This window comes from Miscanthus floridulus, chromosome 14, assembly GCF_019320115.1.
Source record: "Miscanthus floridulus cultivar M001 chromosome 14, ASM1932011v1, whole genome shotgun sequence".
Taxonomy (NCBI): domain Eukaryota; kingdom Viridiplantae; phylum Streptophyta; class Magnoliopsida; order Poales; family Poaceae; genus Miscanthus; species Miscanthus floridulus.
Window position 1 is genome coordinate 3,034,351 of NC_089593.1, and position 72,089 is coordinate 3,106,439.

A 72,089-nucleotide genomic window follows, 5' to 3' on the forward strand; every position below is an offset into this window, starting at 1 on the left:
CAGTATATTAGCATTGTTCAGTAATCTGGAAAAAAAAACCGGCATCACAGAGAAGCATCTAGCTCATGTTATTACATAGCATGATTGAGTTATCAGGAAAAAAAAACTGGAATAACTATCCTTGATGCCTCAAGGAATAACAGAGTCACAAGTAACTGAGATTAAAAAACTACCTCTTAAGCCCTGTCTTTCCCTCCCTCCCTCTCCTTCTGTCTCCCCCTCTCTCCATTCCAAAATTATGAACAACAGAAATGGAAGTGGATAGCTAAAATGACTAATTTTAACAATAGTAATAGTACCTTTTATAGAACCCTTGACTCACAATTAATTTGATCATTGGCTTCTTTTTACTTCAAATGATAAACTGAACAAATGTTTAATCTTTCAGAAATGGGAAAGGAAAAAGGAAATCCTCTCAAGTAAAATATGCAGCATATTATTACAGTTTACTGAACAAACAAATTCATACTAATTGCTTAGTATAAAATTGAGCCCAAGGTAAAATCAGAAGTTGTGCACCAGTAGATTACTGGGTTTTGGCTGCCCACACCAGATAGTGTGGCCTTTACCTGAGTTGAACCACAAATAAGAATTATGAATCCAAGGAAATTTGGAAATTCTACAAGACTGGCCATAGTTTATGTTATTTAGAATCTCGATCTTTAGGATGGAAACTCCATAACTGCCTGCAATCCATGTTGTGTTCCTCCCCTTGGTCCACTTATCCTCCTTTTAGAAAGTAGTTTAATCCTCAGCAGCACCAAGAAGAAACAATTTTTAAGTAAACATCATGTTATAAAACTCACTTGCAACTCAAATTAGTTAGTCAAGGAATTGGCCTACATATATATCTCTATGGATTGCTCATTGGACTAATCAGAAAAAAGAAATCAACTTATGGTATTTCAGAATTCCTTTCATGCATTTTTAAAGCAACATAAGTACTTGTTTCCCCTCTTAGCTACACTTGCCAAGAGGCACCCAAAATTATATAACTATCCACAACAACCTCTTAGGAGGAAACTTGCCAGTCAAATACAAAAGGAATAAATGATATGAAAATGGCCGTATATACCAGGTAGTATGAGGACTTCAGTATAAACTTGCTCTTCATTTTTAGTTAGTTTTTTTAGTTAGTGTTTCTTAAAAAGACAAAATAATATATTCTCCAGTGTCCAACCTCCAAAGTTATCTTTCAATAGTAGTCAATGCAAGTTCTCTTATTCTTTTTAAAAGAAGCATGGTGTGTGGGCTAACTGCACCCCTCAAATAACTTTTTGAAGCAGCTCTGTTTTGATGAAAACACCATATCTTTGGAGAGTTTCCTGTTTGGAGAAGCTGGCAATGCATCTCTAAGCGAGGGGAGTAGGAGGTGAAGGACATTTTTGGATTTGCAGTTAGGGCTTGGAATTTATAATAAGGAAAAAAAGACTGAGCCAAATTGGAGCATGCTATCGGCGAGCTTAGGCAGGGAGGTTGAGAAGGAGTTGTGAGATCCAAGGGCGTACCCGTGAGGTGGTTAGCTTGCATGTCCGCCTGCTCAGTCCACGGATTACCTTGCACGTCCTCCTACTCATTCCTACGGAGTACATCTGAATCTGAAACATTATAATAAGCACATGGTGGTCAGGACAGTTGGAATCACATTGGTCTGTGTATAGAAGCATTATATAGTACATACAGCCTGATTGATGTAACATGTCTGCCACTATCTATCTAAGCTATACAGTACATGAAAGCTAGTTTTTTTTATGAACTTGCAAGTATGTTATTTGTTGTCTGTTATTCTTACCAATGGCATCTCTGGTCGAGAATGAGAATATATCCTTGTGGACACCCGGTCGCCAAGTCTGCAAGTGTCATCCTCTCCATTTCATCACAATCATGTTTTTTTCCTAGAAATGGATCGACCAATTTTTTAAATTTCTCCAATGAACATCAAAAGCTTCGCTTGTTACCATGAATGAATAGTACATTAGAAGAAATAGTTAATTTTTTCATGTGCAGCAGCATTGAATATAGTACCAGTTCTATTTTAATATAAGCATCATGGTCTGTAGAAATTATATAATCAGCGAATATACACCCAATTCAGATATGTTAATTTCCCAAAAGAGATCCTCAAAACTGATAATAATAATAATATCTTCAATCATATACATTGCAAATTTTATCTTATTTGCCTGCTGAACTGTACAATAAGATTGGAGCTAACCTTGAAATCATCTTCTAGGGTGAGCAAAATATTCAGGTGGGTTACATTAGAGAGAGAGAAGAATGGGGAACACACCAATGGCAGTAGAGGGGGGACACATAACAGCAAATTCATTCAGAAAACTGAAAAACACAGATTCCTCTCTTTTAACTAAACTATTCAAAATACCTCCATACAATCATATATAGAAACTTTTTTTTTTTTTGCCTTCTGCTGTCTTACTGTAAAGATTGCAAACAGATTCTAGACTCGTGCAAATAATCAATTACAATTTGCCAATGGCATGGCTGGTAGGCCGATACTTGTGGCAGTGGGTTTAGCAGCCAACTTCGTGCCAGTACCAACTCAATTTGCAGTAAACATTAGCAAAACATAATGTGATTTCCATCCGTCCCAAAACCAAAACGCAGGAACAGGCCGTCAGATATCCAGAAGGCAGGAATACAATCCAGAAGGTAGTAAACCATACCTCTCACCAATCCTTGGTGGAGATTCAGATTTCGGAGATGCAGGCGAGATGGTGGCAGAGGCCGATAGACGGAAGGAATGGCTCCCCTCGCCGTCGCCGCCGCGAGCGGAGGAGCAGTTCGTTGAGAGAGAGAGGGAAGCGCTGGTAGGAGAAGGCCCCTGCCCTTGATGGCGGCGGCGCAACGTCCTTGTGTCACCAGGAGGGGCGTCCGTCGTCCTCGTCCGTCCCGGCAGGGAGCGAGGAAGCGCAGTGGTTTCCCCGTGCGTGAGGAAGGGCGACGGTGTCGCGTGGCGAAGAAGCGTGAAGAAGGCAGCACGATGAAACCGCCGAGGGTGGACGGGTGGGGCTCGCGTGGGTGGAGGCGAGGGGGGGCGAGTGGACGGGGAGGGGCGACATGCGGGGAGGGAGCAGTTGGCGGCGTGGCCTTGCGGAGGCGGAGGGACGCGGCGGGCGTGGGTAAAGATTTCGTCGGTGAAAAAAACACGGAGGAAGAGTCATCCGCAAGGTGAAACACTGGTGTTTCATATATTTCTGTCGTTCTTCTCTCGTCCTGTCAATGAGATGAGATCTACGGTGGGTAGAGAGTTTTTACGGTGACAGATAATTTCTAATTCATTCGATATGGAAACTCATAAGAGATAAATTTTATTTGACAATTGTAGCTCTTGCGTGGTCTGTAACTCGGCTTTGTATTTATTACTTTTTTCATTTGATTTCAGATCATTTTATTATAGACAGGAATAATTACTTAGCCTTTTTTTGCGACGAATAATTTTTTTAGGGGATTTTGCGACTAATAATTGCTTAGCCTATGTTGAGAGTACAAACAAACCGAAGTATTTGGCCCACCAAAAGCACCTAACTAACTAAGTGGAACTTAACAGGCCTCTGAGGATTCTTTCAAAAAAACAAAACACGCCACTGAGGAAAACGACGACAGTAAACAAGCCCAGAGCAAATACCCAATAACTATAGTGGGCCGATTTCCTTGTTCTGCAGGGCGGGACAAGGGCTAGAATTGACCTGGTGGGCCGCCGGGCACACCCATGTTTCCCTCTCCCCCAATTTTTTATAATTTGGTTCTTTTTTTTTAAGAAAATTTACGTTTAGTCTCCTGAGAGACTTAAACTCATCTTTGAACCCTGGGGGTCGGCGCCATGAGTCCAGGCGCTGAGGTAACACGTCTCGGCGCCACAGATCTTGGCTCTGAGGTGCCTGACCATGCACAACAGGAAATCCTAGGGGGCGTTGACATGGCCGGTACCACGACGCCAGAATACATGGCGCCGAGCTCAACGCCGCAGATATTGGCGCCGAGCTCTGCGCCATGTATTCTGGCGCCGAGCATGCATTCAAAGCGTACGCCAGTACCTATAGTTGGCCATGCAGCCCGAGCCTGTCAGCCCGGCCCAAGGCCTAGTTTTTTGGCCCGGGCCAAGCACGGCCCAACACGGAGGCTAGCAGGCCCAGGCTAGCCCCGCCTGGAGCAGCAGGCTATGCCTGGGCCTAACCCCAGGCACGTGGGCCGGCACGGCACGCCCTGCTGCAGAGCAACCAGCCTGGTGATGGCCCGGCTTGCTAGTGCCCCGCCCCCACATATAAGCGGCTCCCCAGTCCCCCTGTCGCCCATCGCCTCGCCTCCTTGGTCCTCACCTCTCCCGCTCCGCTCTTCGCTCCAAACCCTAACCCTAATCCCCAGTTCCCCACTCGCTCGCAGCGGCGCAGCCGAGCCTCGCTCGCCCAGTCGCCTCGGCCTCGCTGATGGCCGGCTCCGCAGTCCGCTCCCAACCCTAACCCTAATCCCCACTCGTTCGCCGGCTCGCCGCGGTGCAATCTCTACTCCCTCTCTCGCCCGCATCGGCCGCATCCACGATCTGGTGAATCTGAGCTCTCTCCCGTGATCTAAGTCAGTAGCGGCTCTACTTAGATCGATCTGGACGGTGGCGACGGTGGTGGAGGGGCGGAGCCGGCGCCATCGGCGACGGCGATAGGGACACCGATCGGCTCCAACAGCACAGATGTTACCTCATGCCTTGGTAAGCATAAATCTGGTGTCTAGGTTGATTTTGATGAGATCTATGAGACTGTGAATGGTCAAAAGGTTTGAACTGCTGCTATCTATAAAATGTGTAAGAGTACATTGTTTGCTAGATCTTCTGCTGGCACTGGCCATTTGATTAGGCATCAAAAATCTTGTAGGAAAAATGTTGATCATGCTGCTAGGGTTCAGTCTAGGCTTTCTTACAATCCTGATAGATCTGTACATAACTAGAACTACAATCCTGTTGTTGCTCGCTCTAAGTTGTGTAGGTTGATTGCTAGGCTTGACCTTCCATTAGGTATAGGTGAGTCACAGGCATGGAGGGATTACATTATTCTTGCTCATAATCCTAGGTTTGCTAAGGTTTCTAGACAGACCACCACTAGAGATCTTGGTAAGCTGTTTACTGAACGCCGTGATAAACTTAAGAATTTTATGTTGCCTACTGCTTCTTCTGTTGCTTTGACTTCAGACATTTGGTCTGGTAATGCTAATGAAGACTATATTAGTGTTGTTGCTCACTATGTGAATGTTGATTGGGAGTTACAGAAAAAGGTTATTGGTCTTAGGCTGATTGAGGTTAAACATTCTGGTGAAAATATTGCTGAAAGAATTGCTGTTGTGGTTGAGGAGTATTGTCTGATTGATAAGATTTTCTCTGTCACTCTAGACAATGCTTCTTCTAATGCTAGGGCTATGAACACTTTGACACCTCTATTTGCTTGTTACTTGGGTCCTGATCCTTCACCTAATCCTTTGGATCCTAGTAACCGTAAGTACAGTCTTGTACATCAATGTTGTGCTTGTCATATCATTAATTTCATTGTAAAATCTGGATTAAAGAGGTTAAAAGCTTACACTGAAGATTTTAGAACTGTAATTAACTTCTTAAATTCCTCTAATCAAAGAATTGTATTGTTCAAAGAATACTGTAATGCTAAGGGTGTTGGACCTAGAAAGTTTGACTTGGATACGGATGTTAGATGGAATTCTACTTACCTGATGCTTAAACACTTGGTTCCATACAAGAATATCTTTTCTGTGTTCATTAATTTCCATTATGGTTCACAATTGTTGACTACAAATTATTGGTATTTTGCTGAGAAGTTACTGGAGTTCCTAGAATTCTTCTATGACTCCACTGTTGTACTGTCTAGTGTTTATTATCCTATAAGTCCACTTGTTCTGCACCATATCCTAGAGATTGCTTCTTATTTGCATGCATGTGAAAAAGAGCATAATCTAAGAGCTATTGTATTACCTTTGAAGCTTAAGTTTCTTAAATATTGGCAAGACATACCTCTGTTATATTCATATGCATTCATTCTTGATCCTAGAGCTAAGATGAGAGGTTTCTTTAATATGCTGCAATTACTTGGTGAATACACTAGTTCTGAGTATAGTTCATACTATGCTGATGTCAAAACTGAATTGTATAAACTGTTTAACAAATATGAGAGCAAGTTTTGTGTAGCTAGATCTCAAAGGGTTGCACAACCATCACATCATACATGTAAGAAAAAGCAGGCCTGGAAAAGAATCTTTGGCCATGAATTAGGTGTTGTTGGTCCTTCCCCTTTCCCTGCCACTTCATCTTCATCTACTTCAGCTGTTTCTGAGCTATCAGCTTACTTAGACAGTGACAATGTCACTTCTTATGAGGATAATTTTGACATACTTCTGTGGTGGCGTGACCATAAGCTAACCTTTCTAATCCTATCTATAATGGCTAGAGATATCCTATCAGTTCATATATCTACTGTATCTTCGGAGTCTTGTTTCAGTTTGACAGGTAGGATAATTGAGGAACGCCGACGGCGCTTGTCATCAGAGACTGTGGAGATGCTGACCTGCTTAAAGGACTGGGAGTTAGGAGAAAAAAGGGAACAACATGCTATTGACAACCAAGAACTTGAAGACTCATTCTAGAACCTGTACCTTGATGAAGATGGACCTGTTGGTGGTGCTCCTGGTACTTAGTGAGGTACTGAGGTTGAGACTTGCCTCGTGAGTGTGTGTGTGATCTCTGACTGTGAAAGGATGTGTGTGACTCAGTGACTGTGAAAGACTTATCTATCATTTGAACAATGGTTAATTAAGAGCTGACTGCACTATTTTTTCCTTTCTAGGGTTTCTCACAAGGGTGAGTTTTACCTAGAAATATTTTTAATGAGGCAGCATTGCACTAAACAGCCCATTTTGGTTATTTCTGTTGTCTGTCGGCTCTGGACTTTGATTCTGTGAATCAGTGAATGTTTGAAACTGTGATCTATGAATGTATCGGATATTTCGACTTTGATTCTGTGAATGTATGAAAATGTGACTATATCGGACAAGTTTTGGACTTTGATTTGGTGAATGTAAAAAACTGTGATGATACATTGATGTGAACTGTGAATGTATGAATTATGAAACTATAAACTGTTATCTGTTTGTAAAATTGTGAATGCAAAGGGTAACAAGTCGCGGGCTAGCACGGCCCGTGATTCTGGCCGTACTTCGCGGGCCGGCCTAGCACAGAATTTTGGCCGTACTTCGCGGGCCGGCCCAGCACAGAAATCAGCCCATAAGACCATGTCTAGGGCGAAGACCTAGCCCGTGGGCCTATGAGACATGGCCCGTGAGGCATGGCGTGCCGTGCCGACCCGTTGGCCATGGGACCGTGCTGGCACGAGCCCATGCCATGCCATACCGTGTCGTGCCGGCCCGTTGGCCATATATACCGGTACCTGCTTGACTGCGTGTCTCCCTCCACTGCTGTTGTGCGGTACTACTAGCCTGCTACTGTACTCCTACGACCGGTAGAGGAGTAGCAGAGCGCGTGAGGCGCGGGAGGAGGAGGGCCATGCAATTAATGTCGCAAGGACTGACGGCCAACCACTTCTACAGTGCTGCGGACCGGAGGTACAGCAAGGAATGAATGAAACAAAGCATGAAGCACAAACAAGAGCATGGAAGAGAGGGAAAGGAGACGCTTTTCTTGACTACCGGTTGCCACAAGGACCCTCAGATATCTAGGACAAAGGAGGATTCTTTCCTCGGACCAACAAGAAGGCCAGGCTGGATTAGTACAAACCTTCAAGTTTCAGCGAATGAGGGTACAAATTTGTATAAATAAATGGGGGTTTCGAGGATTAGTAGTACGTGCTACAGTTCATTGAAGAGGAAGGTCTCCATCTTGTTCATGTGGCTGGATAGAGACCTGATGCTGCAATGTTTATGCAGGGGTTGTCGGTGGGGTGATGGAAAGAGGCGTCCATGACAAAAGATTACTACTCCTACAGCAGTGCCACGCTGCTACGCTACACTGAAGACTGCAGCAGTGTGGTGGGCACGGCCGCGACCCGCGACGGCGAGAGTTCACAACGAAACGAACACGAACTCTCAGACAGACGAGGAGGAGGGCACGGCGGATTGGGCGAAACAAACAACGGTTCGGTTGGCTGATTCGTATAGATGTTGGTTCACGAAGAAGTACTACTGGTTGGTTTATATGAAAAAAAATACTATTTCAATTAGAAATTTAGGATCGTTTACGACAAGCCACAGCCAAACGACCCAGCCTAAAAGCTGTGGGGAAAAAAAGCAAACGGAGACGGGCTTGCAAGTCAGGGGTTTTATTGGAAGCCGCGAAAGGCAGGCCTACCAGCTCTTTGTCTAGGGCCTTGTTTAGTTACCCTCCAAATTCCAAGTTTTTTCACTCTCTCTTCATCACATCAATTTTTAGCCGCTTGCATGGAGCATTAAATATAGATAAAAAAAATAACTAATTGCACAGTTTAGTTCGAAATCACGAGATGAATCTTTTGAGCTTAGTTGGTCCACGATTGGACAATATTTACCAAATAAGACGAAAGTGCTACTATTCATCGGGTTGAAATTATTCACAATCTAAACAAGGCCTAGCTTTGGTTTTTCTTGTACTCTCGCTCTAGAAAAATTTGGTGCCCGGCACAGGAAGGTACGTAAACAGAACAACTACCGGTACAAACAGTAGTTGTATAAAATTCTATTAAACAAAACAACTTAAAATTCTGTATTTATACTAGTACGACAAAACAAAACAACTTAATACGACTGGTACAAACAAACAAAAGGTATGTAAACAGAAACTGTTTTCTTTAAAAAACACTACCTGACCAAAAGACTAGGTAACCTGATGCTGTTATCCAACAAAAAATAACACTACTATAAGGTTCACTTTACCGGTAAAAAAATACCGGAGGTTCCGGATAAACAGGTTTATACTAATCCAGTCTGGCTTTCTTGTTGGTTTGAGGAAAGAATCCTCCTTTGTCCTAGATATCTGAGGGTCCTTGTGGCAACCGGTGGTCAAGAAAAGCGTCTCCTTTCCCTCTCTTCCATGCTCTTGTTTCTAACCCCAAATTCTTAAAAAGTGCTATAGTAGCTATCACATCAAATCTTGCGATACGTGCATGGAACATTAAATGTAGACGAAAAAAACTAATTGCACAGTTTGATTGGAAATCGCGAGACGAACGTTTTGAGCCTAATTAGTCCATGATTGAACACTAATTAACAAATAAAAACGAAAATGCTATAATAGCCCAAATTCTAAAATTTGGTCGACTAAACACGAGTACCTCCAGTCCTCCGCACTGTGGAAATGGTCGGCCGTCAGTCCTCGACATTAATTGCATGGCCCTCCTCCCCCGCACCTCACGCGCTCTGCTACTCCTGTTACTACAGTGAAAGGAGTAAAGTAGTATGCTAGTAGTAGCGCACAAGAGCAGGGAGACATGCGGTTGGTGGGTACAGGCGCACGCTGTGAATGTATGCTACGCGTCATATATTCTGACGTTGAGGTACCGGCCACATCAACGTTATCTAGAATTTTCTATCGTGTACGGTTAGGCATCTCGGAATCGAGATCTGTGGCGTTGAGACGTGTTATCTCGGTGGCAGGACTCATAGCGTCGATTCCAGGATACAAAGATGAGTTTAAGTCTCACAAAAGACCGAACGTAAATTTTCTTAGAAAAAAAAGACTAAATTGTAAAAAATTATGTCCCTCTCCTGAATGCGCGACCCGATCAGCCAAGCAGAGGGCCTAAGCCCACGTTCAGTTACGTTTCCTGCTCAAGGCCATGTTTAGATTGCAACTTTTTGCAACTCGATGAATAGTACCACTTTCGTCTTATTTGACAAATATTGTCCAATCGTGGACCAACTAGGCTCAAAAGATTCATCTCGTGATTTTCAACTAAACTGTGCAATTAGTTATTTTTTTTACCTACATTTAATGCTCCATACAAACGGCTAAAAATTGATGTGATGGAGAGAGAGTGAAAAAACTTGGAATTTGGGGGTCATCTAAACAAGGCCCAAGATCAACGGCCACTCTTTCAGGGTTTTAGCTGCCGTACCACAAGTTCAGAATTAGACACCTGAAACTGAACGCATATGCTAACAATAATCTAATTACTTAACTCCTGTTTTGCTGCTGCCAATTGTGGAAACACCAACATGATGTAGTGTTCCAGGGCCTCCCTCCCAGCGTGGATCGTCTCGTATTGGTCTGCAAATCTACCGTAGCCCTCTGGTAGTGTCGTATTCCTAGAATCTCCCCTCTTCTTTCTAGTTTTTGGAGTTCAATTGTCTGGATGTAAGCACTCTCTCCTCCCTGCTTCTGGGATTGTAATTGGCACCAAGCCGAACATTTTGGGCCTTGGCCCCCACCCACCAGACAAGGTGGGGGACTATTCGTCCCCGCCCCCACCCCGTTGTCCTTGCTTAGAAAAATTACTCACCTCCCCATGTTCCATCATCAAGATTCACTTTGCAACACTTGCAGTATGCCTAAAGTGGCAGTTCATGTGTTCTCTGCAGCACCCATCTACACCAGAAAAGGATCAGAGCAACTGCTCAGGGTCAAACCGACCTTTTAGGCCTCCTCCATGGCCGAGCACCGGCGAGCTCCGAGCTCGCGGCCATGGTGGGCCTTGGCCTGAGCAGAGAACGAGATGGGGAAGAAGAAAGAATCAAGGGCAAAAAGGATATTTCGCCGATGTTCTCTCTCCTCCTAAGCAAGAAATGAATATTTTATTGGACGCAGTGTCCGAGAACAAATTTGACAACAACATTGGTGTTCACTAACAAACTGCTCCATTTTACATCCGCTAGCAGTCCTGTAGCAAAATTTGCCTTAAATATTTCACCGCCAAGGGCCAAAATCAGCGGTAATAGGAGGTTCTAACCTGGCAGTGGTGACCTTTCTGTAATAGTGATCAGTTGATTCAGTTTTAATATGAGTAAGTTTTGTTTCTAATCATAAGGACATTCGATGGCTTTATGCTAGAAATCTTGTTTTTTAGAGAATGCCAATGGTTCAATAGCTCTTGGAAAAATAAATCCAAGAAAGATGAAAAAAGGAAAAAAAAAAACAAAACAAAAACGAAACGTGATGGATGGGAAAAAGTTCAAAAAAAAAAAAAAACAAACGAAAGGCCGCCGCCGTCTATACTCAACGTGATATAATAGGACAAAATGAGGGTTTAGGACTTCGGCAGATTTAAAACAAACAAAGGATAAAATCGTAACTTTCTGAGTGTCAAAATTTTTAATTTTTTTTACATTTTATCGCTGAATGATGGAAGGCTCAGATGAGATGGAAGGTACTAAAGAAGAAGTGTCTCATTAAAAAAAACTCTCTTTCATAGTATATGAGATGACATGGTGATGATGATGATAATAAACGTATAAAGTTACAATAGCAACAAATTAACACGAGAAGGCAGAAGAAATAAAAACAAACGACGACACGGATATAGATAGATGCTGGCGCGCGCGGCGCTAGGATTCGAATACTGATCATATTAATTTATTTTTCATTATGAGTTGGTGGTCACGTGGTCGATATCCGGGATGTCCTCCTCGTCTAGGCCCTCCTCGCCATGGATGGCGTTCCCACGGAAGCCGGCGTGTGTAAGCAGCGCCCAGAGGTGTGTGATGAGCTCGGTGTCGCCGGCGAGATGCTTCCCGTGCGTGGCCGCCCCCGTGTTCGCCGCCAAGTGGAGGAGGAACCCCGTCCAGAAGGTGGCCAGGTCCCTCCAGAGGCCTGCTGCGTCGCCAGGGTACGCCCCCGTCAGCTTCTTTCCAAGCACTGCACCCATTCGTGTCAAGGAACACCCGATGTCGAGACCGTGGTCGTCATCATCATCTTCTTCCACTTGATGGTCACCTTGTGTCGTCGTTACTGATTCCACGTCGACGTCGTCGTCAGGGTAATGATCAGGCTTCTTCTTGCAGCTGGGCTGCTCTGTGTTAACCGTCTCCATAAGGCAGTAGTACACATCTTGCAGCTGCAGTTCCCTTGGTACACCGTTCCGATTCGGCCGGCAAATAGTAACGTGGTTGATTTCTTCGATTACCTCATCAAGCACCTTCCAGGCAACGAGGCGATTGCCGGGCACCAGTGTCTTTCTTACCAGATACACGCAGTAGTTGGATAAGCTGACAGCAGCTTCGTACTGCTCATACCACCCACGACGCTCCGGCACCATCGTCGTCCCCAACGGCCGCAGAGGACACCGGCGCTGCACAGCGCTGAGCGCCTTCACCTCGTCCAAGAAGTAGATCTCACAGAGGCAGGTCGCGATGTGCCAGACCTAAATGATGTGGGTGTCTACCTTGAGGTCACAGTCACAGCAGCAGCAACTCCACCTTCTTCTCGCCATCATTTGATGATCCGGCGGAAGGCGTTGGAGAAGTAGCTATCCAGCAGCCCTAGCCGCCCTTGCTCCTCCGCCTGCTTCAAGTTCTTGATGGAGTCCAATATCGCAGTCTTGGTGTAATCCGTCAGGTGAATTTTTCCATGTCTTACACCCCGACGGGGTTGTGAAATGGTTACTTTCCAAAAGGAGACGATGAGCACCAGCACAGGAACCTGAACCAGAAGATTTTGCTGACGGACGGCACAGACCTTCCGGTCCCACTGGGCCTCCTTGCTGCCGAAGAAAAGCAGGAACCTCATCACCCACTCCACCACCACCGGCACCGGCCGGTCGCGGGACCTGGACGTACTTGCACAGCATCAGAACTTTGGCCCACCGCGACGACACGTAGAGAAAAATCTCCAGGAGCTCCTTGAGGACGATGATGGCGACCATGAGGCGGGTGATGAACACGCCGTGCGTGATCCTGTTCTGGTCCGCTGGATCCATCCTCTCCGGTATGTACCGGGCAGGGTAGGCGATGTACCCCGTCGCCGTGGCCAGGCACAGAGACAGCAGCAGGCTCCGGAATGGTACCCAGAGCCCGCCAGCAAACATGGTGGCGTGCTTGCTGTAGAACAGGTCTCGGAGGAAGGACAGCTCCGTCCCCGTGATGCGGAAAGCCCTCTCGGGGTGCTCCCCGAGGACGTAGTCGACGACGAGCCTGCCCATCTTCTCCTTCCCCCGCCGGCTAGACAGCTCATGCATCGGGAGATCATAGAACCGGCGGCGCAGCAGCTTGTACAGAGCGAACGACAGGCACAGGTCCTTGAGCTGGTTGCCCGGGTCGGCTGTGCCTCCCAGCAACCACCTGCTCCTCTGCTCGCTGTCGCTGCTAGTGTCGGTGTCGTCCCATATCTTCTCCACGGTGACGAGCTTCTCCCTGTGGTCTCCATCTGGATCCAATCGGATCTTGTACCTTCCCACGTCGCCGCCGCTTGCTATTCTTCTTCTTCCCTCCCGCCGCCGGCCGGCGTCTTGGACTTCCTCAAGCACGCGGTGCTCGCCATGCACCACATACTTGTACCCGCTCATAATAGTCTTGTGCTGCTCACCATCACCACCACCAAGGGCATCAAAGGGGCCAGCAGATGCAGATGCAGAGAGCGTGTCCTCGTACCTCATGCACTCGCTCACCAGCCTCATGCTCTCTTGGTTACTTGTCTCCCCTTTACTGGAGCTGACGAAGACCACAATGATGCGAACTGCGTTCAGGGACCAGATCGTCCAGAGAGGGATCCTAAGGAGGGGGAAGGTCTGCACCCGGATGAGATTTGCTGACCACAAGAAGGACAAGAGGTCCAGCAATGGGACCTGCTTGGACCTGGTGTAGGGGAGCCCGATCTTGACGCTTTACTGCAGGGTCACCAGCAGCACCGCCCACACCTGGAAGTAGTCGTTCACCTTCGTTGTGCCCGACAGCTGCATCAGTCCCATGGTGTAGATCACCAAGCTTTGGTTCAGTGTCTCCAGGTTGAGCACAATAAGCATCCTCATGCTGCCCGGCTTCCCGAACCATGGCCCCTGGAAGTCGAGGACGAACCGCAGCACCAGCAGCACCGTCGTCAGCAGCACCCACAGCTCTACACTGGCGATACGAGTAACAGTGTCCAGCTTGAAGAGCCTATGCAAGGTGTGCAGGATTGCACCAGTGAGGCTCAACATCTCTCTCTTCTCTCTTCTCTTCTCTATCTCACACACACAGCTTATACAGCCTCTCTGCAAGGTTAGCAAGATTGCTCCGGCACCCTTTCCTGGGCCTCATACACCTCTCTCTCTCTCTCTCTCTCTCACACACACACACACACACACACACACACACACACACACACACACACACACACACACACACACACACAAAAAGCTTCAAGATCTCCACACAGTGAGCAGGATTCCTCTGGCACCATTCGTGGGGCTCATATCTCTCTCTTGTACCTCTATCTCCACCGATGACTGTTTTGACCGGCTAGTAGATCAAACTGAAGTGGATCTTAAACACGTTTTAAATGAGAGATTCGCATATATCTTATAAGAGATGAAGAAATAGAATGGTTCCATAGAGTCAATGTAAAAATAATATTGGAAGGGGACGCAAATACAAAGTACTTCTTTCTAGTAGCAAATGGTAAACCCAAGAAAACAAGAAATTTTAGTTTCGAACAAGAGGAAGGACTGATTCACGGTGACATTGAACTCAAAAAATACATCACTACTTATTATAAAAAGCTTTTTGGTCCATCCCATTGCAGCAATTTGGTGCTAGATGAGTCAGTACCGGGATGACATTCCTTAAGTTACATCCTAAGAAAATGAACTTCTGATCACCAAGTTTATAGAGGAGGAAGTTAGAGATGCAATCTTTCAGATGAAATATAATACTTTTCCAGGACCCAATGGCTTTCCACCAAAGTTTTATCAGGTATTTAGAATGTAATTAAGGAGGATCCGATGGTGGTGTTCTCAAATTTTCACAAGGGGAGCTCCCTTTACAAACCTAAACTTCGGATCGATTATCCTTTTATCAAAATCTAAACAAATATAAGAATATCGACCTATCTGTTTGTTGAATGTTAGCTTCAAGCCTTTTTTTTCAAAGATAGCCACTAAAAGCAACTCCAGTAGGAGCCCTCAAATCATGTCCCCTACTTTTGGTTTGACGATTCCCCCTCATTTTTAAGGGCCTTATTTTTTTGCATCTGCTCTAGCAGAAGCCCTCAAAACATAGCTATGAAATTCATGCCCTCAAATCAGAGCTCTCAAATTCATGCCAACAAAAAATGACATATAGAACCCACTTGTCATCCCTTCTTCTTCGATCTTATCTATTGAGATATGTGCGCTCGGAGGAAAGGAGCCTATCACGATCTCATCAGCTTGGAGGCAAAGGAGCCCGTTGCGATCTTGTTGTGTCAGAGACGTGGCTCTACGCGGGTTGGAGGTGAGGAGTCTCGTTGGTTCAAAGGCACCAAGAACATCGGCGCAAGGCGAGGCGAGGCGACATGCTAGAATATCCACGCGTCGGGGTGCGATCTCTGGTGACGAGAAGAGTCGTGCCAGACGGTGTTGGTGTTTCGAGTAGCCACCAACAAGTAAATTTCTAATATTACGCGTCTGGATCGGATGGTGTGCTAAGAGGACACGAGGTTTATACTGGTTCAGGCAGAATGTCCCTACGTCCAGTTCGTTGCTTCTGCTCGTGTTACTAGCACTGAAAGTTTGTAGTAGGTGTTACAAATGGTCGAGAGAGGGACAAGTCCCAAGTCTCTGGTGAAAGGAGTGAACGGATGCTGAGAGAGCTCGGTTGCTGCTCAGCCGTGTGTTCGGGGTTCGATGGGTTTGTTCGGATCTGGCTTGAATCAGTGCAATGCTCCGATGGTCAGATACCCCTTATGGGATGCCCTGCTTTCCCTTTTATAGGCCAAGGGAAAGCACGGGTTACAGTGGAGAAAAAGAGGAGAATGAGAGAGAGAATAAGCCCTTCAGGATCACCAGGTCCTTCTTCTCCTTCATGCGGGTCCTACCGACCCTGTAGATGTCAACAGGGATAGCTCCACGTTGCGGCCCTGTCCGTCACTGGCGCCATGCGTAGGCGTCGTCTACCGGTCATGGCGTTCCATTCCGGCACAACGGACGTCGTGGTGAGCTGACGCGCCAGTCAATGTTTGTACGGAGGTTAGGCAGAATAACATCGGTACGCCCAACGCTGTTCTTGATGTGAATCCTCCGGTATGGCCCGTCATGGCCATGGGTTACATCGGGGCGTGCCGGTCTCTTCCCTGGTGTTAGAGCTTTGACCCAGGCCCATACGCTTGGACCTGGAGTGGTTGGTGGCGGTATGGGTCTTCATCGAGCGAGACGGAGCCCGCGACCTCGGGGTCGGGCGAGGCAGAGCCCACGGCCTCGGGGTCGGACGAGGCAGAGCCCGTGGCCTTGGGGTTAGGCGAGGCAGAGCGCAAACCCAAGGGTCGGGTGAGGCAGAGCCCAGGGCCCTAGGGTTGGGCGAGGCAGAGCACGCGGCCTCAGGATCGGACAAAGCGGAGTCCTTCCCCAGAGGTCGGGCGAGGCAGAGCCCACGACCTTGGGGTCGGATGAGGCAGAGCGCACGACCTTAGGGTCGGGCGAGGTGGAGCCTGCCCCCGGGGGACGTGGCCGAGGGGCACCGCTGACCCATTCCGTCGCTGGAGGGGGCGTTGAAAGGTCCTAATGGCTGGAGGGGGGTGAATAGCCTATTAAAAATTTCTACAACAACACTTAGCAAATGAGTTAGACAAATATGAGGTGAGGCGAGTATTGCGCTAGCCTACTAAAAATGCAAGCCACCTACCATAATTCTAGTTTCTATAGACTCTATCCACACAATGGCTATGTCACTATACTTAGTTAGTATGCCCTCAAAGGCTAACTAAAGAGCCACACTAACCAAACTAACAAGCTCTCACGACTAGCTACACTGAAGAGCTTGACAACTAGTTTGTGGTAATGTAAAGAGAGAGAGCAAGATGGTTATACTGCCCAGTCGAGGAATGAACCAATCAATCACAAGAATGAATACCAATGAAGACCAATCACCATGGAATCAAATGATGACACAATGATTTTTATCGAGGTTCACTTGCTTGCCGGCAAGCTAGTCCTCGTTATAGCGATTCACTCACTTGGAGGTTCACACGCTAATTGGCATCACACGCCAAACCCTCAATAAGGTGCCGCACAACCAACACAAGATGAGGATCACACAAGCCATGAGCAATTTACTAGAGTACCTTTTGGCTCTCCGTCAGGGAAAGGTCCAGAACCCCTCACAATCACCACGATCGGAGCCGGAGACAATCACCAACCTCTGCTCGATGATCCTCGCTACTCCAAGCCATCTAGGTGGCGGCAACCACCAAGAGTAACAAGTGAATCCCACAGCGAAACACGAACACCAAGTACCTCTAGATGCAAACACTCAAGCAATGCACTTGGATTCACTCCCAATCTCACAAAGATGATGAATCAATGATGGAGATGAGTGGGAGGGCTTTGGCTAAGCTCACAAGGTTGCTATGTCAATGCAAATTGCCAAGAGAGTGAGCTAGAGCCGGCCACACGCTTTAAATAGAGCCCCCAATGAAATAGAGCCGTTGGCTCCTCTGTCCAGTAAAACGCGGGCTGACCGGACGCTGGACCCCTGTGTCCGGTCGCCTGATGCTCACCGCGTGTCATCAGCTTCAAATGCTGAGCACCCGATCTTAACGGCTAGTCTGCTTCACACCACGTGTTAAGTTGCGACCGGACGTACTACTCAAAGTGACCGGACGCTCCATCACTAGAGTCCGATCATTTCTAGTAAGGTTCCAGAGGTAGAATTTTGCGACCAGACGCGTCCAGTGGATCATGATCGGACCCAGGCCTATGTCCGGTAAACTCAGCCTCTCTCAGTTGCTTGCGTTAGCGTATGTCACTAGGTGACCGGACGCACCCCCTGCGCATCTGGTCCCTCTTTCTCTTCAGCGTCCGGTTAAGGGACCGAGGGTGGCCTTTACTACGCGCCACTGACCGGACATAGGGTCAGAGTCCGGTCACTGCCCAAGGCAGAGTCCAGTCAATACAAAACTTCTCTTTTTGACCCTGAACTTTACCACCCTTGATCAAATGTGCCAACCACCAAGTGTATCACCTAGTGCACGTGTGTTAGCATATTTTCACAAGCATTTTCAAGGGTGTTAGCACTCCACTAGATCTAAATGCATATGCAATCCGTTAGAGCATCTAGTGGCACTTTGATAACCGCATTTCGATATGAGTTTCACCCCTCTTAATAGTATGGCTATCGATCCTAAATGTGATCACACTCACTAAGTGTCTCGATCACTAAACCAAAATGCTCCTATCAATTTCACCTTTGCCTTGAGCTTTTTGTTTTTCTCTTTCTTCTTTTCCAAGTCCAAGCACTTGATCATCACCATGGCATCACCATCATCATGTTATGATCTTCATTTGCTTCACCACTTGGAATGTGCCACCTATCTCATAATAACTTTGATAAACTAGGTTAGCACATAGGGTTTCATCAATTCACCAAAACCAAACTAGAGCTTTCAATCTCCCCCTTTTTGGTAATTAATGACAACCCTTACACAAAGATATGAATTGAAATTTAATTGAATCCATGTTGCTTGTCTAAGCATTTTTACCATATGTAAAATGATATGGACAAGTTTCATGAACCCCAAATGGTAGCAATTGCTTCCCCTACATATGTGCTAAGAGTTTGGATTGTAGCTTGCACATATGCTTAGATAGGAAATATAGGAGTCAATGTCTACCAAATGATGCTAAGTGTTGGCATGAAAACGTGGTAGACGTGCCGGGGCGACACACAGCAAGCCAGAACGATCCAGAGATCTGCTTGGCTTCAACGTAGGACCAGTCGATCCTACGAATTTCCCAAAGGTGTGCCAGTCAATTTGACCTGCAATTGACAAGGAGAGAAAGTTTATCAGTAATTTAGGGTGGAACATGCTGGTTTTGCCCAGACAGTTCCAAGTGTGCCGCTTCGGGAGCAGCCAAACAGAAAAAATCGACTAAATAGCCGATACGAGAAGAAATCGACTGTTAAAGACTGTGACACTCGTGGGTCATGATTGATTTATGATAACGAGCACAATGTACCTAGTTTTTAATGATCCTTTCCCTTAAGCTATTAATATGTACACATCAAAGATACATCACAGTTAGATTAGATTTAATCAATACGTGGTGCAGAGCCAATGAATTCGGTAAAATGGGATATGCCACGTAGACAACCGACTGTTTGATATAAACAGATCTACTAACTGTCTAGATCTAACTTATTACCACCAACAGTGAGGTCTGACCGGATCAATGCAGCTATGATGATGACAATAATCTAAAACCAGAAAGTCCATAAAACCGACTATATGTCAAATGATGACAATAATCTAAAACCAGAAAGTCCATAAAACCGACTATATGTCAACAGGTTCACAAAAGCGTGCCATATCTGTGAAGGCACGGGCGAATCGGCTAAAATAGCCGATTCAGGTAGAAAAAGGATCACAACATGTGAACAATCGACTATTTAATATAAACAGATTTATAAACTTATCAAATCTAACCTATTATATTTAACAGTGGGGTTCAACCGGATCGATGGCAGCCATAATAAAGATAACAGATGAAACCTTTAAAGTAAACAAATCTATTCACATTTAACAGAATCATGAAAACATACTATGAGCGTTAAAGTACGAGCAATCGGATATTTAGCCAATACAGGCATAGCAAACAGCCAAGGTCATGCTTGGCCGAAAGCAAATCTACCAACTAGCATACCCTGATTTAAAGTGCTAACAGTGGGGATCGACCGGATCGTTACAGCCATGATAGCGAGCTATAGATCAGATTCAACTAGCTAGTAAACCTACTCAAGATCAAACATGACTTGACCGCGTACTATGCACGATCAAGATCATAGTAGAATGGCCGATAAAACATAATCTATCGTTTGAAGTAAAAATTATCATAATATAGCAAAATAAATGATGGATTAAAAGGATGTGAGGCTGATCTAGGTCGATCTCGATCGGGCAGGTTGATATTGCTAAAACTAATGATAATAAGAACATCAGCAAGATCGATAACTTAATGAATCTACTCGAAGGACGCCACCCTTAGGTAGAGCCGGTAACTAACTTATACTAGAGCTCATAAGAGGTCGGCCGGACCAACACAGCCTTACAAACAAAAGTATAAGCCATGACGGTACTCACAGACAAGCCGGAGGTTGACCGGATTGATGCAGCCCTGCTTGTTGAAGAACTCGTCGAGATCTACAGTACTCCTACTCTTAAGGGTTGGCGTGAAACCAAAAAAAGTAATTGGTATTGATTGATTGGATGTCCTCTTACAATAGATGGGGTCCAATATTTATACCCGAAACTTAAACATAAATCCTACTCAAATACGACTTATTATAATCTTTGGAATAAAAGAAAACATTCCTAACTTAAGATAACTTGGACCCTACTCTTTCCCTTTTTTTGTAGAGTCTGACATATTTTCCCCAACGCCATCCGTATGTAGTCCATTGACATTGTTTGCTGACGCCATCTATAAAAATAGCTGATTCCTGTACCACATCTGAATCAACTTATATCAATCCTTACACAATCGATTCCTTGATGATACAATCTTAGAAGCTTCAAGTTCCCGCGTTCTTCTTTCCCAAATTTTGGTGTAAAACATGCCCCCCAATTTTGGGATAAAAATAATTTTATTCCAAAATTATCACGTCTGTACCCCCAATGGGTCCGTAGTCATGGGTAGAAAATATTGATCTGGGGCCTACTATCTGTCATCTTCACCAATGTCCTTGCCTGCTTATGAGCCCACACTTCAAAGCTTCGCGACAGCACTATTGCTTCACGGGCGCTTGGATTCAATCTTCCTGATCGACTATAAATACCTATCCGACTCTGGCGAGAGCAACCCAACAACTTAGTTATGTTTCTCTTCTGCTTGCTTCCTCGAGTGCCCTTGGCTTTGCTAGACCCTCCATGGCCTAATCCCTTACTATGAGGGTCTTGAGTGGTTAGAAGAATTCTTGTGCATAGAGCAATTGTGTCGCCCATTTTAGCACCTTGTCGAGCAAGAGGATTAGCTGTTACGGCTAGAAGAATTCTTGTGATATCACCTGAGTCTTCTCACCATCAGCACATAGCTGTTCTAGTGTTTGCAAGAGTTCAAATGTGTGGACACCTTCCCTTTGTTCACTCTATCAAATGCTCATGCCGAGAAATTAGTGGGTTATATGGGCATCCTTTTAGCAGGCGGTCTCATTTCTCCCTTGATGCTATTTCTATCAGTGGGCTGATATGACTTGGTCCACGATGACTTTCGGCCCAGTGGGGATCCAGACTCCCTCCAATCCAACGAAGTCTTAGTGGGTCAAACTTTGGTTAATGTAAACCTTTTGTATCAATCCCATGGTATCTGTAATTATGGGAAGCAATAAGTCTGAATCCATAGTTTTTCCATGAACTGTTCCCTGAATTTCCGGAGTGTTGATCTTTTTCCACAACTGACTTCAATTCTGTAACCCCGACGAAGCCTATCTTCTCACCTCCCGGGCTATATATACATGCCATGGTTGTGGATCGAAAAACAACCTGCTTCATCCTAAACCTTCTGTGTCTTTGGTGTGATTTGATTTCTAATAGGCTCGAAGACATGGAGAACGGCAAGAGGTCTGCTGAAGAGGCCCTTGATAAGTCTGTGCCACCACACCAGCGTCTTCGTCACCAAGAGAATGCAACCCGTGATCTTGGGCAGATGGACCCTCATCTGAACGTGCCACAGGATGCTCTCACCATCTCGGAACATAGGGTCAACTCCACTCAGGCGAGGCTGGCCGTGGCCGAGGCCAGAATCATGGGTGAAATCCACAATTTTCTGTTTTCTTAGTTTGGTCTTCAAGATCTTGATTATCTCTCCTTTGAATCCTTTTAGACCTATCGGCCCAGTTGGAAAGCCTTCGATCAGCTACAGAGTATGCGGCAGGATCCATCAACGCCAAGGGTGCCGTGCCGGTGGTTCGCCTGTACGATGTCCCAAATCACGTCTGATAAGTTGCCCTTCACGGTGTTGTCATGGTGCTACCATGGCATTGGTTGTTGCGCAAGCCCGCTCTGGTCATGAGCTTCGCCTTCTTCCCCATGGTTTCCTAGCCATCGAACACCCTAAGGACCATGAGCGCCTGGTCAAGGACTTCTTCAACACCGCCAACTCCGTAGCCCTTGCTTCCTAGGCTGAAGACATAGTGAACAAAGTGTTCCTCGGCCCTTAGTTTGTAATAGGAGAAGCTAGCAAACAATTTCTTCATTTAAAGTGACTCCTCTTTTGCCCTGTACTCATGTTTTGCAAAAGTGAGAAGCCGATCACAATCGAAACCTTGTAATCATCGGCTGTTAAGTTCTTCCAACTCTTAATATGCCACAATGCAATTCTAATTTTTCCAAGGAAGAACGGCTGCATACCCATATATCATTTTGTAAGGAGAGCAGCTATCTGGCCTATAGCGTGTTTCCTCGAGGCTCAGTAGAACAACCATTTTGGATTAGCCGATTTTGACTTGTGATTCGATCTGACTCGATTAAATCTGAAAACGGCTCTCATGGTAAAACTTTTCAAATTCCTCCCCAGTCATCAATCGCCGCGTCTTCCCTCGGTACTGGCAGAACGGCGCCCCCTCTTCCATTAATTGGGCTTGCCTTTGCATATTCCGAGATATCGACCATCCCGTCTTCGCGGCTATAAACACCGGCTAAGGGCTCTGGCTTCAAGCACATCTACACTTGCAACCTCTCTGTTCTCTGTACTTCTCCGCCTTCACAAATCCAGTAGTAGTTTCCCTTCTTCTTCCATGATCTAGGACAGCAACCATGGTAGGAGAACATCATCGCGGCAAGCGCACAATGGAAGATCTCTTGGAGGAGGAGGTCCTGGTCGGTCAGCGGCTCCGTCGCATGAGGTAAGACTGAACACTCCCGTCCATAGCAAGAATCATCTACTAATGCATCTATTGGCTTGTCCTCAATGACAGCCTCCAGCCACTTCCCCCTAGGACCGGTGAGCCTTCTACCACCACATCTGCTGCTATCGCACCGGGCTCGTTGTCAGACTCCTCCGACTCCTACAACAGCAATAACGCCCGGCGTTTCCTACAGGAGTGGAGGGTGGCCAAGGACCATTACTCCAAGGTAACTCGGGAGAACGGTCAGCTTGAGAGCTGCCTCGAGGCTTCTCAAGCCGCCCTCCTCACTACCGAGGAAGAAGCCAACACTGCTCCAGCACGGTTGGCCTAGTCTGACGCCATAGTGGCGGGCAAGAGGAACTCCAAGAAAACCTTTATTTCAATTTCCACTGTCTTTGTCTTGATAACTCCTTTGTTTCTGTGATTGCTAGCCTTGATGGTGCAGTTGGAGAACCCCCAACTAGCGGCTAACATGGCTACAACGTTCATCAACGACGGGGCCCTCTTCTCAATAACCGCCTGCACGACATCCCGGCACGCATCCAGGAGATCGCCCTCCATGGCGTTCACCGTGGCGCGGCGGTGGCTCTGGTCGCGGCACAGGTCCAGACCGGGCATGATCTCCACACCATGGAGCTGAGCTTCCCAATAGCCAACGACCCTGACATGCATGAAGACCTGATCGAGGAGTTCAAAGACACTACAGTGGCCATGTGGATATCACCTCAGCTCAGGACATCATAAATAGGGTGTTCGATTAGCTTGTACCTAGGATAAACTGATCAATGAATGAAATCCCTGTTTTTCTATGATCGCGTCTCAGTGAATTTCTTGCAATATCTTAGTATACATCATGATTGTCTCTGTGTTTGTTTTTGCTCTATAGGCGATACATATCGTATTGGCTTTTACCCTTTCTGGTTTGTTTTTTGATCTAGAGGTGATACCCTTCCGGTACCGGTTGTCAGAGCCGATGACGGAACAAACTGGTTGTCAAGTATTAGTCCAAACGCTAGGATAATATCTCTTTAGATACTTTCCATTGATCGCTCTGTCAAATTCCTCTTCTCCTCCTAGTGTTTCCAAAATATAAGCATTGCCAGGTGCACAACGTTTAATCCAATAAGGTCCTTCCCAGTTAGGTTACCATTTGCCGAACTTGCTATCTCTTGACCCGATCGTCAATTTCACCTTCCAGACCAAGTCTCCTTCAGAAAATTGTTTGCTCTTGACCTTCTTATTGTAATACTTTGCAATCCTTAGCTTATTGGCCTCGATATTCTCAAGAGCACGTAGCCGATGGCAACTTAAGTCTTCTAAGTCATCCATCATAAGATTTTTGTAAACTTCGGCTGACAAATCATTTTGCAATGTGACACGCCTTGATCTAGTTTGAATCTCCCAAGGAAGGACTGCATTATGACCATACACAAGTTCATAAGGTGACCATACACAAGTTCATAAGTTTTAATCGATCCATGACAGGCCATCCTATATGCCCATAATGCCTCATTAAGCGTTGAATACCACTTCCTTGGCTGTTCTTCGATCTTTTTCTTGATCAGCTTAATCATAATTTGATTGGATGCCTCTGCCTCGCCATTAGCCTGAGCATAGTAAGGAGAAGAATTTAATAACTTAATTCCCATACTGGTAGCAAAATCTCTGAACTCTTCTGATGTGAACATTGTCTCCTGATCAGTAGTAATAGTTTGATAAATCCCAAAATGATACACAATATGTTTCTTGACAAAATCAACCATGTTCTTTGAGGTTACCGTCTTCAAAGGAATTGTCTCAACCCACTTAGTGAAGTAATCTGTTGCTACCAGTATAAACTTATGTCCTTTACTTGAAGGTGGAAAGATCTGGCCAATTAAATCAATTCACCAACCTCGAAACGACCATGGTTTGATTATTGGATTCATAGCCGATGCGGGCGATTTCTGAATATTACCAAAACGTTGATAATCCTGACATCCCTTATAATATTCAAAACAATCTTCTAGTGTTGTCGGCCAGAAATATCCGGTCCTACGAATAATCCATTTCATCTTATAGGCCGATTGATGAGCTCCGCATATCCCTTCATGTACTTCACCCATCAACACTTTAGCTTCTTCTTGATTTAAGCATTTAAGCAATACCCCATCGACTGTCTTGTAAAATAGCTGATCATCTAGCAAAACATACTTAGTCGATTTATACCTTAGTTTCCTGGTAACCTTCTGTGATGGATTCTTAAGGTAATTGGCTATTTCAGCTCTCCAATCATTAGTCAAGGTTTCACTACTTAAGATCTCTTGAAACACTCGATAACCTGACGCGCTTTGAGCTAACCGATTAGCCTCTTGATTCTGTGCTCTTGGAATATGCTGAAGAGAAATATGAGGAAACTCCTTGAGTAACTTCTGGCATTCATCATAGTATCCCCTCAGAATATCATCTTTACATTCATATAGGCCAATCAACTGATTGATAATTAATTGTGAATCTCTAAATACTTCAATTGACTCAGCCTTTACTTCATAAAGAAGTTGAAGTCCCTTAAGGATAGCTTCATATTCTGCTTGATTGTTGGTAGTCATTGATTTAGTTGGAAAAGCAAATTCAAAACTTGCCCCCCGAGGTAAAACAATAATAATGCCAATGCCACCACCTTGCTTGCATGATGATCCATCAAAGAATAACGTCCAAGGTATCAGCTCTACATAGCCAATACTCGGCTTATGATGCTGAGTGACAAAATCAGCTATTACTTGCCCCTTAACTGCTTTAGCCGATTCGTAGCTCAAGTCAAATTCTGACAATGCAAGAATCCACTTCCCGATTCTCCAATTTAATATCGGCATTGATAGTATATGTTTGATCACATCAGCCTTAGAAACAACTGTACACTCAGCCGATAACAAGTAATGTCGCAACTTAGTGCAAGAGAAATATAAGCACAAGCATAACTTTTCAATAGGAGAATATCTTGTTTCTGAATCCAAAAGCCTTCTACTTAGATAGAAAACAACTCGTTTTTTTTTCCTTCAAACTCTTGCATTAAGGCCGATCCAATTGTTTGGTTATCGGCCGACACGTACAACCTAAAAAGCTTACCTTGCTGAGGAGGGACCAGCATGGGTGGACATTTCATATATTCTTTTATCTCCTCAAACGTCTTTTATTGTACGTCACCCCATTTAAATTCTTGATCATTTTTCAATTTCAACAAAGGAGAAAACGATAGAATCTTTTCTGACAAATTTGAAATAAACCTCCTGATAAAATTAATCTTGCCAAGCAAAGATTGTAACTCTGTTTTAGTAGTCGGGGGCACTGCCTCATCAATTGCTTTCATACTTTTTTGACCAATTTCGATTCCTCTCTCGTGGACCATAAAACCCAAAAATTATCCAGCTGACACTCCAAAGGCACACTTATTGTGATTCATCTTTAAACCATGTTTTCTTGTGCACTCCAAAGTCTCCCGTAAATCAGCTAGATGTTCCTTGTACCCTTCAGATTTTACCATCACATCATCAATGTATATTTCAACAATCTTGCCGATCAACTTGTGAAAAATATAATTCATCGTCCTCTGATAAGTTGCACCAGCATTCTTCAAACCAAATGTCATCACAACCCATTCAAATAAACTGATTGCGCCAGGACACCTAAAAGCTATTTTTGCTATGTCTTCCTCAGCCACAAAATTTTGATTATATCCTGCATTGCCGTCCATAAAACTAATAACCTTGTGCCCGGTTGCTGCATCTACCAACATATCGGCTATCGGCATCGGATAACCATCCATGGGTGTAGCCTTGTTCAGATCTCTAAAATCGATGCAAACTCTTAACTTCCCATTTTCTTATACACAGGAACAACACTCGATATCCACTCTGCATATCGGCACGGTCGGATGAATTTCGCTTCTAGTAATCTTTCAGTCACCTTTTTGATATCATCAAGAACATTTGGGTTAAATATCCTCGGAGCTTGTTTAAACAGCCGATATCCAGGTTTGATTGGCAACCGATGTTCAATAATTGATTGATCTAGACCAGGCATCTTATAATATTTCCAAGCAAAACAATCTTTAAATTCCTTTAATAAATGTATCAACTCTTGTTTATACTCAGGATCCAACTTAGCACTTGCATACGTCGGTCTAGGCCTATCTCCAGGACCAATATCTATCTCCTCTAATTCATCGGCCGACGTAAAGCCATGTCCAAGTTTACCATCTGTACCATCTATTAGATTATCCATTAAAATAAACTTTCAGAGCCGACTGCTTGGATCGGCTGTTGGCTTTCATTATTGATCTTAATGAAGCCTCCTTCCCATAACTTGCCAGAAAAACACTCGAAGTCTTCTAGCTCCCAATACATTTGATCAGCTGTTGCGATACTCACAGAATCATCAGCATGAACCAGCTCAACATCATCTCTATGCCACTGAATCAAGCACTGATGCATAGTCGATGGTACACAATAATTTACATGAATTCAATCACGACCGAGGAGTAAACTGTATGAACCCTTTCCATTAATGACAAAGAACGTAGTGAGTAAAGTCTTACTTCCAATTGTCAACTCAATGTTTATTGCCCCCTGGTCTTGGATGCATTACCCCCAAAATCCTTAAGCATCATGTCACTTTCAATCAAATCTCCTGGTCCCTTGCCAAGTTTACAAAAAGTAGTATAAGGCATAAGATTAACAGAAGCACCTCCATCCACCAATATTTTTCTCATCGGCTTCCCATCAACGAAACCTTTGACATATAAAGCCTTTAAGCGGCGATGCTTGACTGGCTTATCGAATATAGCTTGCTGTATTACTGTCAACTTGGCAACTATCTCATCATATTTCGAATCATCAAAATTTGAATAAACTTCTTGGTCTGCTGGAGCTCTGAATTCTGACGGCAACAGAAAAGCCATTTGAATATTAGCCAATGGTTGACCCCTATCGGCTGTTTGTTTAGCACACCACACTTGAGGTCTACCAGATTTCTAAGCCTGTTCTAGCTCTATATTCCTTAGGCGTTGTACCCTTCTTTTCTGACTTCTTGTTAAACCTCATGGACACCATTGCCCTTCCTGCCAAATATACTCTTCCTCATCACATTCTTCTTCATAATTAGCCCAGTTTTGATCAACAACTCGCTTCCCGAGCCGATCATGTACACTTCTATTTTTTAAGCGTCGATCCATATTATTATGATGATACTCATTTTGAGCATGGATAGACCGGCGGTTGGCTTGTGATTGACTAAACTTCCGATATTGCTCACTGCACTCTGGGCAATTATTTCTAGTAGACAATTTTAAACCTTTATTCCAACAATATCTGAAGAAAGGATAATTCCAATGTGACTCAGCTTATTTTCTTTCATACCTCTCCTCTTCTTGTTGCTGCTGGTATTCTTTTTCTTTTAACTAACGTTGATAATCCTTTTTCTTCTGCCGTTGCCATTTATTCAATAAATTCGAGACGTGACATGCGGCCTTAAAGTTCGTATATGATTACAATAATTGTTGGGCATCGTTAACAAAAATTGTATTTTAAAATACATGCACGTCTTAAGATCGTGACAGAGGGAGTAGAAGATACATATATCTATACTATAAAAGCTATTATTTCAGGTTCTAGCTCTCCATCGTGCATGTTGTATGCAGGGTAGGTAAAGTGGTAAATGGTGGCACCATATATAAGGTCATCATCAGATCAATAACGTAACGTAGTAGTTAGTTAGACGAGATTACTGGAAAAAAAGACAGGTCCTGTAGGCAACGCCGGATCGTGCTCCCTGCGTGTCAACGCTCGTCGGTCTCTTTGCTAGCTACATGGAGTAGATGCACACAGAGAACACAGCAGCAACCACAGAGGGCAGTGGAAGTTCCGCATACTAAAATTTAGTCCATGTCACATCGGATGTTTAGACACTAATTTGAAGTATTAAATGTAGACTAATTACAAAACTAATTGCACATATTAAGACTAATTTATGAGACGAAACTATTAAGCCTAATTAGGCTCACATTTAGTCTTTCTAATTAGTATCTAAATACCCGATGAGACATCTACTAAACTTTAGTCCCTGGTTCCAAACACCCCAGCAATGGCGCACATGGAGGCTGTCGTAAGAATGTGTTTATTTTATGATCCTCAAGGAGGAGGTAGAAATGTGTTTATTTTAGAGGAGAGGAGTGCTACTTAGACGACGAGGTCTAGTCTGACTCCACCAGCGAGGGTGGCGCCGACGAGCGGAGAAGAAACAGAGAGGAGAGAAAGACCTGACAAGTGGGCCCGCACCGCGCCGCCCTCCTCGTTCCGAGCTTGCAGTCGCCAAATCGTCATCGCTCAAGCCCTAACAGCGCCGCCGCACGCCCTAAAGACGCCGCCGCCGGGTGATTCGCCGAGCCATCGCCTTGCCGTCCACCAGAGTCGTCCGCCGGTCTTCAAAATCTGTTAAGAGTGCTCACGGTGCCCCGCGCTTGCTCCCTCCTGCCTTCTACTGTTCGCGCGACCTCGACGTACCTAACGAGCCACCAAATCGACCACCGCTTTGCCACCGTGCCATCGCAGCCGCCCTAGTCCCCTCCATCGAGTTCGTCTTTGAGATCCTCTTGCTCTCTGACCTCCTCCTGAGCCAAACGGTGGCCGAAGTCATTGTTTCGCCCAACTCCGGAGAGGTTCCGTCAATGGCGTCGCCGCCTGGGCTCGCCGCCGGTCTCACCGTCCGCTCTCTCTCACTCTGGATTGTTTCCAACCGTCTGATTCAAAATCAAGGGCCGAGATTATAAGATACCCATTCGCCGGTCATTTTGCAAAAAGGCCCTTACAATTATTTGGATCTTAACCCGTCGTCCCTGAACTTTTGTTAAAGGGCCCCTGCCTTTTCTTTAAATTGTGGCCGCAGTCCCTGGTTCGGTTTAAATTCAGATTTTAATTATTTTAAATTTGAAAATCAAATTTCATCTATTTACAAAACTGCCACTACCTTCTGTAGGCCATAAAATCTTCGGTTTAACTCTGATTTGATCCGTTCAACTTGCGTTAGGTTCGTAATTCCATAATCTACATGTTCATACTACTTTTAAGTATGTTTTCAACTTTTAAAATTTGAGGTTAGATTTAATCTATTATTTTACTAAAGGAAATCTTGTTTAATTCATAACTTATTTGTTTTAGCTTCAATTTTCGTGATCTTCGCGTCTGTGTGTTCGTAGCGAGACGTATATTCATTTTTACAAGCTTTTCATCTAGATTTATGCTGTTGGTGTACTATTCTAATCTATACTCTTTGTTTGCTATGCATGATTGCTTCTGGATGTTTGTATGTTGCTATGGTTATCGAGTATAGATGGTGAGCAATTCGTGGGTGATCAAGGGTACTACTTTGACGAGCAGGATCAACAGGAGCACCTTGTTTAAGGAATGTATAGCATGGGATCATCCTTGTTTCCTATCAACTCTAATACATTTAATTCATGTTGCATGTGCCACCTTGATAAGGATTTTCTAGAATTGAACTTATACCTTGTCACCTATGGGATATGCATTGGGTAGCTTTGCTAGTGCTCAATTCAACCATGATCTTGTAACTTGACTAATAGTATATGCAACAAACGTTAAAACATGACTTTTTAGCAACTTGGAAACAGGGAGCTGGAGTATTTAGCTATTTTCTAAATACTTCAGATTCCTCTCCCTAAGGACTTATCTGTAAGTGATTATCCGGGACTTACAGTACAGCTGTGAGGGCTACATGGCTCTGGCTTGAGCTCACTATGAAAACATTTTCTAGCTTGTTAGTGGTTACCTTTAACGACGTAAGAATGGCTTGACGAGTCGGGTATTGTGCGGCCTCTGTCCCTATGAGTATAGGCTACGCGTCAATGTGCCATCGGGAAGGGGGCTCTACATTTGTTTGCCGAGTGAATCTAATGGCCCTAACTTGTTAGACGAACCTTTGAAAGGCTTCATAGTGAACCCGGTCTGCTCACCTTGTAAGTGTTTTGGGAGTTATAAACCCGTACATATGGGTTTCCCGACTCACCGTGAAAGTGTACAACCTCTGCAGAGTATAAAACTGGTATATTAGCCGTGCTCACGGTCACGAGCGGCCTTAGAACATTTATGAAATAGATGATCACTAAGAATTATCCATTTATGCTATTCATTATTCATGTTTACATTGATCATGAGTTTTACTTTGGGATTGAACCAACTTGTTGCTACTCTTATGCTAAAATTGTGACAATTAAAAGCTGAATGCTGTTAAACCTGTGTCAAGCCTTTTGAGCCTCATGAACCCCATGTTACACTTGTTGAGTACGACACGTACTTACGCTTGTTTATTTTCATTATTCGGATAAAAATCCCGGATGGGTAACAGATGGCTATGGTAATGACGACTTTCCTGAGGAATACTAGACTTGTGGTCAACCAGTTGACGTCCCTGTGATATGGAGCTTCCGTGAGAGATCTTTCTTTATGCTTCCACTATATTTATGTGAAGACTATATCTTAATATTCGTGATGTAATAAACATTTGTGATGATACTATTTATAATTTATCGACTTATGTGTGTGACTGATCTCTGGGCGTACCTAAGATTTTGCATCCTATTTTATCCTTAAAATCAGGTGTGACGTGAACATTGATAACAAAATTTGTATTTTAAAATACATGCATGTCTTAAGATCGTGACAGAGGGAGTACAAGGTATTATATATATATACTAATAAGCTATTATTTCAGGTTCTAGCTCTGCATCGTGCATGTCGTATATATGCAGGGTATGTAAAGTGGTAAATGGGTAGCATATATAAGGTCATCATCAGATCAACAACGTAAGGTAACAGTTGTTTAGACAAGATTAATGCAACAATAAAAAAGACAGGTCCCAGTAGGCATGCAACGCCGGATCATGTTCCCTGCTTGCTTGTCAACTCTCGTCGGTCTCTTCGTTAGCTACATGGAGTAGATGCAGACAGAGAGCAGCAGCAGCCGTAGAGGGCAGTGTAAGGATAAGAAGTGGTAATGGCGCACATGGACGCTGTCGTAAGAATTTAGAGTACGATGGTAGGCAAGATGTCTCCACCGTGTGAGTTAGGGGGTGTTTGGTTTACTGGACTAAATTTTAGTCCATGTCACATCGGACGTTCGGATGCTATTTAGGAGAACTAAATATGAGTTAATTATAAAACTAATTACACAGATGGAGGCTAATTTACGAGACGAATTTATTAAGCCTAATTAATCCGCCATTAGCACATATTTACTATAGCACAACATTGTCAAATCATGAACTAATTAGGCTTAAAAAATTCGTCTCGTAAATTAGCCACAATCTGTGCAATTAGTTATTTTTTCGTCTATATTTAATACTTCATGCATGTGTCCAAACATTCGATGGGACAGGGACTAAAATTTTCCTGTAGTAACCAAACACCCCCTAATTTGGTGTGTCTGATAGCTAGTACTGTGTACCGACGTTATTTTGATATGTGTTTATTTTAGGATTCCCAAGGAGGAGGTCGGTATGCGTTTATGTTAGAGGAGAGAGAGCGAGTACTATATGATTAAGGCCTCGTTTAGATTCTAAATTTTTGTAATCTAGACATTGTAGTACGTTTCGTTTGTATTTGACAAACTTTGTTCGATCATGGACTAACTAGGCTTAAAAGATTCGTCTCGTGATTTACAACTAAACTGTGTAATTAGTTATTTTTTTTACCTACATTTAATGCTCCATGCATGCGTCCAAATATTGATGTGATGGAGAGAGTGAAAAAACTTAAAATTTTGAGGTAATCTAAACAAGGCCTAACATTGTTATTGGTATGATAATTAAAGTCATGAACGCCCATCCGTCCTACTAGTACATCGTACATGATCGATGACAAACGACGACACGAGCTGTACTATATTGTATGGGCGGTGAAGTGACAACGAATCGTGTATTTTGTAGCAGTGCTATCTCGTCTTCCTAGGCCGACGACCGCTCGGCTCACGGAATCAGTCACGGTTCCCCCCTCCTAACTAATATATGCGTTCAGTTTACTTTTTTTCTAAGCTTTATTAGTTCGTCATCTTGTATGTTTCTACACGTATAAGTTTAGTTTTAAATACAAACTTTGCAGGGCAAAATAAATCTTAGCATGTGTTTGGTTTGCGACCAAGTGGGTTGGGTTAGGTCCAACTCAGTTTTTTTGGGCTGGGTTCAACCCATCTCACGTTTGGTTAGTGGGATGAGGTTGTCCTAGTTTTCTGTTTGGGTTGAAGATAAACTGATGTGGGTTGAGGATCCTGACAAATGGACCCCATGCGTCATCCTCTTTCTCTTCCCTTTACCTGCCTTTCTTCTCCCCTGCGCGTCGTGCGCAAGCTCGGTCCCCTGCGCGGATCGGTCGTCGCCACCCCGTGTCCACCGGTCACCTGCGTGGTGCGGTCGCCGTCGTCCCCCGAGGCCGCAGCCCCTGCTCCTACACGCCCTGCGCAGCGCGGTCGCCGTCACCTTGATGCAACGCGGCTCGGTCGCCGCTGCCCCGGCGCCCCCACGCTCGCGCGGCCGGCTGGCGCTTCTCCTCCACACTTGGCTCCTGGTGCCGCGCGCCGCCATCCTCTGCTGATGCTGCTTCCCCGCTGCAGCGCACGGCCGTCCGCTGCCTCGACGGACTCGAGGGAGAAGCGAGCGCTCGATGTGGGTCGAACCCCGTCTGCTCGATTTTGCGGTGCCCGGGCAACCCGCATCTACGGGGAATATGCCCTCCTAGGTTCGACCCAGGTCACAGAACCTCCCATCCAAACACCCAGAAAACTGGGACCAGCCCACTCCGACATAGTTGGTCCCTCCATCCAAACACATGCTTAGTAAATTGTGTTATGTTAGAATAGGTGGTGTCACAAATTGTGTTAAAAAATTTTACCAATCGCTAATAACAGCGTATATTTTATATCTCCTAGAAGCATAGGTGTTGTATGTTGCTTCACATGAATGGCGAGAAAAATACAGTACAGTAGTAGCGTACGCGACTTGCAACGCAATTCAACGATTGGTGTCTCGTGCCTTCATGTGTGCAAGCGACTTTAGCGTGGATGTACGTTGGGTTCATGGTGATGTGACACGACAATATCGTCGATACTTCCATGTAAATGCCAGATAGTACAATTTATATATACTACCTCCGTCGTAGGAAGAAAGCAACGGTAGGAATGGTCAAAATCAAACTATTTAATCTTAATCAATATTTATACCTCCTAATAACTATATTTAACATAAAATATATGAACATAATTTCCTAATTGGTATTTATTGGGTACTATAATTATCAATATTTTTTTATAGATTTGATTAATAAAAACACAATTTTTCTTGGGATATAGATAGGCTACCGGCTGGCATCAATGAGGCCAGGGAGACGGATGCCACTAGCTCCGGACCCAACATCAAAGACTTGACCAGCTCCAGCCGTAGTGGCCGGTACCCATTAGCACGTCAATGATCCCCAACACACAGACACTGGTTTGAATGGTGCCAAAAGCCATTATTGATCATACAGTAAGATGGGTGGTTGTCCACTGGGAAAGCAGTGACGTGCTGTAATGTATATGGGTGCATGTCAGCTGGGCATGCAGTGAGGTGCAGTAATGTACTCCCTTCCTTCTAAACAAAGTTCTCCTTAGGCCTTGTTTAGATCACTCCAAAATTCCAAGTTTTTTCACTCTCTCTCCATCACATCAATTTTTGGACGTATGCATGGAGCATTAAATGTAGGTAAAAAAAATAACTAATTGCACAGTTTAGTTGGAAATCACGAGATAAATCTTTTGAGCTTAGTTGGTCCACGATTGGACAATATTTACCAAATAAGACGAAAGTGCTACTATTCATCGGGTTGAAAAAATCTTCAATCTAAACAAGGCCTTAGCTGAGTAGTCAAACACTTTTAATTTTAATAAAAAATATATATAAGAAAATATTAATATAGTAAATAATTAGTATCATCATATGAATAGTTGAATCTATTATTAATAAAAAAATCTTAAAAATACATATATTTCTAATATTTTTTACAAATCTAATCAAACATATTGTCCAACATGAATATCATATGGACACAACTGCCCCAGTACAGCGCCGAGAACGACCATAGCCGGGGTATAGTTATTAGCTAGTACTGCTGGACCCCCCAGACTTCACATACTCGGCTTACGGTGTCTCCCTGCTTTGTTGTTTGCTCTTGTTATTAAGCATTATTTATGTAGTTGTTGCTTTACAATAAAAGTACATTTTTACTGTTATAGTATCAATATAGATATGTGATGAGAGTTTAACACAGAGGCATGTTAAGTCCCCCGGAGAGATGAAGTTGACCGTTAGATCCTCCGACCGATCCCATGGATCGCTCAGGCCTGCACCTATCAGGTATGCTTGCACGTACTCTCTGGAAGGAGACAGGATGAGCCTGATCGCCCCCGCTGCCACCACTCAAGGCTGTGGGGTTGGCCACGGCCACAGGCCAACGAGCGTTGGTGGCCCAAGCTTGACCTCCACCCAGCGCCCGCCTGAGCCAATGCCCGGGTGGCAACCAACGTTCCAAGCCATCTGCTACGATTCAGCTCAGGAAGTAGCCAGGCGCCCAAGGCCTGGCGGGTACGGAGATGCTCCGCCTTCTGCCCGTTCAACGGGCGCGAGGCCCTATTGACAACTCTCTCGGCACTAGCGCTTGGGACGGATGGATCCCAGGCCTGCTCGTCAGCCCTTCCAGGCGGGGGCTCATTGCAGGCCAAGGAAGCCTCGAGAAGGTTCAATAGAGGGTGGCCACGCCGCAGCAGGCAGCCCCAGACAGTCAACCGCCAGAATGGAGCTAGACAATAGCGTGAGGGCATGGTTACGACACTGTCGGATCCCCCTTCGTGACAAGGCAATGTCCACCAATGCCGCAACAGAGGACACATGCACCTAGTGCATGCATGGACTATAGACTGGAACTAAACCGACTTGTACACCGTACCCTTCTCAGAATATAAGGGGGGCACGACTCCCTTTACAGTGGATCCCCTATTCTGAATCAGCCCCAACTCGAGGAGGTCCGGATTCTAATCTAGCCCAACACCGAGGGACCAATGAAGAACATCGATAAACTCCAGGACAGCACAGAGCGATCCCCAACTATCGTGGGGTCGGCACCGCGACAAGCATTGTTGTTCGAGTCGGTGTCAGAGTACTTGTCTCCGGTGGCTCGGGTAGACACAAGAACACAAGAATCATAGAGGGGGCGCAACGGTATATCCTGGTTTAGGCCGATCGATGCCCTACGTCCAGTAGCTGATGATCCTTATACTCAAGAGCACATGAAATCAGGGGGTTATAATAGAGTGTACAAGACAAAGTGAGAGATTTGGTAGGGGGTTAGCTCGGTGCTAATCCTGAGGTTGCCTCACCACCGGTGGAGCCTTCCCCCTCGTCGGAGAGGAGGAAGACAACGGGTGCGGGGGAGGAGCTCTCGGTGCCCCCTCTTGGGTTGCTCTGCTCTCGGTACTGAGAAGGAGCAGATCGGTGAGGAATGGAATGATCTCTTTGGGATCATCCTCCTCCATCTCTTGGATCCGACCTCCCCTTATATTCTGAGGTAGGTCAGATACATGGCAGTTTGGGGGATGAGTCTATGGTCTGCATGCGCTAGAGTCCAGGAGGGTTTTGCAGCGGTGCTCTGTGGACCGAGGCGATGTCGTGAAGCAGAAGAAGCCTTGGGCATCATCTGGCTGCTCTGTTCTGACACTCTGTGTCAGACAGTGTCGGCTTGGACCGGCCCCCTAGGTGTGCCTTCTGGAGGCTTCTTGGTGGCAAAGGAGGCCATCTTGAGGGGCTGACACATGGGCCCGAGAGCCCCCAAGCCCCTGGAGGCCATGGAAGAGTTTATCTTCTACTGTCACGCCCCGTGCGTGCCCCTATCGGGGGAGCGAGCGGCAGAGCCGCGCCCAAGTGGCAACGCTAGGGAGCTACTGAGCCTCGATGGCTCGGGGCATGTCTTCAGGCGCCGTAGGCTAGGCGGGATCTAAGGATAGAGTCCAGGCTCCTCTTCGATCGGGAGCCTAAGGCTCAGGTGAGCCCCTGAGCCCTATGTAGAGGCTGCAGCCTGCTCAGGCTCGGTCAGATTCCTTGGCCTGAGGGTGTGCGTGAGCATACCCAATGGGTATAGCCCCCGAGCACCCGGGCGATCCTAGAGGGATCGGTCGAGGGGTCTCTCGGTCGGGAAGCATTGATCCTGAGACATAACACACCCATATGTTAGGATCTCGTCACCTACCAATCTCTCTCGATTTCCACCATTGTAATAATCTACCAATTGAGCAATCCTAACACGAAGATCACTATACTAATGGACGTAGGGCTCAAAAGCCAAACCAAGATAAATGGAGCTATGTCCCTTCCATGATTTGAGTGTCCGACTCACCAGAGACCCACACATCGATCTCTAATGAACAACCATGATGCTTGTCACGGTTACAAACCCACGAGAATTGGCGCACCAGGCATAGAGGAGCGTGTCATGTGTGATCATCGTGCCTTCATGTGCAAGCGACTAGGTGTCGACGTACGTTGTGCATTATGGTTGGGGGTGACGTGAGAGTTGAGACTACGATATCGTCGATATTTCAACGTAAATGCTAGTTATAATTTATATACTACTAAGTCCAAGAAACCATAGAAAGGATCAAAATCGAAATATGCTAATCTTAATCAATATTATATTAGTAGGGGACCCAGCGTTCAAACGAAACTCGGACGAAGCTTAAGACGCTTAGTTAATTTTAAGCTTGTAGTTAAGCGTGAGCAGCGAATATCTAAATGTGTATCGACACCGAAGCTCAGAAGAATGTCCAGGGTCACAGGGCCCTAGGTCCGTCATTGAGTTATAGATTAACCGAGGCGGGCATAATAATATTAACCGAGGTGGTTTTTATTACTTGCCCGCCTTGGTTAATTATTTCTAGATTTTAAAAAAATGCTTTTTCAAATTAGAATTTAAAATTTCACTAATGAAAACACAGATAAAGCAGAAAATATATGACAAACATATATTACATTCATTCTCGTTCCACGAACGACATTAAGTTATTACATTAGTGAAGTCTTCATCATTGTTTCATCACAAACACAAATCTTTCGTACATCAGCAACTAAGGTCATTCATACATATCATTTTTAGCGGAAAAGAGGTCCGGCACAATATAATCCGAGATTCGTAACTTGGTGCTCCAATTTCTGATCCTATCGAACTTCGGATCCCGAGCTAACTCGCTTTCCCGGTTGAAGAACGTATTCCCTTCATGCGCGCTCTCGGTGACAAACTTACATATGTCTGCAACTGTTTGTTTGAAGTTTTGGTCGACCTTCTCCCTACGCCACCATCCTTGTGCTTTCTTGAGCTGCCGCCAGCTGCTACTGTATCTGCTGCACGTCCTCAGGTACTCGCAAACATAGAATCCACATAGAACTGAGGCATAGGGTTGTTTAGCGAACTGCATGATGTATAATACACAATCATTAGAGCATATATAATAAACAATTAGTAGTAGTAGTAGAACTAGTAGTAGTGAGTAGAGTAGAGTAGTAGTACTAGTACAAGTAGTAGTAGTTGGAGTACTAGAGTAGAGTAGAGTAGTAGGTGTAGTATTAGGAGAGGAGCAGAAGTAGTAGTAGAGTAGTGGTAGTATTGGTACTTACCAGGAACTCACGCCTGAGTTTCAGTTTCGTGCCATACTTGATCTTCTTCTTCTTAGATCTCTGATCATAGCAGTCGGGATCTTGCACGTACTTCTTATAAGCACTATATGAAAAACCACTAGTGTCAACGATATTTTCAACAAGTATGTTAACTATAAATGAATAAGTTCCGTCACTTAATATCTCAAACAGCTTTCAAATTGCTTGTACCCTGCTTTGTTTGTATCCCGCAAAGAGTCAAACATATAGGCCCTTCCATCCTGAGGATAGATTATAAATGCAATCCAGTGGCCCATGATGCACTGGCTGCACCATTCACACAATACAGATTAGAAATGTTCAAATATATGTTCCAAGTATCTTTTGGACTTACCCGAACTGGTGGGCGGTCATGACGCACCCATTTCCCTAGACCTTCTTCATGGCCTCATACATGTACATTCCCGCACGATACTTCAATTCGATTACCAGATCTTCCCTATATTTCTTTCTCTCCTCCGGGTTCAAGTTCGCCAGCTTTTCATGAGTGTCTGGTATATCGTAACCCGCGATGGTTCTCTCTGTAATAAGCATCGGAGAGAAATAGATAATATCCTTGCCCAATTCCTCGCTTACATAGGCCTACATCCTGTAAGGAAAAGTCATCATGGCATTATTAGTTTGTTCCTAAAGTACCTACACTGATGCAGTAGTGTCAAAGTCATAAGTAACTTACAGGGCAAATAAGGTGACTTGGGCGACATCGAGGTCCTTTCGCCGCAGTAGTCTATGCATGTCGTGGAAATCTACGATGACTTCACCATCCGTGGGCGTGTGGAAGTACTCTGCCGGAATGTTGATGACGAAGTTTTCTAGACCCACTTTCGCTGCTTCCATGTACCACAGATGGAACCTCCTTACCTCCCACTTCTCTTCAAGGAGGTCGCCCAAACTTTCCATGCACATAGTTTTCGAGGCAATCATCCAACCAGGGCCAAAATGATGGTGGGGTTTTTGGCCTGCAACACCGGGGCTTGAGATGTTAGCAAGTGGAAAAAGCAGATAGCATCTTGAAATAAATTATAGATTGACTATGCTTGCAAGTAGCACACCTTTCAAACGTACTTGAGTATGGGTGCTCATTGGCTATTTGATAGGCCACCCAACTTGACTTGGTGTGGTTTGGGGGTTTGGCCTCCGATTCATCTGCAGGCTTCCTCAGTGGGGGAGGACATTGGTTTGAGCCCTGCTTCGAACCAATTGTAGGCGGTGGTGTCACATCGCCCGATGCTACCCCTGTGCCTCCCTATGGATTGCTGTTGTCGGGAAGCGGACTACCTGGAGGATTGCTGCCTGGACCGCCAGCATTGTCGTTGTCATCGCCGCCATTGTCATTGCCGCAGTCGTCGTCGTTGTCACCTAGGTCATCCAGGGGAGACAACGACTGGTCTGAGGGTTGTGACACTGGTGTCGGCATGTCCATGACAATGTCGCTCTTGTTCCATAGCACGCGCATGCTGAGATGAACCTGTACCACTCTTCAGTGGGAAAGTCAATTTTATCCTCCTCAAAATCTTTGTTGGTCCACGTCACGTTGACCCAGGCATAGTCGGGCGGGATCGGCTGTAACACCCTCGGTGTTACACCATTAATCATCTACTAAAACATGTCATGAGCATCATATTTGTGTGTTAATGCATGTGGTGAAAGGAGTAGATACAGTGTCGAAACATAGAAGGGTCAATAGAATGTTAATAGGAAAGTTATTCCATGATTCACGTAATTATCAAGTAGGGTTAAAAACCAATTTTTATTGAACAAAAATAATATAGAACATATATGCAACACTTAAATAAAGTTGGAATTACAAACTTTGTAGATGACAATGAAATACTTGGTGTTGATAAAATATGTTGATAGCTTATATTTCTTAGGGTTTGGAAATGCAACTAGAAATAGAAAGTCATTCAACACTTAGAAAATTTCATGAACTTTTGGTGAGCTAGACATTGCGATGTTTGGTAATTTTTGCAGAAAAATTTAGTTAAGAAGTAGAGTAGTGTCATGGCCTGTTTTAGTAGCCTAATGTACCCTCTAAAGTGTGGTGAAGATGGTTTGGGTGTTTGGCGAACCGATTAGTTGTTTTGGACGCTTTAAAAAGCGTGCATGGCACGTCCACGGTCGGTTTCCTCGCGTAAGCGCGGTCACCACGCCCCTGTGCCACGACGTCGATGCGCCGACCGACCGCCCGCACGTGGGTGCGCCTAGGCACGCTCAGCTGGCCGCTGTGGCTGACAACCCTGGCGCGCAGCTGCCCCACCTCACTGCCGCACATGGCCACACCGCTAGCCGCCGCTACCAGTGCCACTAGGGCCGCACACGTTCGCTCTACTGCGCTGCCCTGCTCCATGAGCCACTGGCACCGCTGGCCACCATGGTACTGCACGCACAGGGTCGAGACCCCCCCATGTGCACCTGCTCTGCCTTTAGCCATGTCCTGTCGAGGCGACATAGCGCCCCTCTACACACCGTGCCGCTGCCATTGCTGCCCTTGCTCTGCCCGCACGTGTAGCCGTCCACCATCTCGCCCTGTCTCCCTCTATTGAATGGCTACGCGACGTAATGAGCCATCCTTCTTTTTGCCCCCCTCGCGCGCCATTACTGTCATCATGGATGGCAGGCCAAGGTCCCCTCACGCGCACGGCTTCGCAATTCGCGCGCCTCAGTTCACTAGGGCCTGATTCATAGCACCTATAGCGACCCCATAAAGCTATCTAGCTGTGTCACCCTTACCGAGCCTTAGCCGAGCATTGCCGACTGCTAGTTTGGCATTTTACTCACCGCCGGTCGTCTCCGCCGCCGCGCCTGACTTCACTGGGGGTAAACCGGTATCCTTCAGTAGATATTCAATTAGTTGCTCTTTTGAGCCTTCCTTGACCCCCTCATTTCCATGCTCGCACCAGGTTTGCCGGAGGCACTGCTGGTGACATGCTGACGCGGAGGTGCCACGCTCGGGGCGCTGCCGTATCGCTCAGTCGCACATGGTCAGCACTGCTCGGGCCACCTCCGACCTAACCATCACTGCAGCCGTAATCAGGGTAAGATAGTGATGATATAGAGCTAGCTAGTTCACCCCATGGTGGCTTAGGGTGGCCGACATGGTCATGCCACTGTCGCTCATGGCCACACGCCATGGTCACCACTTCCTGTAACACCCTAAAATTTGCATCACTTTTAAATAGGTGAATTGGATTTATTTTTGCAATAGTGTGTGCATCAAATTAAAATCAAATAAAAGGTTTACCTACATGTCTATGCATTCATGCTGCTGCATATTATCTTTGAATTGTGTGGTTCGAAATCAAACTTCAAATTGATTTGAATTGGTATTTCAAAATTGGTTTGGAAAATTAGAAAAGAAAAAGAGAAAGGAGTTTTCTCCCTCCCCTTCTCATTTTCGGCCTGTTGGCCCAGCCTGCTCGGCCATACCTCTCCCGCAGCCCATCTCTCTCTCTTCCTCCACAGGCCCAGTTCTCCCGCGCCCCGTGGCCCAGTAAGCAAGCCGCGTAGGCCGTCTTCCTGGCCCAGCCACGCCCGTGCTCCCTCTCCTCTCTTCTGCCCTGTGACACTAACAAGCCAGTCCCATGTGTCATCGCCTTCCCCTTCCTTCAGCTCGTGTCCGGCACAGACACTGCCACCGCCGCCGATTCCGCCTCCGCCACACCACATCTTGGTGTGCTACCCACGCTGCTTCGCCCTCATAAATAGCGCCCGTGCCGTGCCGTGCCGCTCTCCTACTTCATCTTCGAGCCAACGCCGCCCTCGCTTTTGCTCCACGCCGACGCCAAACCCTAGCAGCTCAAGTCATCGCCGCTGAGCTCAATCCACCGAAGCCTTGCACCGCTTCCATCTGATCCACGCCTTGGTAAGTTACCTAGCCAAGCTCACCGTCATCTCCTCTCTCTCCTGGTGTTTTTGGCTCGTGAATCCATGGCCCGTAGGCCGTGTTCCATGCGCGTCGCCCACCTCCAGCCATGGCTAGCTGGCGTTGTCTTTTCCCCGCCCAATCTGTTCTAGTTTGTTAGATCGAGATCCAACGACCGGCATTCATTGATACCGATTCGGCCGACCATTTTGTAAAACAGCCCCTGAAGTTTTCTAGAATACAACCCGCAGTCCAAAGCGCAATCACAGAATTCATTTTCTTCTTTTAAAAGCGTAATTTCTCCCGGTTTAGATACAAAATACATTTACATCTATTCACAGTTTTGCCACTAGTTTCTATAGGCCATAACTTTCACGTTTTAGCTCCGATTTGATCCGTTTAAGTTGCATTAGGATCATAATTGCGTAATCTACATGTGCATACTACTGTTAAGAATGTTTTCAACTTTTAAATTTCAAGGTTAGATTTAATCTATTATTTTATTAAAGGAAATCTTGTTTAATTCATAACTTCTTTGTTTTAGCTCTGATTTTTATGATCTTAACGTCTATGTGTTTGTAGCGAGACGTAGATTCTTTTTACAAGCTTTTCAACTCGATTTTATGCTGTTGGTGTACTGTTCTAATCTATAGTCTTTGTTTGCTATGCATGATTGTTTTTGGATGCTTGTATGTTGCTATGATTATCGAGTATAGATGGTGAGCAATTCGTGGGTGATCAAGGGTACTACTTTGATGAGCTAGAACAACAGGAGCACCTTGTTCAAGGCAAGTATAGCATGGGATCTTCCTTGTTGTCGTATACACCTTTAATCATTTAATCCACACTGCATGTGTCTACCTTGACTACCACTAAGGATTTCCTAGTACTTTGTACCTTGTGCCTTGATACCTATGGGGTATTGCATTGGGTAGTATGATGCTAGTGCTCAACTAAAGCCATGATCCTATAACTTGACTAATGGTATATGCAATAAACACTAAAAAATGCTTTTTAGCAACATGGAACGAGGGGGCTAGAGCATTGGGCTATTTTTATGGTGCTCTAGATTCCTCTCCCTAAGGACTTATCTATAAGCGAACATCCAGGACTTACAATACAGCTGTGAGGGCTAAATGGCTCTAGCTTTAGCTCAGTATGAGAACCTTTTCTAGCTTGTTAGAGGTTACCTTTATTGGCGTAAGAATGGCTTGCCGAATCGGGTATAGTGCAGCCTCTATCCCCTTGTGTATAGGCTGCGCGTCATTGTGCCATCGGGAATGGGGGCTCTACATCTGTTTGTCGAGTGAATCTAATGGCCCTAACTTGTTAGACGAACCTTTGAAAGGCTTCATAGTGAACCCTATTGACCTTCCTTGGTAGTGGGTCAAGAGGCTGATCACCTCAGGCGAAAGGGTAAATCATGACTCATAGTGAAAGTGTACAACCTTTGTAGAGTCTAAAACTGGTATATCAGCCGTGCTCATGGTCACGAGCGGCCTTGGAACATTTATGGAATAGATGATCACTAAGAATTACTCGTTTATGCTATTCATTATTCATGTTTACATTGATCATGTGTTTTACTTTGGGATTAAAACAATTTGTTGCTACTCCTATGCTAAAATTGTGACAACTAAAAGCTGAATGTTGTTAATCCCGTGTCAAGCTTTTGAGCCTCGTAAACCCCATGTTACACTTGTTGAGTACGACACATACTTATGCTTGTTTATTTTTATTATTTGGATAAAAATCCCGGATGGGTAACAGATGGCTATGATAATGACAACTTTCCTGAGGATTACTAGACTTATGGTCAACCAATTGATGTCCCTGTGATATGGAGCTTCTGCGAGAGATTTTTCTTTATACTTCCGCTATATTTATGTGAAGACTACGTCTTATTATTCGTGATGTAATAAACACTTGTGATGATACTATTTATAATTTGTTGGCTTATGTGTATGACTGAACTCTGGGCGCACATAAGATTTTACATCCCATTTTATCCTTAAAATCGGGTGTGACAGATTGGTATCAGAGCCGTGTTGACTATACCACCATGGAAGATAGCATAGAAGATACAGCCGCTATAGCCTGCATGGGTCTTCGTGGTCATCGCTTTGATGATATGAAGGAAGACCAATACCGATTCCTCCCTCACCAACACCCTGAATTGGGATGGGCAACAATGGACCCTGAAGGCATGGATCCCACTACTCAAGTGATGGTGCACTATGCCTATGAATTAGTGGACAAGAATCGACGGCTGGAAGATCAGCTGAAGGCATAAGAGGTGACCCTTAAGAGATACCGACAAGTGATAGATGAGCAAAGGGTGTGCATCAACCTGCCAAGGATCTATGGGAGCTTCCCCATGAATTTCGCCCATAGGTGTTGGAGTCCTTTCTATGTAATAAGATGTTAGTAGCACGGGTCAAGTTGAATCAAGTCGAGTCTAGTAGTGTGGTGTGAACTTTGGTGTGCCTAGTTGGATTATTATTATGTTTATGTGTGAGTTGGATTTTTGTAATGAGTGCTGGAACTTTGTGGGCATGTCCGCAAGTTCCATAGTTAAGAAAATATTAATATAGTAAATAATTAGTACCATCATATGAATCGTTGAATCTATTATCATTAAAAAATCTTAAAAATACATATATTTCTAATATTTTTTACAAACCTAATCAAACATATTTCCCAACATGAATATCATATGGACACGGAGGGAGTACACAACTGCCCCAGTACAGCACCGAGAACGACCATACATGGCCAGGGTATAGTTATTAGCTAGTACTACTGGACCCCCACAGACTTCACGTACTCGGCTTACGGTGTCTCCCTGCTTTGTTGTTTGCTCTTGTTATCGAGCATTATTTATGTAGTTGTTCTGCTTTACAATAAAAGTACATTTTTTACAGTTATAGTATCAATATAGATATGTGATGAGAGTTTAAACATAGAAGCATTGTTGTTCGAGTCGGTGTCAGAGTACGTGTCTCCGGTGGCTCGAGTGGACACAAGGACACAAGAATCATATAGGGGGCACAATGGTATATCCTGGTTCGGGTCGATCGATGCCCTATGTCCAGTAGCTGATGATCCTTAAACTCAAGAGCACCTGAAATCGGGTGGGGGGTTATAATAGAGTGTAGAGGACAAAGTGAGAGATTTGGTAGGGGGTTAGCTCAGTGCTAATCCTAAGGTTGCCTCACCACCGGTGGAGCCTTCCCCCTTGTCGGAGAGGAGGAAGACAACGGGTGCGGTGGAGGAGCTCTCGGTGCCCTTCTTGGGTTGCTCTGCTTTGGTGCTGAGAAGGAGTAGATCGGTGAGGAATGGAATGATCTCTCGGGGATCATCCTCCTCTCTCTCTTGGATCCAACCTCCCCTTATATTTTGAGGTAGGTCAGGTACATGGTAGTTTGGGGGATGCGTCTATGGTCTACATGCGCCAGAGTCTAGGAGGGTCTTGCAGCGGTGCTTTGTGGACCAAGGCGATGTCGTGAAGCAGAAGAAGCCTTGGGCATCATCTGGCTGCTCTGTTCTAACACTCTGTGGGTCAGGCTGTGTCGGCTTGGACCGGCCCCCTAGGTGCGCCTTTTGGAGGCTTCTTGGTGTCAAAGGAGGCTGTCTTGAGGGGCTGACACACAGGCCTGGGAGCTCCCAAGCCCCTAGAGGCCACAGAAGGGTTTTATCTTCTTGTGTCATGCCCCATGCATGACCCTGTCGGGGGAGCAACCGACAGAGCCATGCCCAAGGGGCAACGCCAAGGAGCTACTGAGCCTCGATGGCTCGGGGCGTGTCTTCTGGCACCGTAGGCTGGGCGAGATCTAAGGATAGGGTCCAGGCTCCTCGTCGATCAGGAGCCTGAGGCTCAGGCGAGCCCCTGAGCCCTGAGCAGAGGCTACAGCATGCTCAGGCTTGGCTAGATTCCTTGGCTTGAGGGTGTGCGTGAGCATACCCGATGGGTATAGTCCTTGAGCCCCCAAGCGATCCTAGAGGGTGTGCTAGTTATAATTTATACTAAGTCCAAGAAACCATAGAAATTATCAAAATCGAAATATGCTAATCTTAATCAATATTATATTAGTAGGGGACCCAGCGTTGAAACGAAACTCGGACGAAGCTTAAGATGCTCAGTTAATTTTAAGCTTGTAGTTAAGCGTGAGCAGCGAATATCTAAACATGTACCAACACCAAAGCTCAGAAGAATGTCCAGGGTCACCAGGCCCTAGGTCCATCATTGAGTTAATAGATTAACCGAGGCGGGCATTATAATATTAACCGAGGCGGTTGTCGTAACGCGCCTGCCTCGCTTAAGATTTTAACCGAGGTAGTTGAGTAAAGACACCTGTCTCTGTTAAGATTTTAATCGAGGCGGTTTTTATTACTTGCCCACCTCGGTTAATTATTTCCAGATTAAAAAAAGTCCTTTTCAAATTAGAATTTAAATTTGAATTTAAAATTTCACTAATGAAAACACAGATAAAGCAGAAAATATATGACAAACATATATTACATTCATTCTCGTTCCACGAGCGACATTAAGTTATTACATTAGTGAAGTCTTCATCATTGTTTCATCACAAACACAAATCTTTCGTACATCAGCATCTAAGGTCATTCATACATATCATTTTTTAGCGGAAATGAGGTCCAGCACAATATAATCCGAGATTCGTAACTTGGAGCTCCAGTTTCTGATCCTATCGAACTTCGGATCTTGCGCTAACTCACTTTCCCGGTTGAAGAATGTATTCCCTTCATGCGTGCTCTCGGTGACAAACTTACATATGTCTGCTACTGTTTGTCTGAAGTTTTGATCGACCTTCTCCCTACGCCACCATCCTTGTTCTTTCTTGATCATCCACTAGCTGCTACTGTATCTGCTGCATGTCCTCAGGTACTCGCAAACATAGAATCCACATAGAACTGAGCCATAGGGTTGTTTAGCAAACTGCATGATGTATAATACACAATCATTAGAGCATATATAATAAACAATCAGTAGTAGTAGTAGTAGTAGTAGAACTAGTAGTAGTGAGTAGAGTAGAGAAGAGTAGTAGTACTAGTACAAGTAGTAGTAGTAGGAGTACTAGAGTAGAGTAGAGTAGTAGGTGTAGTATTAGGAGAGGAGCAGAAGTAGTAGTAGAGTAGTGGTAGTTTTGGTACTTACCGGGAACTCACGCCTGAGTTTCAGTTTCGTGCCATACTTGATCTTCTTCTTCTTAGATCTCTGATCATAGCAGTCGGGATCTTGCACGTACTTCTTATAAGCGCTATATGAAAACCACTAGTGTCAATGATATTTTCAACAAGTATGTTAACTTAAATGAATAAGTTCCATCACTTACTATCTCAAACTGCTTTCAAATTGCTTGTACCCTGCTTTGTTTATATCCCACAAAGAGTCAAATATACAGGCCCTTCCATCCTAAGGATAGATTATAAATGCAATCCAATGGCCCATGATGCACTGGCTACAATATTCACACAATACAGATTAGAAATGTTCAAATATATGTTCCAAGTATCTTTTGGACTTACCCGAACTGGTGGGCAGCCATGACGCACCCATTTCCCCAGACCTTCTTCATGGCCTCATACATGTACATTCCCGCACTATACTTTAATTCGATTACCAGATCTTCCCTGTATTTCTTTCTCTCCTCTGGGTTCAAGTTCACCAGCTTTTCATGAGTGTCTGGTATATCGTAACCCACGATGGTTCTCTCTGTAATAAGCATCGGAGAGAGATAGATAATATCCTTGCCCAATTCCTTGCTTACATAGGCCTGCATCCTGCAAGGAAAAGTCATCATGGCTTTATTAGTTTGTTCCTAAAGTACCTACAGTGATGTAGTAGTGTCAAAGTCATAAGTAACTTATAGGGCAAATAAGGTGACTTGGGCGACATCGAGGTCCTTTCGCCGTAGTAGTCTATATATGTCATGGAAATCTACGATGACTTCACCATCCGTGGGTGTGTAGAAGTACTCTGCCGGAATGTTGATGACGAAGTTTTCTAGACCCACTTTCCCTGCTTCCATGTACCACAGATGGAACATCCTTACCTCCCACTTCTCTTCAAGGAGGTCACCCAAACTTTCCATGCACATAGTTTTCGGGGTAATCATCCGACCGGGGCCAAAACGACGACAATGTTTTTGGCCTACAACACCAGGGCTTGAGATGTTAGCGAAGTAGAGTAGTGTCATGGCCTGTTTTAGTAGCCTAATGTACCCTCTAAAGTGTGGTGAAGATGGTTTGGCTGTTTGGCCAACCGATTTGTTGTTTTGGATGCTTTAAAAAGCGTGCATGGCACATCCTCGGTCGGTTTCCTCATGTAGGAGTGGTCATTGTGCCCCTATGCCATGACATCAATGCGTTGGCCGCCCGCGTGTGAGCACACCTATCCACGCTCGGCTGGCCGCTGTGGCCGACAGCCCTGGGGCACAGCTGCCCCACCTCACTACCGCACGTGGCCACACCGCTAGCCGCCGCTCACCCGCGCCTGGCCATCCTGCCGCTGTGCGCTGCCGCTAGCACTGCTGCCGGTGCCACTGGGGCTGCACGTGTTCGCTCTACTACGCTGCCCTGCTCCGAGAGCCACTAGCGCCATAGCTGCTATTGCTGTTGTCACATCACCACGCTGCATCGCTGGCCGCCTTTGTACTGCACGCACAAGGTTGCAACCCCCTCCCCATGTGCACCTGCTCCGCCTTTAGCCGTGTCCTACCAAGGCGGCACAGCGCCCCTCTACACACTGTGTCGCTGCCACTACCACCCTTGCTCTGCCCGCACGTGTGGCCGTCCACCATCTCACCATGTCTCCCTCTATTGAATGGCTACGCGATGCAATGAGCCATCCTTCTTCCCCCACCCACGCACGCCATTACTGCCATCATGGACGGTAGCCGACATCCCCTCATGCGCATGGCTTCACAATTGGCGCGCCTTGGTTCACTAGGGCCTGATTCGTAGCACCTATAGCGACTCCATAAAGCTATCTAGCTATGTCACCCTTACCGAGCCTCAGTTGAGCACTACTGACCGCCAGTTTAGCATTTTACTCACCGTCGGTCGTCTCCGCCGCCACACCTGACTTCACTGGGGGTAAACCAGTATCCTTCGATAGAGATTCAATTAGTTGCTCCTTCGAGCCTTCCTTGACCCCCTTTGTTTCCATGCTCATGCTAGGTTCACCGGAGGCACTGCCGGTGACATGCTAATGTGGAGGTGCCACGCTCTAGGTGCCGCCGCATCGCTCGGTCGCACGTGGTCAGCACTGCTCGGGCCAACTCTGACCTAACCTTCACCATAGCCACAACCAAGGTAAGATAGTGATGCTATAGCTCTAGCTAGTTCACCCCGTGGTGGCTTAGGGTGGCCAGCATGGTCACGCCACTGTCGCGCATGGCCATGCACCGTGGTCACCACTTCCGTGAGCTCCGCCGCTCCTGTAGCCTGGGCTAGTGTAGGCGCTAGGGTTGTAGATGGGGGTTGGCCCGTTAGTGGAGCCAGCGCGGGTCCCAGCTGGCCGGCGTGGCCATCCAATGCCATCGCCGCTGCGCGTGTGGGTGGCCGAGGACCATGCCATTGTAAAGGAGGGAGTTTTTGAGGGTGTCGTTGCATAGTTGCTCTCTCTAGGAATAGTAGGAAGGACTGCGGGTTAGTTTGTTTGAAAGTTGAGGTCCTTTCTGCAAATACGCCAGCACGCGCGCAGGACTCTCCCGCGGCGGGCCGCCTCGCGCGTGGGCCTGCTTCGCATGGGCCGCGCCTGTAGGCCACGCGTACGCACGCGCTGCACGCGTGTGGGCCGTGCGAGAATTGGTTTTCCTTTTTCCAGTGAATTAGCAAATGTTTTTCTACTTTAGTTTTGAGCTGATCTTTGGAAAATTATAGCAAATTCTGGAAATGTCCAAAAATTGTGAAACCAATTTTGTTAGGCTCCTAAAATTGTGATCTAGCTGTTAGTGTATTTAGTTTATATATATTTGTTGATACCAGCAGCTATTAAATCATTTGCGAGTGTTTAGTATTATTTAGATTAGTATTTGTAGGAATTTTTGTGGCAAAATGGTAATAGCTTTAGCTTTGAAATTTTTACAGTAGCTTCATTGTATTATTATGTGCTCAATGTAATTTTTGTAGTCTTAGAATAGGTTGATAAATAGGGTAGCTAAGTACTCCTTGTTTTAGTATATATGAAATCGTAAATAAAGTAAGAAATGCATTTTTGGTTGCTAAGATAATACTTGAATGTTTCATTCATGTTTAGTGGAAAAGATGGGTAGCTTAGTATCTTAGTCATTAGAGTTAACTTAGTAGCTTGGTAGATGTATTGTTATTTTAATAGTTACTATTGCTAAAATGCTAAGTGTTGCATCATCATTGCATGCATGTAGAGAATGCATTGGTGGAGTTCGTGATAGTGGGCGAGCAGGAGTACGAGGAGGTGATTGAAGAGTACGAGGAGGAGAACTTCATACAGGAGGAAGCCTCGAAGCCACCGACGACTGACATAGCTGACCACCCACTTGCCCAAGGTAAGCCCCGGTGCATAACCCTTATTTTGAATAATCACGGGATATATATATATGTGATGTGCATTTATGTTACAAGCATTTTATGGAAACTACATGCATAGATAACCTACCTATGAGTCCTACTAGCATAGGTCGAGTAGCTACTATGCTTAGGCTATCGGTAGCGTGAGGAACCTACCGTTACTCACAATAGGTGATTATTATTATCACTCTCATGATAAAATGGTGAAAGGAAATGGAGACCGAGCGGGGATATTGTCGACAGAATATCGTCGGTAGTCCTCTGAGGGGTATCCCACGAAGGTAGATTGATCGGCAGCGTGCGCGTAACTAAGAACAAGAAGGCAATAGAGACACAAGAGTTAGACAGGTTCGGGCCATTAGTATGACGTAATACCCTACTCCTGTAGTATGTTGGTTTGTATTGACTATCATATGATATTGCGTGTGTTTTGAGGGGGTCCCCTACCCGCCTTATATAGTTGGGGGGGTAGGGTTACAAATCAGTTAGATCTAGGAGATAACCGATAAGTAATAACAGATTACAGGAATCATGGGATCGAACATATCCTAGCAGATCTCATAGCATCTTCAGGATATCGCCCTTGATGTCTTGCGGTACACGCCAAGCAGTACCATGCACCATAAGTCTTCATCTTGTGGGCTGGACCACCCCTGGAGGCATAGCCCATGTAGTCTGCCATGGGTATCCAGGGTTGTACCCCCCCACAGCTAGTCCCCAAGCGCCTTGTATCCGCTGTGTAACTCCATCTTGAGCTTGTCCGAGCAGGTCTAAACAAAGCTGAGCAGTCAGACTCATAGTTCGACCACCCTAATGAGTCGCCGAGCAGTTGTGAACCATAACCAACTAGCCTAACTATTTGGCTGAGCATGGGCTTACCCAAGTAAGGCTTGCTAGAAGGATGTAAGGAGCTTAAGTTCAAAATAAAAAATTTCCTCACTGTGAACCAAGTGTGCCCACTTAGAGTCCAACCACAAGAAAGAGAGATAATTGTCTTCAACTTCAGGAGGCATAGAGTCTTCTAGATTAAAGAAAACACACTCACCGCAAGGTGAAGTGTGCCCACTTAGTCCTTGAGACTGACAGTAGGTGACGTAGTCACGTGGTGCCAGGGTCCAGAAAGTACAAGAAAGGCAGAAGACCAGCCGAGCAGGCAACCAATCCACGGGTTGAGCCCTAAAATTAAAAGCACACATTCACCGCAAGGTGAAGTATGCCCACTTAGTCCCCGAGCCTAACAGTAGGTGATGTGGTCACGTGGTGACAGGGTCAGAAACATCAGTAACCAAAAAGTCCCTAGTATGGTGAGAGACCAAATCATAATGATGACATAGTCCCCGAGCCACAACTATAAATCTTGGATAAATCAAGAAGTGTCGATTACCCAATCATGGAGAAAAAACCGGAGTAATGACTGTACAGTAGAAATTACTAAGCCTTGATAGCATTGCGGAGAGATCGGCGAATATTCAGTGTGCAGTACCGAGTTGCGTTGAAAAGTGGGTGATATGGGTCATGGTTGCGCAGAGGCCTAGATAACGGCCTAGCATGCTGCTTTGGGGAATTTGGAAGGGCACAAATCAGCATGGTGCGGTTCCCTAAAAACCATTGAATGCAAAAAGTGGGTACGGTTTCTTTATAACTGAGTCGCCGCAATCCGCGCTCCCACCTTTGCCACTCCGCCACTTCGTCTTCCTCCTCACCCTCACACTCCCCCATTCACATTTACACGTGCTCCGCCGCTAGGGCTAAAAAGCTTGCGTAAATTGTCTAGTTCCGATCTAGATCTGAGGGATGGCACCAAAGAGGGGAGGTGGTAACCCAAAGAAGGCAGCCATCAGGGCGAGCCGTGATAAAGAATGGGTGCCATCACTCATGGGGGGGACAGAACTCAACGAGATGGTGGAGGCAGGTGTTCTTCCTGACCGTGTCACCGCCAGATGGCGTCCGACCGATGGTGAGCCCTATCCAATGCCACACACCGATGAACTCGTCGTATTCGAAGATTATTTCTAGCGTGGATTAGGACTTCTGGTACATCCTTTCTTGCGGGATCTATTGGAGTATTGGGGAGTGAGCTTGTGTAATCTTCATCTAAACACTATTTTGCACATTTATGTGTTTATCCACTTCTGCGAGGTTTATCTCGGCATTCTTCCCCATTTCAACCTCTTCTGACACTTTTTCTGGCTCAAGAAGAAAGGAGGGGGCGGTTCCAAAGTTGTCGGCAGTGTGTACCTACAGCTTTGTGATGGGATGGAGGGCGAATACATTACTATGCCGCTGAATACCTCGCTGAAGGGGTGGAATGCCAGGTGGTTCTACATGAAGCAAAGTCATCCCGCCATCCGATGCAATGTCGACCAGATTCTGGAGAACCAGAAGAGCTGTTCGGAGAAACCGGCCAGTGCCGATATGGAGCAGGTGAAGGAGCTCCTCGAGCTAATAAGGGGCATGAAGATGAGCGGAGTGGTGGTGGCACTGAACTTCATAATGCGCTGTGTCTAGCCCTGCAAGGAGAGGGCTCATCTGGGCTTTGACTTCAAGGGAGATACTGACAGCACCTAGGAGAGGACGGAGAGACTAACGAAGGAGGCTATGCTAAACTGGGCCACTAAACTATTTGCTCCAAACGTGCCATACAGCATGCCAGGGCAGCTAAAAACCTTTAGCTGCATGAACCCACCTCCTCAGGTAAAAATCTCGACTGTTGTTCCTAGTGCTTTTTATCCTATTCCGGCCCCGAGCAGTGGACTGATTTGCTTGTGGAAAGATCCATTTGTAGGAACGGGTGGCGTTCTTCTTGGGTGTGTCGAGGAGTGATTGGCCAAAGGCAGTGGATGCCAGGCCAACCACTCAGCCGAAGGAAGGTGCTGTCAGTGCCTCGTCTGAATCCAGAGGCGGAGGTGCTGGTCAAAAGGAGAGTCCCCCCGGTATTGGAGAAGGTTTAGGGGAAAAGGGCAGAGAAAGATGAGTCGGCCCAAAAGAAGAGAAGAACGACGGATGTAGCTCCCCGCAAGCCGGTCGGCATCTCACTTGGTGGCGATCGGACTGCTCCGACATAGTGTGCGGTGATGTCTGAGTGGTCGGACGACGATGAGGCTCTAGTAGCTCCCCCTCTGAGCACTAAAGCATCATCATGCAACACGCACGTGGAGGTGCAATCAAAGGGAGGGGAAGGAGTCCCCGAGCAGCAGGCAGAGAAGACACCGACTGTGGGGGCCGCAAGACCTCCAGCCCAGGTCATGCGGGTTGACCCTAGAGCAGTGTCTGGGTGCTCGAGGAGGCAGTGCTGGTTCAGAACCATTTATCAGGAAGCTGATGTGTAAGTAACTTTGCCTTGGGATCGGTAGCTATCCGATTTTTATAGTTGCGGTGACCGATGAGCTAATCTGATGCAGAACGGGGCATGCGGAGGATCTGAATCCTTCAGGCCAGAATGGCGGGCAGCCAGGGGTTGGTCCTCGGGTGGAGACATTGCAGACAGACTCTGTCCTAGAGTCCCTGGGTGCTCGTCAGTTTGCGGAGGATTCGACCACCGCTATTGATGGAGTTGGAGGTGGAGAGTGGCTGGCGACAACGGCGGGCAGTTCGACAGAGACGCTAGGAGCAATGGCGAGAGCTGCCGAGTCTTCGATGGCGGAGGCAGGAGTTGCTGACTTCGTGCCAGAATTGGCGGTGCAGAGGCTGGTAGCATCGAAGGAGCAAGCGGCGCACCCTAAGATGCCGCAGGGCGTGGTCGGTCGCTCTGTGCGGCCATCGAGGCCCCAGGGAGCGCCACCGCCTATGGAGGAAGAGGACGAGGTCAAGGAGATTGAGCGTGAAGGATCATGATCTCAAGCTGTCTGCATCTTTCGCAAGAGAGGGGTTGAAATTGTGGTCATGGAAGAGGAGGACACCACCAAGGAGGTGAAGAGGCTACGGTCCACCCTTTCCATAGCTATGAAGCAAATTGAGGTTAGTATTGCGTGACGGTGTCCGTCTTTGGCGTTGGAGACTATGGTCCTTTATAATCTTGGTGCTTTGCAGGGCATAGCGTGAACTGCCATACAACGGTAGCAGTTGATCAAAAGGATGGAGCCTCTCGCCGAGGAGAACGAGAAGCTAAAGGAGGTGGTGAAACTAATGGAGAAGAACGTCTAGAGGGCCTAGCGCAAAAGGGATCTTGCTGAATCACACACGAAGGACCTGGAGCACCAAAAGGGCACCTTATCCGAGCAGTTGAAGGTCATCTCCGAGTAGCTGGGGTGCACCTCCGAGCAGCTAAGAAACAGCTCCAAGCAGCTGGAGCGCACCTCCGAGCAGCTAAAAAATGTCTCCGAATAGAAGAAAGGTACTACGGATTGGTGAATTTGTTCTGCTTTGCCGAACAGTCTTGATGTTGCTGTCGACCGTTACATTTGTTGAGCAAGATGCGGAGCTCGGCCGGTTGCATCAAGTCGTTGGTCAACTCCAAGAGGAGAAGGAGAAAGCGTCTGGGCAAGCGGACAAATTGGCCAAGGATCTAGAAGGTGAGTTGTTCATGGTCAGAGTTGTTGCTATAATGATTTCTTTGTTCGACGGGTCCCTTTGGTGTCTACAGAATACCGTCAAAGAGCCAAGGTGCAGTTCAACGTGCTGGAGCTAGAGGCAAAAATCTAGAGGGGAAAACTTGACGCCGTGGTGGCCAGAGTCAGGCCGATGCTTGACTGTATCGACATGGAGGTAGCTCCTCAGCCTGACGATAGGTCACCCCATCCGGACGCCATCATTGACAGGTGCAAGGTGGCATAGGAGAGCTTCAAAGGCTTTAGCCGAGATGTCACTGTCTCCGTTGTGACACATGCCCTGGCGGTGGTCCGGTCTCACTACCCTGCCATCAATCTTTGAGCGATATGGCCGAATTCGGTAAGGGACGGGTGCGACAGAGGAGCAGCTGAAAGATGAGGTGGAGGATGCGGCGAAGAAGCTGGCCGGCGATGTCGATCTGTTCGGCGAAGTAGACGGTGATGGCCGAGCTCAATAGCTCGAGTGGAGAGGAACCTGTATGGGCGAACTAGAAAGGGTGTTAGATTCACGATGGCCTAAGCAAACATTTATGTATTTGTATAAATGTTGTAAGTAGACTTCGTATGCGTGTTTATGCGGCTTGCCAGCACTTTTGGTGAAAAAGAGACGTGTTGTTAACCCTAACACGTTTATACGTGGTATAAGTAGCATCCGAGCAGTTAGTTTGTTACTAGGCTCTTGGAATTGCCTAGCCCGTATTCCATAACGTCAAGCGCTAAAGCCCGTGCACATGTAGGAGGAACAGACATGACTGAGGAACCACAGCCGACCACCCATAACGCAGAGCGCTAGAGCCCATAGCATGTGTAGGGAGAGATTAGAGACAGGGTTTTCTCCAAAGAACACAGAGCGGAACATGTGCTGCTCGATGGTTGGTGGAATATCTTAAAGATATTTTAGTATGGAGAAACGGGGCGGAGCATTCATAGAGATCACGTATAATTGTCGGAGTTTGTTAAGGAGTAGCTTGGAGCTGGTGATCGTAAATGGAGATTAAACTAGAGTGGAGAAATAATGGAGACAAATTATGGTGATAAAAACTTCATTCATTATGGAGTGAAGAGTACATATCTAGAGTGTTTCAAGGATAAAAACGTATAAGGTGCTCGATGTGCCATGAATTGGGTGTATCGATTCCCTCCATGTCACATAGCTGGTGAGACCCTAGTTGAGTAACCTCTTTGACCATGTAAGGCCCTTCCTAGGGGGAGGAGAGCTTGTGCATCCCTTCAATTTTCTGCTTTCTACGGAGGATGAGGTCGCCGACTGCAAATGAATGACCTTTGATATTGCGATTGTAGTATCTTCGCAGGCCTTGTAGGTATTTGGCTGTGCGGATGCAAGTGATCAGGCATTCTTCTTCGGCTCTATCGACGTCCTCTGTCTGAACAGCTATGGCTTACTCTTCATTATAATGCTCTACTCTGGGTGCTCAGAAGGCAATGTCCGCGGGAAGTATGGCCTCTAAGCCGTAGACCAAAAAATATGGAGATACACCGGTGTTGTGACTAGCATGAGTGCGTAGTCCCTAGACCACAGCTAGGAGCTCTTTGAGCCATCTGCCCAGATGCTTTTCCTCTTTCTGGTATAGTCTCTTTTTGAGGGCATCGAGGATCATGCCGTTCGCCCATTCGACCTGGCCATTGGCTCTAGGATGGGCAACAGAGACGTATTTGATGGAGATGCATCGGTCTTCGTAGAAGTCCCAAAAATGGTGGCCAGTGAATGTAGTTCCGAGGTCGGTGATAATGTTGTTCGGGAGACCAAATCTATGGATGATATCTTTGAAGAGCTCGACTACCTTCTTTGCAGTAGCCGAAACAAAGCGGCTTGTACTCAATCCACTTGGAGACCTTTGTCAATGGTGACGTACATGTACCGAAAACCACCTGGCGTAGGCTTGAAAGGCCCGATCATGTCTAGTCCCCAGCATGCAAAAGGCCAAGAAGCTAGGATGGTCTGCAATTCCTGCACCGACACGTGTATTTGCTTAGCGAAAAACTGACATCCTTCACAACGTCGGATGAGGTCTTTTGCATCAAAGATGGTCATGGGCTAGTAAAAACTAGCTCAAAAAGCTTTGTCGACTAGGTTTCTAGAGGCCGTGTGGTTGCCATAGGAGCCAGAGTGAATTTCAAGAAGTAATTTCACTCCCTCTTCTTGGGTGATTCATTTCTACAGTATCCCTTCCTTGGCACTTTTCCTCATCAACTTCCCATCCACCAGCACATAATGCTTGCTACGATGGACGAGGCATTCAGTTTTGGTCTTATCGGCGGGTGCGTCGGTGCTGGCAAGGTACTTGATGAACTATTCCCTCCAATCTATGGCCGACGAAGGTACTGCAAGTACTAGCAGCTCGACAGGGGGAATTTCTTGAACTTCCTTCTCTTCTTTAATAAACGGCGTAAAGAGGTCTTGAACGAAAACCTCCGGTGGAATCATGGCATGAGAAGAGCCTATCTTAGATAGGTGGTCGGCGAGCTGATTTTGGTCTCGTACCTCATGGTGGTATTCGATATCGTAAAACTTTCCTTCGAGTTTCTTGATCTTGGCGCAGTATGAGTCCATTTTCTCACTGGAATAGGACCAATCTTTGTTGACTTGGTTGATGACCAGCACGGAGTCTCTGTATACCATGAGGCGTTTTATGTCGAGCTCGATGGCTATACGAAGTCCGTGGAGACATGCTTCATATTCCGCGACGTTGTTGGAGGCTGGAAAATGCATTCGGAGGACATAATGGAGCTTGTCCTTAGTTGGAGTAATGAATAAAATGCCAGCACCAGCACCGTTGATGTTGAGGGCACTGTTGAAATACATCACCCAGTGCTCAGAGCAAGCAGCGGGGATGGGCTCTAGGATCTCGGCCCACTCAGCGATGAAGTTAGCTAGCGCCTACGACTTAATGGTAGGCCTACTTCTGAATTCTATGGAATAAGTGCCGACTTGATGATGTGGCCATTGGCCTCTTTGTTACAGAGGATGTCCCCTAGAGGGAACTCGGTGACCACGACGATCTTGTAGTACTCGAAGTAATTACGGAGCTTGCACGATGTGACCAGAATGGCGTATAACAGCTTCTGAACCTGAGGGTAACAAGTTTTGGACTCATTAAGAACCTCACTGATGAAGTAGACTGGACGTTGCACCTTATAGGCATGTCTAGCCTCCTTGTGCTCAATGACGATAGCTGTGCTAACGACATGAGAGGTAGCAGTGATGTAGATCAATAGGGTTTTGTCTGGTCGGGGCACCATCATAATCGGAGGCTGCGTTAGAAACAACTTGAGCTGCTCGAAGGCCGTATCAGCCTCCTTCGACTAGGAGAAGCACTCGGAGGCCTTGAGCAATTTGAAGAATGGTAGTCCCTTTTCGTCGAGGCATGATATAAAGCGGCTGAGAGTAGCCATGCACCCTGTAAGCTTCTGTATATCCTTTACGCAGGTTGGCCGTTTCATATTGGTAATGGTGGAGACCTTGTCGGGGTTGGGTTCGATATCGTGGGCGCTGATAATGTAGCCTAGGAGTATGCCAGATGGAACTCCAAATATGCACTTTGAAGGGTTCAACTTCCATCTGTATCTTTTTAGGTTGGCGAACATTTCTTTGAGGTTAGCGATGAGACTAGGGGTGGTTTTGGACTTGACTACCACATCATCGATGTAAGCTTTGATGTTGCGGCCTATCTGTTGGTCAAGGCACATCTAGATGGCCCTTTGGTAGGTCGCCCTGGTGTTTTTGAGTTCGAAGGACATGGGGGTATAGCAATATGCACTAAAAGGCGTGATGAATGATGTCTTGATCTGGTTGTCCTCTTTGAGAGATATCTGGTGATAGTCAGAGTAACAGTCGAGGAAGGAGAGGAGTTTGCAGCCAGTGGTGGAGTCTACAACCTTGTCTATCCGAGGCAGACCAAAAGGGTCTTTAGGGTAGTGTTTCTTGAGATCAGTGTAATCAACGCACATTCTCTATTCTTTATTCTTGTTTTGAACAAGAACTGGATTTGCTAGCCACTCAGGATGATACACTTCTTTAATAAATCCGGCTGCTAGGAGCTGTTTTATTTCTACCCTAATAGCCTCCTTCTTGTCTAGCATGAATCGTCAGAGCTTCTGCTTGATCGGCTTGGCGGTCGGCGAGACATTCAAGGAGTGCTCGATCTTCTCCCATGGTACCCTCGGCTTGTCTACAGGTTTCCAAGCAAACATGTCGGCGTTGGCACGTAGGAAGGAGACAAGCGCGCTTTCCTATTTGGGGTCGAGATGAGCCCCAATCTTGATGGTCTTGGTGGGGTCGTCGAGGCCGAGGCCAACCTCCTTTGTTTCCTTAGACTTGGCAGAGGCACGTGGAGGCTCCAGCGCTGGGATCTCTAGGTCATCGGTGGGAACCAACTTGGCGTCGTTGACCATGCTGGCCATCTGGATGGAGAGGTTAGTGGCTTCAGCGAGGGAGAGACTCTCTATTTCATAGGCATAGGCAATGGAGAGGTTGGCCCGCAGGGCCAGAACTCCTGTAGGCAAAGGCATCTTCAATACCAGATAGGCATAGTATGGTATGGCCATGAACTTGGCTAGAGCTGGCCAACCAAGTATGGCATGGTAGGCGGTGTTGAAGTCAGCGACGTAGAAGTTGATGTGCTCGACACAGAAGTTGCTAGCCATGCTGAATTGTACTAGGAGGGTGATCTCTCTAAGCGGTTTGGATGCCCTACTAGGTACCACACCCCAGAAGGAGGAGTCGGAGGGAGTGAGGTCTTCTATTCCAAGGCCCAACTCCTTTAGGGCTCCAGCGAAGAGGAGGTTTAGGGCACTTCCGCCGTCGATGAGTACTTTCCTAAAGAGTACTTTCTTAATGGTTGCGTTAAGAACGAGGGGGAAATGCCCTGTGTAAGGGATGTTCGTCCACTGGTTGGCCCTACTGAAGGTGATGGAGACCTCAGACCAGGGGTGATAGCTAGGGTTGGCGATAGTGTCTTGTGTGTCGATGGCGAGCACCCGGCGGGCGGTGAGTTCTTTATCTCTTCTACTCTCGGTGGCGGCGAGGCCCCCAAATATAGTGGCGACCACTTTGTCGTGATCCTAGAAGGCGTTGTTGTTGTCCCCAGGTGGTCGGCAACCTCTGGCTCCATCGTTGTTGTCGTCGTCCTTCTTTTTGGTCTGGAACTCCTTAGCCAGGCCAAGGCAGTCCTTCATCTTGTGCTTACTGTTCTTGTGGAGGGGGCATGGTCCTTCGAGGATCTTCTTGTACTGCTTGTCATAGTTATGCTTGGTGTGGGGTTCATCAATGATGGCGATGATGTTGTTTGGTTGGCGACGGTGATACTGACCAGCTCTAGACCCTTCCGACCGATCGCGGCCACTGTCCTGATGGTGGCCGTGGTCGTCGTAGCGGCAGTCACTGTGGCGTCATTCGTCGAGGCGCTCATCGCTACAGCGAGTTGGGCGGTGAGTGCCCACATCTTCGTTGAAGTGAACTTTGGCCTCTTCAGTTTTGGCATACTGATCGGCGGTCGTGATCATCTCGCTAATCCCCTTTGGTGGCTTATGATTGAATTTGGAGCGTAGGTCATGGTGATGGAGCCCTCTGACAAAGGCGGTGATGACTTCTGCTTTCGTGATGATGGGAATAGAATTCCTCATCTCAAAAAAATGTCTAATGTAGCTACGGAGGAGCTCGGATAGTTTCTGATAGATGCGATTTAGATCGTGCTTGGTGCCCGGCCGAGTATACGTAGCCATGTAATTGTTGGTGAAGACCTTCTTCAACTGTTCCCAAGATCCGATGGAATCCGAGGTGAGGCTCGTGAGCTAGTTCATCACGGTTGGCATGAGTATAACTGGAAGATAGTTCACCATGACACTAGTATCTCCCTCGGCGACGCGCACAGCAGTGGCATAAGCTTGTAGCCATTGTGTGGGGTTCATCCACCCCTCGTAGGGCTCAACACTGGTGATCTTGAAACCATGGGGCCACTGGAGTGTTCGGAGTGCTCTCATGAATGCTCGGGGCCCTTTGTGATCATCATCGTCGGGATCTACAACATTACCAGCATTAAGTGGCTGGAGGGCTGTATCCGAATTACCGAACTCTTGCTCGTATTCTTGGCACTGGCATACTTCCACCTCATGCCAAGAGAAATGGCACCCATCGATGTGACGTCGTGCATCTTGGAGGCTATTGATGTGTGATTGGACATCTTGATCGACTTCTTGGTCGTGTTAGCGAGGGTAGTTGATACGGTTCCCCCTAGCTCCCCCTAGAGGGGTTGTCCATCATCCCGATGTTGATTGGCAAAACAGCTTCTACCGGGGCGGCGATTGGATCGTGGCACAGCGGATCGGTGATTCAAACTTGTTGAGTAGGAAGGTCTCTGATCCTGGCGGATCTCGTTGACCTAGCAGTGCGCAGCTATAAGCATTGCGGCAACTTTGGCGACCTCTAGTGTTTGCTCGAGCCGAGCGAGCTCATTAGCGACCACGGCCAAATTGGCGCTTGGGGTCTTGTAGACATCGTGGTCATCAACATAGACGAATTCGTCATCGAGGTTGCGGCGGAGTGGGCGTGGCCTCCCTTGGGAGTCGAGCTGTTCTTCATTGCGAGCAGCCTCGACTAGCACAATGGCGGCCTCATTCGCCCGGCGCTGCGCACGGTTGGCCATTCTATTGACACGAGCTGCGCGGTGCTCATTGGTTTCTCCATCCCATGGAGGGTTGTCGACGCTGGCATTAAAAATCCCACCTCCACGGAAGGGTGGGAAAGGAGGTTGGATGATGGCGGTTTTGGCGATAGTCTCTGTAGAGCCCTAGGACTCAGAGTCTGGATTTTCCTCCAGGATGGTGTGGAGGGATGCTTCGGGACGTCGGCCGATTTGCAGCATATTGATAGTCGGCGAGAGGATAGATGTCTCTCGCCTGGTCGGTGAATTTGCCCCTTAGGGTATCCTGATGGATGGCGGCCGTAACCCCGGGAGTTTCCTGATCAGCCTTCGATAGATCATAATTGGAGGGTGGTCGGCGCTAAAACAGAGTGGTCAGAGCCGATTCCACGATGGAGAGGCAGTCGACGAGCTTCTGGCCAACCTGATCGATGGATGCGATCAGACCGTCATTGTCGATCTTCTTCCTCGGGTAGCGGGGGAGCAGACGGCGAGTTGTTGGTGAAATGACCTCAGAGGTGGTTCCAAGATCTGATCTGCTATTGTAGGTGTTGGTGTGGTCAGCATAGAATCGATGACCTCTCCGTCTCCATCAACATTGATGACCTAGGAGATCGATCCGACCGTAAAGATCTGGCCGGGCTTTGGAGAGGACGAAGAGCCTACAAAATGCACCATCTTGTTCCTCATGGAAACAGCATGTACACCCCTACCTGGCGTGCCAACTGTTGATATAATATCATCGGCAGTCCTCCGAGGGGTATCCCACGAAGGTAGATTGATCGGTAGAGGTACGCTTAACCAAGAACAAGAAGGCAACAGAGACACAAGAGTTAGACAAGTTCAGGCCGTCAGCACGACATAATACCCTACTCTTGTGGTCTATTGGTTTGTATTGACTATCGTATGATATTGCATGTGTTTTGAGGGGGTCCCCTACCCGCCTTATATAGCTGGTGGGCACAGACGGATCCTTGTATTCTACCATTAGATGTTTATTGCAATTCCGCTATTTAAATTCAGCATTCTGAACTTAGTATTGTAATAATGTATTTCTAAGAACTCTTGTTGTATGAAATGGACTAAGTATTGTAAACTTGTTCTCATTATTGGATCTTGGAGGAAAAACATGGATCATTCGAGTTCTCCCTTGGGGTGTGCTCGACGGAACCGTCCGATGTAGCTTGCTTTTGGGGTGCTTAGTGTCTGGTGGAAGACGGACGCCTCTGGAAGCGTGTTATTTCGGGCGGTTCTGCCATAGGTGGTACTAGAGCCAATAATGAGTTTATGAGTTTCGTAACCCTTTTTCAAAACCTAAAATTTGACCAACAAAAGTTTTGCGAAAAGTAGGATGTGATAAAATTATGTACAAGCCCTAGTAATATGGTCTATCTAGGATAGCGGCACTGGTTTTATCTAATCAAGTTTCTAGAGGTACACTAACTTACGCTGCGTAAGAATCGTTTGGCATACGGAAAGTGAGTGTGCGATGTGTCAAAAATTTTTGCGAATGCCGCTATATTCTGGCTTGAGAGAATGGGTAGGCCGATGCATGCATCATGAAAATAGAATCTTGCTTAAACTAAATTTTCCCCTACACGTATAATTTGAATTAGTGAATCGATAGAATAACCTAAAAGAATGCTTTAATAAAAGTCTTATCATTTCTCTAAGTCTCTTGTTCCTAATCTGGAGGGTGGATCTTAATGGTTGGTTCCTATCTATTTACAGATGAACCTGAGGTCTGCTCGTGGGAGTACCAGCACTGGGGTGGACTCGGGTGATAATGGTCGCGGTGAGGGCATTGGCAACAACAATGGGGAGAGCCATGAGGCCCCGCTTCTGTCTCCTCCTCCTCCGCCACCACCACCTCCGATGATCCATGTGGAGATGATGGCGGAGATGCTGGCTGCTCATCACGAGTCAACCCGTACCTTGGAGATGCTAGCCTAGGCGATTGGTGGCTTTGCCCGTGGGGGCCACAGAGGCAATGGTAGGAACGGGGGTGGTGCCCGCGGTCCTGAGGGGGCCTATTCTTACCAGGATTTCTTGAAGATGCACCCACCCACATTCACGCTGACTGCTAAGCCTCTAGATGTGGAGCATTAGCTTCGTATTCTATAGCAGAAGTTTTTGCTACTCACTGTAACTGAGGAGCAGAAGGTGCGCTTTGCAGCGCAACAGCTGTTGGGTTCTGCCAGTGCATGGTGGGACACGTTCAATGGCATGCAGCCAGTGGATCACCGTGTGACTTGGCAGGAGTTTACCGCTGCCTTCAGAGAGTACTACATTCCTACCGGTATGTTGAATAGGAAGTTGACGGAGTTCTTGTACCTAAGGCAAGGGAGCATGTCTGTGATGGACTATGTAAACAAGTTCAACCATCTATCATAGTTTGCTAGGACCCATGTTGATACTGATGAGAAGAAGAGGGACCATTTTTATCATGGCCTCTCTTGCAGTCTACAGAAGGAGCTGTACATAGGGAACTACTAGACTTTTGGTGCTATGATGAATGCTGCTATTGTCATGGAGGGACTTCAGCATGACTCTCAGGCTGAGTGGAAGCGCAAGTGGGTGACTACTAGGTCTTCTAGTCACCCCCAGGCTTAGAAGGTACAGGTTGTCAGGTGGGTGCCCTATCAGTCTTCAGGGGGGCAGTCGTTCCATCAGCCTCAGTAGACCTACCAGGCACCCCCATTCAGTACCATGCACCCACTCAGTAGGTGCAACCACAGCCTTAGGGGCAGTAGGTTCCACCTCATCAGGGGTAGGGGAACAAGCCTGGTGCTTATTTTAAGTGTGGCAAGGAGGGCCACTATGCTCAAGAGTGTTCGCAGAACCAGCCTACATAGTCTGCTCAGCCCTTAGCTAACTCTCGTCTTGTCTTATCAAGAAGAAGGTGCCTATAAGCCACTCTGGGCAAGTTAACTTCACCGAGGCTGAGGAGATCTTACAGAACAAACCGGTAATGGCTGGTATGTTTACCATTGATTCCCACCCAGCATATGTGTTGTTTGATTCTGGTGCATCACATCCATTCATGAGCATGGGGTTTGCACAAAGGCACAATATATCTCTTATGGCTATACCTATTGCCTATAGAATCAGTACTCTGGGTGCACAGTTATGCGTTAATACTTGGACGAACATAGTTGGATTAGTGCTAGCCACTCACACTAACCGCCTTCAGTTCATGGTGCCTGGGCAAGGCATTGATGCAATTATGTTCATGAACTGGTTGCGAGTATATAGGGTAGTCTTGGATCTTAAGTAGAGAGTTGTTGAGTTATGACTTACTTCTTCCGAGGATAGGATGTATCTTCTTATGCCCTCAGATCCAGCCTTACCAGTTGCTGCTCATGTTGATGCTTCTCCTGATCTTGCATCTATTCCTGTGGTCTGTGAGTTTCTAGATGTCTTCCCTAAAGATCTACCTGGGTTACCACTAGATAGGGATGTGGAGTTTTCCATTGAGTTAGAACCTAGCACTGCTCCTATTTCAAGGCGTCCCTACCGCATGGCTCCTCATTCTTCATCATGGGGCTTTATCCGTCCTAGTTCTTCATCATGGGGCTGTCCAGCTATTTTTGTGAAGAAGGATGGTACCTTGGGGATGTGTGTAGATTACCGTCCTCTCAATGCGGTAACCATTAAGAACAAGTATCCTTTACCTCATATTGATACTTTGCTTGATCAGTTGGCTAGTGCCAAGGTATTTTCAAAGATTTATCTTCGTTCTGGGTATCATCAAATTAAGATCCGGCCACAAGATATACCAAAGACAACTTTCTCTACTAGGTATGGGCTGTATGAATACCTAGTCATGTCTTTTGGTCTCACCAATGCTCCTGCATTCTTCATGTATCTCATGAATTTAGTCTTTATGCCAGAGTTGGACAAGTTTGTAGTGGTGTTCATTGACGATATTTTGATATACTCCAAGAACCAAGAAGAGCATGCACAACATCTTCGGATAGTACTAACTTGATTAAGGGAACACACGCTATATGCCAAATTCAGCAAGTGTGAGTTTTGGTTAGATCGAGTGTAGTTTTTGGGACATGTTCTGACACTTGAAGGTATCTCTGTAGACCCAAGCAAGGTGTAGGATGTGTTAAATTGGAAATCTCCCAAGTCAGTGCATCAGATTTGTCAGTTCCTTGGTCTTGCTGGTTATTATCGGCACTTCATTCCTTACCTCTCTAAAATAGCTCAGCCAAAGATCAAGCTACTCTAGAAAGATGTCAAGTTTGTATGGATTCTGGCTTATGAAGAAGCTTTCCAAGCTCTGAAGAAGTTTCTTACCTCTGCTCCCGTTCTTGCCCAACCAGATATTGACAGGCCATATGATGTGTATTGTGATGCCTCAAGGATTGGACTAGGATGCATGCTTATGTAGGATGGGCGTGTAATAGCTTATGCTTCACGCGAGCTAAAAAAGGATGAGGTGAATTATCCCACCCATGATTTATAGCTAGCTGCTGTGGTGCATGCTCTAAAATTTTGGAGGCATTATTTGTTGGGAAATAAAGTACACATTTTTACGGATCACAAGAGTCTTAAATATATTTGCACTCAGTCCGAGCTGAACATGAGACAACGGAGATGGTTAGAGCTAATCAAGGATTATAATTTGGACGCTCATTACCATCCTGGAAAAGCTACTGTGGTAGCTGATGCTTTGAGCCAGAAGCTGTATCAAGTTGAAGAAGCACCCTTGTCTCTCAACCATGCTGAGGTACTAGCCCATATTGCTCTAGTCTTGGATTTACTCGAGCAAATTATTATAGAGCAAAGGCAAAACACTTCAGAAATTTCTCACATCAAGAAGTTAATTGCCGAAGGGCATGGTCCTCATTTTAGTATTATGATCAAGGTGTAGTGAGATTCAAGAACAGATTGGTTGTTCCATCAAGTGAGGAGCTTAGAAGAAAGATTTTGGATGAAGCTCATCATTCCAAGTTGTCCATCCATCCAGGAAGTAACAAGATATACCATGATTTGCGCCACTTGTATTGGTGGTCCAATATGAAGCAGGATATCACCAAGCATGTCGCGGAGTGCGACACTTGTGGAAGAGTTAAGGCAGACCATATGCGTACCCCACGATTTTTGCAGCCCTTACCTATCTCTGTTTGGAAATGGGAGGATATTTTCATAGACTTTGTTGTGGGTTTACCTTGCACGACCAAGGGCTATGACTCTATTTGGGTCATTGTGGACCGTCTCACTAAGTTCGCTCATTTTCTCCTGGTAGATACAAGGTATTCAGCCAAGAAGTATGCCAAGTTGTATTTTGACCGGATTGTGACCCTGCATGGAGTTCCTCTTACTATCGTCTCTGATAGAGGGTCAGTCTTTGTCTCTCCTTTCTGGGAGCAACTTTAGCAATGTCTTGGTACTAGCCTCCTCAGAAGTTCAGCTTATCATTCATAAACTGACAGTTAGATAGAAAGGGTCAACTAGGTACTTGAAGATATGTTGTGGGCATGTGCCATATCTTTTCCTGAGAAGTGGGATGAATGCTTGAACTTAGCTGAGTTTTCTTACAATAATAGCTATCAAGAAAGCATTCATATGGCACCCATTGAAGCTCTATATGGAAGGAAATGTAGGACACCACTTAACTGGGTTGAAGTGGGAGACCATGGATATTTTGGGCCTGATTTTATCAAAGAAGCTCGAAAGCAAGTCAGTATTGTTCAGAGTCATTTGAAGACAGCTCAAAGTCATCAGAAAACTTATGCGGACAAGAGAAGAAGGCCCTTGCAATTTAAAGTGGATGACTATGTGTATCTCAAAGTGTCTCCCATGAGAGGTGTGCATCGATTTGGTGTCCGTGGGAAGTTAGCTCCTCGTTATGTTGGGCCTTATAAGGTTTTGGAGCGATGTGGTCCTATTGCTTATCGTCTCTAGCTCCCGGATATTTTGTCAGCAGTGCATAATGTCTTCCATGTTTCCTAGTTAAAGAAATGTTTGCGGGTCCCTGATAAAGCTGTGGAAATTGAAGGACTTCCCCTCCAGCCTGACTTGTCTTATATTGAGCATCCTATCAAGATCCTAGGTGAGAAAGAAAGAGTGACTAGAAACTATGTGGTAAAGTTTTATAAAGTTCAGTGGCAAAATCACTCTAAGGACGAAGCAACGTGGGAGCAAGAAAGTTATATCATGAAGCATTATCCCCACCTTCTTTCTAGTTCGCTGAGGTAGTTGTTTAAATCAAAATGTATTTCTTATCTCTTTTCCCACACTAGGCACATGAAATCTCGGGGCGAGATTTTGTTTAAGGGGGGTAGATTTGTAACACCCTCGGTGTTACACCATTAATCATCTACTAAATATGTCATGAGCATCATATTTGTGTGTTAATGCATGTGGTGAAATGAGTAGATGAAGTGTCAAAACGTAGAAGGGTCAATAAAATGTTAATCGGAAAGTTATTCCATGATTCGCGTAATTATCAAGTAGGGTTGAAAACCAATTTTTATTGAACAAAAATAATATAGAACATATATGCAACACTTAAATAAAGTTGGAAGTACAAACTTTGTAGATGACAATGAAATACTTGATGTTGATAAATAGTGTTGCTAGCTTATATTTCTAAGGGTTTGGAAATGCAACTAGAAATAGAAAGTCATTCAACACTTAGAAGATTTCATGAACTTTTGGTGAGCTAGACATTGCGATGTTAGGTAATTTTTGCAGAAAAATTTAGTTAAGAAGTAGAGTAGTGTCATGGCCTGTTTTAGTAGCCTAATGTACCCTCTAAAGTATGGTGAAGATAGTTTGGGTGTTTGGCCAACTGATTAGTTTTTTTGGACGCTTTAAAAAGCGTGCATGGCACGTCCTCGGTCGGTTTCCTCGCGTAGGCGCGGTCACAGCGCCCCTGTGCCACGATGTCGACCCGCCGGCCAACCGCTCGCGCGCGAGTGTGCCTGGCCGCGCTCGGCTGGCCACTGTGGCTGACAGCCCTAGCGCGTAGCTGCCCCACCTCACCGCCGCGTGTGGCCACACCGCAAGCCGCCGCTACCGGTGCCAGTGGGGACGCATGCGTTCGCTCTACTGCGTTGCCCTGCTTCACGAGCCACTGGCACCGTAGAAGTTGCCGTTGTCGTCACATCACCACGCTACGTCACTGGCTGCCTTGGTACTACACGCACATGGTCGTGACCCCCTCATGTGCACCTGCTCCGCCTTCAGTCGTGTCCTGCTGAGGTGGCACAGTGCCCCTCTACACACCGTGCCACTGCCACTGCTGCCCTTGCTCTGCCCGCACGTGTAGCTGTCCACCATCTCGCCCTATCTCCCTCTATTGAATGGCTACGCGATGCAACGAGCCATCCTTCTTTCTGCCCCCCTCGCGCGCCATTACTGTCGTCATGGATGGCAGGCCGACGTCCCCTCACACGCATGGCTTCGCAATTTGCGCACCTCGGTTCACTAGGGGCCGATTCATAGCACCTATAGCAACTCCATAAAGCTATCTAGCTGTGTCACCCTTACCGAGCCTCAGTCGAGCATTGCCGACCGCTAGTTTGGCATTTTACTCACCGATGTTCGTCTCTACCGCTGCGCCTGACTTCGTTGGGGGTAAACCGGTATCCTTCGGTAGAGATTCAATAAATTCTCCTTCGAGCCTTCCTTGACCCCCTCATTTCCATGCTCGCACCAGGTTCACCGGAGGCACTGTTGGTGACGTGCTGACACGGAGGTGCCATGCTCGGGGCACTGCCGCATCGCTCAGTCGCATGTGGTCAGCACTGCGTGGGCCACCTCCGACCTAACCATCACTGTAGCCATAATCAGGGTAAGATAGTGATGCTATAGAGCTAGCTAGTTCACCCCATGGTGGCTTAGGGTGGCCGGCATGGTCATGCCACTATCGCTCATCGCCGCGCGCCATGGTCACCACTTCCTGTAACACCCTAAAATTTGCATCACTTTTAAATAGGTGAATTGGATTTATTTATGCAATAGTGTGTGCATCAAATTAAAATCAAATAAAAGGTTTACCTACATGTCTATGCATTCATGCTGCTGCATATTATCTTTGAATTGTGTGGTTTGAAATCAAACTTCAAATTGATTTGAATTGGTATTTCAAATTTGGTTTGGAAAATTAGAAAAGAAAAAGAGAAAGGATTTTTCTCCCTCCCCTTCTCATTTTCGGCCTGTTGGCCCAGCCCGCTCCGCCTTACCTCTCCCGTAGCCCATCTCAATCTCTCTTCCTCCGCAGGCCCAGTTCTCCCGCGCCTCGCGGCCCAGCAAGCAAGCCACGTAGGCCATCTTCTCGGCCCAGCCGAAGGCCCAGCGCAGTCGTGCCCATGCTCCCACTCCTCTCTTCCACACTATGATGCTGACAAGCTGGTCCCACATGTCATCACCTTCCCCTTCCTTCAGCTTGTGTCGGGCACGAACACTACCGACGCAGCTGATTCCGAATCCGACACACCGCGTCTTGGCATGCTGCCCACGCTGCTTCGCCCTCATAAATAGCGCTCGTGCCATGCCATGCCGCTCTCCTACTTCATCTTCGAGCCAGCGTTGCCCTCACTTTTGCTCCACGCTAATGCCAAACCCTAGCAGCTCGAGTCACCGCCGCCGAGCTCAATCCGCCGAAGCCGCGTGCCGCTTCCATCCGATCCGCGCATTGGTAAGTTACGTAGCCAAGCTCGCCGTCATCTCCTCTCTCTCTCTCCTGGTGTTTTCGGCTCATGAATCCATGGCCCGTAGGCTGTGTTCCATGCACGCCACTAGGGCCACACTCGTTCGCTCTGCTGTGCTGCCCTGCTTCGCCAGCCACTAGCACCGCAGAAGTTGCCGCTGTTGTCACATCACCACACTACATCACTGGCTGCCTTGGTACTGCACGCACAGGGTCACGACCCCCCCCATGTGCACCTGCTCTGCCTTCAGCCGTGTACTACCGAGGCGGCACATCACCCCTCTACACACCGTGCCGCTGCCACTGCTGCCCTTACTCTGCCCGCACGTGTAGCCGTGCACCATCTCGCCCTATCTCCCTCTATTGAATGGCTACACGACGCAACGAGCCGTCCTTCTTTCTGCCCCCTCACGCGCCATTACTGCTGTCATGGATGGTAGGCCGATGTCCCCTCACGTCCACGGCTTCGCAATTCGCATGCCTCGGTTCACTAGGGGCCAATTCATAGCACCTATAGCGACTCCATAAAGCTATCCAGCTGTGTCACCCTTACCGAGCCTCAGCCAAGCATTGCTGACATCTAGTTTGGTGTTTTACTCACCGCCGGTCATCTCTGCCACTGCGCCTGATTTCGCTGGGGGTAAACTGGTATCCTTCAGTAGAGATTCAATTAATTCTCCTTCGAGCCTTCCTTGACCCCCTCATTTCCATGCTTGCACCAGGTTCACCGGAGGCATAGCCGGTGACGTGCTGACACGGAGGTGCCATGCTCGGGGCACCGCCGCATCACTCAGTCGCATGTGGTCAGCACTGCTTGGGCCACCTCCAACCTAACCATCACTGCAGCCGTAATCAAGGTAAGATAGTGATGCTATAGAGCTAGCTAGTTCACTGCATGGTGGCTTAGGGTGGCCGGCATGGTAATGCCACTGTCGCTCATGGCCGTGCGCCATGGTCACCACTTCCTGTAACACCCTAAAATTTGCATCACTTTTTA

The 72,089-nt window shown here is 46.4% G+C and overlaps 2 protein-coding genes and 1 long non-coding RNA gene across 3 annotated transcripts; all 3 read right to left on the bottom strand.

Moving 5' to 3' along the window:
- Positions 1-223: 223 nt before the first annotated feature.
- Positions 224-3,094, bottom strand: LOC136505946 (uncharacterized). Its single transcript, XR_010771361.1, has 3 exons — positions 2,685-3,094; positions 1,793-1,895; positions 224-1,598 (listed from the first exon to the last, which is right to left on the bottom strand). It is a non-coding gene; the product is annotated as an uncharacterized lncRNA (long non-coding RNA).
- Positions 3,095-11,576: 8,482 nt separating this feature from the next.
- Positions 11,577-12,248, bottom strand: LOC136505606 (uncharacterized). Its single transcript, XM_066500766.1, has one exon. The coding sequence runs from the start codon at positions 12,246-12,248 to the stop codon at positions 11,577-11,579; it is 672 nt and encodes a 223-aa protein (XP_066356863.1).
- Positions 12,249-12,458: 210 nt separating this feature from the next.
- Positions 12,459-14,123, bottom strand: LOC136502902 (uncharacterized). The gene is made up of 2 exons (XM_066498152.1): positions 13,816-14,123; positions 12,459-13,638 (listed from the first exon to the last, which is right to left on the bottom strand). Exons 1-2 carry the CDS (start codon positions 14,121-14,123, stop codon positions 12,459-12,461), a joined length of 1,488 nt encoding a protein of 495 aa, XP_066354249.1.
- Between the last annotated feature and the right edge of the window lie 57,966 nt (positions 14,124-72,089).

Coding starts and splice junctions, on each gene's coding strand:
- LOC136505606 (XM_066500766.1), bottom strand. CDS start 12,248: ATGGTGCCGGAGCGTCGTGGGTGGTATGAGCAGTACGAAGCTGCTGTC.
- LOC136502902 (XM_066498152.1), bottom strand. CDS start 14,123: ATGTTGAGCCTCACTGGTGCAATCCTGCACACCTTGCATAGGCTCTTC. Junction 13,639..13,815: donor GTGCTGCTGGTGACCCTGCA/GTAAAGCGTCAA, acceptor GGTCTTCGTCAG/CTCCAGTAAAGGGGAGACAA.